Consider the following 71,811-nt stretch of genomic DNA (forward strand, 5'->3'; position numbering starts at 1 on the left):
AATACAACAAGCGAAAAGTAAGAGAACCCACACAAATGACACTGACATGAAACCCCACATATACACTAAGTAGAAGAACTGAAGCATAACCACCCCACCCCACCCCACTCACCATGCCCCCTCCCCCTCTTCCCCCCTTTTCTTCCTAACCTAACACTGTATGTAACACTAATGTCTCACAACAAATGAAACTGATCTGTAGAAAACACAACTTGAAAAAAGAGACAATGCACATATTTTTGCAAAGAAATCTTTAATAAAAATATATTTTTTAAAAAATATGTATTTTTTTAAAAAAGCTTTTCTATTCATTTTCTCCATGCCCTGCAAATTTTACGAGCTTTTATCATGTCACCTCTTACTTGTCTTTTGTCTAAACTAAAAATGACCAAACTGCTTTTGAATAGACATGGTTTGAGATGCAACGTTACCATTTTCTGTGTCTGTCCAAAAGTTGTCCTTGCTGCAACTTCCTGGCTCACGGCAGACTCAGTTCACCGTAGATGAGGAGCCTCTCTTGCCCCCTCTGCCCGATAAGAGTTTAAAGCTTAGGTTAATTGCAGATGCAAGATAGCATATCATTATACCTGTAAATGAAGGGAGAGCTAACAGTTACTCGCCATTCTCTTCCCACATGCTCAGCTGCCCTCTGGATCTTTGTCTTGAAAGTCATTTGAAAGTCAAATGAGCTTTGAGACAAAATGGGAAATGAATACCAGGACTGTCATCAGGAGTTGGCACTGTTGGACAGCAGCGACAAGAGATGAGCATCAACTTGGATGGCTTTGAAAGACACAAATTCATGGAGAATAAGGCTATTGGAGGGGAGGGGGTGAGAGCTATTGCACTCAGGTCTGCTTGTGGACTTCTGGTTGGCCATTGGACTAGGTGGTCTTCTGGCCTGATCCAATCGGGCTCTTCTTTTCTTTTTATCCTAAGGTCCCAGTGCCTTAGGAGGGTCTGCCAGAACTGATCCCTGCCAAGCTACAACTGAGAAACAGCAACTGCCCCAATCAGCAGTGGTACAGGTTGGATCCTGGTTCAAGTACCTGTGCTATGTCTCCACCTCCTCAACTCCCATCCATTCCACATGCAGTCCTCTCCTGTCCACGATCAGCGGGCAGACAGCAATTGCCGTTCCATCTCCGCTCGTTCAGATACCAGCCCAAAGAGCAGCAACTCCTGCCTTCTCTCTCCCTCTGTGCAATGTGAATTGGGCTTCACAGGCCTCATCCTCACTGTCAGGCTTAAAGGTGAGGATAGGCAAGGGAAAAGAAGTGTTGGCTGCCTCTGGACACCAACACTCACTCTCTGTCACGGTCCGGTTTGTGGGCAGTCAAAGTCCTGGAGGAGGACATCGGGACTGCGGGCAAGACCTCAGGGTGGGAGCAGGAACGGGAGTCAGGAAGCCAGGAGTCCGGAAGCAAAGGGTCTGAGGGTCATAGAGCTGGGAGTCAAGGGTCCGAGGGTCAGGAAGCAAGAAGTCAAGAAGCCAAATGCGGCAAGGCAGAAAGCATGTTGCTGTGGCAAACAGCCAAAGGGAAATGCTGACCTTATATCCCTTCCCGGCTCTTGCCAACAGGTGCTGTGAGTTACCAATCGGCCTCACCTGTGTGGCCGCGCCTTGCCTCTTCAGAACAAACTTAGGAAAGCCCCAGTCCTGAGGACCTTACCAGTCATAGGGCCTGGCTCCTGCACGCAGTCCTGACACTCTCAAGCCTTAGAATGCGGGTGAGGCAGAACAGGAGCCCTCCTGAGGGCACGTCACAGTTCCACCCAAACCTGAAACTGGGACTGGTGGATATTGAAGCACGTAGGTCAGACCCCCCCCAAAAAAAACCTATTAGCATCGGGGGGGGGGAGCAGAGTTTGAAACTCTCATGGCACCAAAAATGTACTCATTTCACAGAAGGAAACCCGGCAATACTGAGTTAGATGGTCAAAGGGACTGACTCAGTATAAGCAGCCTCTGTTGATTCATAGAATTGCAGAATTGGAAAGGAGCCTGAGGATCATCTAGTCCAACCCCTTGCAATACAACTAAATCTCAATTAAAGCATCCATGACAGGTGACCGTCCAACCTCTGCTGAAAAACCTCCAAGGAAGGAGAGTCCACAACTTCCTGAGGGAGTATTTTCCACTGTCGAACAGCTCTTACTGTCTGAAAGTTATTCCTGAGGTTGAGTCAGAATCTCCTTTCTTGTAGCTTGAAGCCATTGGTTCCAGTCCCACCCTCTGGAGCAGGAGAAAGCCATCTTGCTGCATCTTCCATGTGACAGCCCATCAGATATTTGAAGGTGGAGATCATATCTCCTCTCAGTCTCCTCTTTTCCAGGATAAACATACCCAGCCTTCAACCACTCCACATAAGGCTTGGTTCCACACCCTCATGTCTATCTTAAGCACATCCCCATTCTTGCTGCCCAGTGGTAGCAGAGATTGCATGTATGGACAGACATCCACCTAGATATGAGCTAAGAGCTTAACCCACTGAGGGTGCAATTGCTAACCAGTTTCAAGGATTCAGCATAGCCCCAGTTGTGAAATCAGCAATTGGGGTTTTGTAGCCTTCCAGGTGTCATTGGACTCCAACTGTCCCATCAGCCCCAGCCAGCAGTCAGGGATGATGGGAATTGTGGTCCACCAACATCTTGAGGGCCACCAGTTCCCCAACCTTGGTGTGCACCCTTGAGGATGATGGGAGCTGTAGTCCCAAGATTGAAGAACACTGGTGTAGAGCACCCTGTTTTGTGCAGAAGTCTCTCTCTCTCTCTCTCTGTTTAGGGGATTATACTCTTGCACACCATCTCTAAACAAGGGTAGGGGGGAGGAAAGAGTGAATAATGATTCAGCGATCGTTTTCCCCTTCTGCCTCAAAGGATCTAATTCTCTCCCCCTGCCTCCCTGAAGCATAGCTTTAAGAAGCTCCAAAATAACATTACAGCAGAATAATATACAGAAGCAACTTACAGAAGCTTATGTGAAACCAGATAACCTTTCAAATCCATTTATCAAAGCAGCTGCATTTTTTTTATATCAAGGCAAGTGACAAGATAATAAATATTGATCAAAGGAAGTTGGTCTGTATCTATAACATTACATTTAGAGTGAAAAAACACCACAAAAATACCAGAATACATTTATAGGAAATGGACAGGGTATATTAATATTATTATTTAGAAGCTACAGTTTGGGTAGAAATCTGCACTTGTTTGTGCATTGGACATTATACAGCCATTACAGTCCAATCCCATGCATTTTTATTCCCAGAAAAGTTCATCATAATATTTATAAAGCACCGAAAACTGCTAGATTAAACATTAAGAACAGGCCTTTTTCACAGGCTTACAGTCTAATTATAAGTTAAGTGAGGTCCCAGCCTTCAAATTTGCAAGTTTGCTGTCTGATTACTGGGAATGGGTTTGCTTTGAATGGTTCTTATCACTAAGGTTTTTGCCTTAAAGCAATGCCTGACTCCAGCCTGGGACTTGACAAAATGATGTTAATGTCTCTCGATGGCTGTAGATGGTCCCCTGAATAAGCAATTCACCTGCAGGGCTGCTTTTGGAAAGGAATGCTTAGCAGACTGTGTATAAGAAGGAGCAGATGGCAGTTTTGCTTTAGCTTTGCTGAGGCATGGCTTTCCCGCAGTTAAAGATGGGAGCTCCGCACATCACTTAGCATAGCACTATATGATCCAACAATACCCTTCTTCTTGGCCAAAATTCTTCTGAAATGCTTTCTCACAAGTAAGTCCCATTGCCAATTGTTGTTGTTTAGTCGTGTCCGACTCTTTGTGACCCCATGGACCAGAGCACGCCAGGCACTCCTGTCTTCCACTGCCTCCCGCAGTTTGGTCAGACTCATGTTTGTAGCTTCAAGAACACTGTCCAACCATCTCGTCCTCTGTCGTCCCCTTCTCCTTGTGCCCTCCATCTTTCCCAGCATCAGGGTCTTTTCCAGGGAATCTTCTCTTCTCATGAGGTGGCCAGAGTATTGGAGCCTCAGCTTCAGGATCTGTCCTTCCCGTGAGCACTCAGGGCTGATATCCTTAAGAATGGATAGGTTTGGTCTTCTTGCAGTCCATGGGACTCTCAAGAGTCTCCTCCAGCACCATAATTCAAAAGCATCAATTCTTCGGAGATCAGCCTTCTTTATGGTCCAGCTCTCACTTCCATACATCATTGCCAATGGTGTTCTGCAAACTCCCATTTTTGCAGTGTTTCTCCTACCCTTTTGCAGGGGCAGAGGAAGAGTGGGCAGTGAGGGCGGTCTGACCCGGGTGTCACCACTGAGGGGGTAACAAAATGCCGGGTGGCACCCACTGCAGGGCCTGCAGTGAGCCCGAGCCACACGTCTCTCCTGGGAGTGACATGGTGGCTTAGGCACCCACAGCCTCTGTGCTGCCCCATACAGTCTGCCTGCCTAATCCCCCTCAGCTGTAGGGCGGCTGAGTGGGAGGAGGCAGGCAGACTCCTCAGAGGCCCCACGGAGAGTCTTGTCCTGGCTCTCCCCGCCCCGTGGGTGGCTGGCCCTGCCACTGGGCGCAGGGCACGCATGCCGCCCCAGGCACCCAATTGGCTTACTCCGCCACTGCCCTTTGGTGATCATTGTTTCCCAGTTGATACTTGTTTGTGGCTATTTTGTTAACTTCAACAAGGTTTCTTTTTCCACTTTCACCAAGGGATCACAACCAATTTGGGTTACACATTGACTATGAGGGTTTGTCTACATGATGATGTCAGGGAAGGCAAACCAATCACATTGCGCTCTCTGTGAAGCCCTGCTCCGGCTTTGGCTATGGCAGAATGCACACTGAAATAGATCTTTGGAAAGACCTTTGAATGTGCATTCAAGCACACATCCCATATGAAAAAGTTTGCTTTCTGCTGGAGATCCTTCCAGCTTATCATTCATTATACCGATTTTTTTAATTTTTCTTGAGTTGGTTAGATGTTAGATAGCAACAAAATAACATTTAAATGTGATTTCATTTTCTTTTTCTGCATGGAGACAAGGTAGGGCAGTTCATAAAAACAGCATGTGAAGTTACTTCTGTAGCTGACAATTTCAGCATTTCCCCCTTTTTTGTTTTTTCTTTTCTTTTCTTTTTTGTTTCCAGCGAAATTGATTTAATGTTTCCTTCTTTTTCTGTTACACCCCACAGATCTGAGCACAGACAAACTCATTTGTTTGAAATGTCCCAGTATTTAAGGCTTTCGAAATTTTTTTTTCAGTTGGGGGGAGAAAGAAATCATGGTAAGCTATCATTTATTTGATATCCTATTTCCACAGCATCTGCCTTACATTACATCATCAAATCCCATAACCTTGTAATAAGTCAGTGGAGCTGTCTTCTGCCTTTACAAACCGATGATGTCAACATGAAATCACTGGGGTAACTGTGTAAGCTTATCCCGTATCTCCAATATTGCTATAAAACATAGATTAAAAATTAAACAGATGAAAAAGTTTTATGTCCACGGTCAAAGTACCATGATAATACTACAAATGGTACTGTAATTCAACTTTGTTCTCTAGTACAAAGCAGGTAATATTTAGCCATTGGACACGGATGAGATCTACAACAAAATGTTATAGGCTACTCACCTCTAAATAGGTTACCAGCCAATCAGCAATGCCCTCCATCCAGTTTTTTTAAATTTTTATCTTCCAACTCACAGTGAATGGTCCAACATTAACAAGCATACTCAGTCTTCATTGTGCTGACTTTTGATTATTCAATTAGGTCTGGAGGTAGATTTTTGTGAACTGCAAACCTTGAAGGCCTCCTTTCCTTGTGGAGACCTGCCTCTTGTTTCTCAGTTAATGCTCACCACCTGAGTTCACTATTAGTAGAAATGATTACAGGAAATAAAAGGGGGGATGTAAAGCTACGCCTATCAATGGAAGCCACTGGGCTCCCAGTTCCATGATTAGTGTGTGCACTCCCTTTCCTTGCCATCTTCCTGGTGAGTTACTAAGATATATTAAACACAGATGTTCAACAAATGTAAGCTGGCAATCGGGCACATGAAGAAATAATTTGGTATCAATGCAGGGGGCAGGGCCTTTCCAGTGCTGGTGCCAATGTTGTGGAACTCCCTTGCCAAGTAAGCCCACCTGGCCCCATCCCTAAACTCATTATGTTGTCAAATCAAGTTTTGTCTTATGGGTAGTGGTGGCTGTTTCCACTGCTGCTATCATTTTCTATTGGTTGGCTGCTATTTTGCAACCAGCGCTGAGGTTTTATTACAATCAAATTGTGTGTAAATTTTGTGAAATATATAAAATATTTGTTTTATTTTGCTTTTGTACTTTCTCTGTACTGTAATTCATATGTAATCTCTCCTTTTTTGAAACAAACGAATTCTGCTCCCTTTCCATTTGGATTCTGTTTCAAATGTATTTTATTTCATTTTCAGCTGAATTGATTAAAAAACTTAAATTTTAAAATCTTATTTATTTAAATAAATGGATTGTTCAAGCAGCGTATTATAAGGTTAGCGAGATACAAAAAAAGAAAAAAATCAGTTAAAGTTCACTATTCAATGGGGGGGTATTTAAATTAACTGCTGAAATTTAAGATGTTTTCACAAGGTGCTGGAAATTCAATTTATATCAGGGGGTGGGGAGAGGTCTGTCTGATCACATGGTGAGGGGGAGTACCCCAGCATTGGGCCCACAATATGGAATGCATGGCTCTTGATGATTACAATCAATGTATCCAAGCCACTGATTGATTGATTGATTGATTGATTGATTGACTGACTGACTGAAGCAGGCAATAATTTTTAATATATGAATTCCCAAAAATACAAGGACCAAAACCAAACGCACGTTCAACTAGGACAAAAGAAGGAAACTAGTTAGGGAAACATTTGGACAATTAGAAGACAGAAAAGTGTAAGGATTTCTAAAGGATTAAAAGGTTTCAGGAAGGCTGAATGAATTCTTTGCATCTGTCTTCACTGCAGAAGCCATTAGACTGATACCGCTGCCTGAACCAATCTTCTCAGGAGGAACAATCTGACAAAGCGAGTCAAGTAGAAGTGATAAGAGATGACGTTCCGGGGTTTATTGACAAATTAAAAATTAACAAGTCACCAACTCTGGATGGCATCCACCCAAGACGACTCATATGTGAAATTGCTTCTTCTCAGAAAAGATGCAGCTTGTCACTAAAACCAGCTTCTGTGCTGGAGGATTGGAAAGTAGCCAATGTGATGCTGATCTCTTAACGCGATGCTGATTTCTTTATATAGGTATTCAGGGAAGTGTGGCGTCAAGAATGCAGGGGTCACTTAGCTTAACATCAATTATGTTTAAATCAGTGGACGTTATTGTTATTAAATTCATCAAACGTAGAAGAACAAGGTGTGCTGAGGAATGCTCAGCATGGCTTCCACAAATTCTGGCTAAACTTACCAACCTTGTGGGCTTCGTTGGAGGTGTCAACAGATATGTGGATAAGGATGTTTTGCTAGATGAGGAGTAGGGAGTCTTTGGCCCTTCAGATATTGCTGGACTACAACTCCCATCAATCCTAGCAAGCATGGCCAGTAGCCAGGGATGAGAGGAGTTCTAGCTCAGCAACATCTGGAAGACCAAAGGTTTCCCATACCTCTGGTAGATGATATATACTTAAGAATTCCCAACAAAGTGCCTCACCTGAGTGGGTAAACACAGCAACTTAAACTTGGTGCCTGCATAAAGTTAGCAATCGTGGAGCAAGAAAAAAAGTCGTATAATAATAATAATACCCCACCCATCTGACTGCATTCCCCAACCACTCTGGGTGGCTTGCAGCATATATAAAACATAATCAAACATTAAAAACTTCCCAATACAGGGATGCCTTCAGATGTCTTCTAAAAATTATGTAGTTCTTTATCTCCTTGACATCTGAAGGGAGGGTGCTCCACTACCAAGAAGGCCTCCTGCCTGGATTAGAAACTAGATACAGGAAGCAGAATGTAGGATATTTGGACAATTTTCACAATGAGGGGAAGCAATTTCCATTTTTATATATTGGGACTAGAGATGAACCAACCTATTAATCTGCTTGTACACCGTCTTTGTAGCTCTTTAACCTCCTGACTTGCTGACACACAGTTGATCTTCCACACAATCCCCATGCTAATGACAAACACTATTGACCTGGAAATCCTTCTGCCTGATCCCAGATAGTTGCAGATGCTGAGGGGGGAGGGACAAGGTTGTTAGGGGATCCCCTCAGAGAGCTAGAATTTCCAACGCCCTTAACAAATTACAGTTCCCAAGATTCTTTGGGGGAAGCCATGACTGTTAAATGGGGGTAAGAGTATTTTAAGTATACTGGACCTCTTGGGCTTGCCAGTCGGAAGGTTGGTAGTTTGAATCCCCACAATGGGGTAAGCTCCCGTTGCATGGTCCCAACTCCTGCCAACCTAGCAGTTCGAAAGCACACCAGTGCAAGTAGATAAATAGGTACCACTGTGGCGGGAAGGTAAACAGCATTTCCATGCGCTGCTCTGGTTTCACCAGAAGCAGCTTAGTCATGCTGGCCACATGACCCGGAAGCTGTACGCTGGCTCCCTTGGCCAATAAAGCGAGATGAGCGCTACAACCCCAGAGTAGTCGCAACTGGACTTAACTGTCAGGGGTCCTTTACCTTTACCGTAAATAAGAGACTTGCACTTAGAATGCTTTGCCTGCGCTGGTGTTATTGATGTCTTGGCTACAGAGCATTTGTGATGCACGGTGTGGAATCTAAGCTAGCAATTGAAAAGATCAAAGATCAAAACCATATACAAAATACTGCACAGGAATTGTAGAACCTGTCAAATCCAAAGGGCTTTATGCAAATAGCTCTTCCTTAAAAGCCTTGGCATTTCCCACTCTCATCTGAAATTCTCGGCCTTTCTTCTGTTGTGAAAGCATGCCTTCCAGCCACAATTCATGAAATCATGAAGGAAAAGCACTCTGAAATATAAAATTCAGCAAGGAAGTTTTGTTTCAGAGTAGTTAATGTGGTACCTTCCAGATGTCGTTGGACTACAATGCCAATCATCTCTGACCATTGGCCATGCTGGCTTGGACAGATGGGAACTGGAGTTCAGCAACCTGCAGAGTACCCTGCATTGATTATCCCATTGCGGAATCATGAGAGAAGCAAGAAATAAAGATTCTTGAGATCTAACCTTTATTTATGCAGGTTAACAGCATTTGGGAAAATATTTATTCACCCTAATTTCTCATTTCACCTCACCACGAGCTGAACTGTGAGTTCCAAGTATATTTTTGTACTTTTACTTCTCCCTCTCTGGAAGAGTGAAGGATATTGAACATCATTGTCTAGCTTCCGGCAATCATTCATTGAGAAACAACATATTATTCCTACTTGTAGCTCAAATTCATTCCATACCTGCCTCCCAAAAGCAGGTACATTCTCCAGTAAGCTGAAAGTATTTTAAACGTATCCCAACCGACAAAAGGAGATGTGCTTACAAATTAGTCAATGTTTTTCCTAGAAGGAATACTGATAAAGGGATTAGCATCCAGAAACTATGGACGCCTAGCAATTTGGTACTCAACTTGTGGAAGCTCATAAATATAAGCAGCAGATTTTGGGGAGAGCCAGAGTGTTCAGATTTGCACTCAGGCAATGGACCTTGCACCAGCTACTTATTAACTGACTATGAAGAGTTACCTGGGAAACCAAGACAGTAATAATAATAGCAATCCTCATTTAAGGGCCTGTGGCACAGCTTCCTCAAGAGCTAGGCCATTAATTTGGCAAGACATCGCCTGATCTACCAAGATCTAATTCACAGTTTTGTTCGTTTCGTAGCACATTGTGGTTCCTAATGAGAAGACTATATTTTAACACTTATTTCTATTGGCAAGTCTGAAAGCATAGTTCCTTTTCTCCAAGGCTATGCTCCCGAGCAACCTATTTTTGGCAGACAGCTCACACTTGACGAGCAGGAAAATTGAAATGTACCCATGCTTAGTCTGTGGGCAAGGATGGGGAGCCTGTGGCTCTCCAAAAGTTACACTGTCTCCTATGACTGACCAAGCTGTTTGGGTGTCATGACCCTTGAGTCCAGCATGGAGTCAGAAACTGAAGAGGCACCAGCTTAGGGAGTTGGACCAGGTTCAGACCTCTCAGCCTGCTGCTGAAGTTCAGGAGACCCCTGGGCCTGCCAGTTGACAGATAAGCCACAGGACAACCTCCTATAGAACCAAACTATAGGAGTCATCAAAACCCTCACAGAAGTTTCCCTCTGACTCTGAAGAACCTAGGGCTTCTCACATCATCTCACCAGTTCAATGGTGCAGGGCAGGAGGCCACAGAGTGTAGGAGACATGTAGGGTTTCATCCCAGGAAGTCAGCCCTTTAAAGATCTAATTGTTCCATAAGCGGGTAGAACCTGGGAGAAGATGTGTGGGCAGTTGAGGCTTTAAAAGGTCCCGTCTGCTTTCAAGTTCTGTCAGAGGCAGTTGCTCCCATGAGGCTTTGCAACTCCTGGCCTGCCTTGCCCTGTAAGATCTGACATCAGACAATAAATCAGAGCTTAAAGGGATGGAAGTCCAACAACATCGGGAGAGGCACTAGTTCCCCATCTCTGATCATATGGATGACACACAAAATAGAAGTAGTCTCCCCCCAACCAGAACAATTTATTGATCTTATCAAATCTCTTGGCTTCCTTTGAAAATTCTTATTCTCCAAGAGCCATATTATCTCAGTTTCTTTCCCATTTCAGTTTAGGTGAAACCTGGTGGCAAACCTAGGAATGCATGAAATCTATTAAAACATTTTAATATTTATGAAATGTTCATTTCATAATCATAAAAATGGGGGTGCATTCAAATGTATCAGGTGTTTTGCCAGAAGAAGGGACCTCACATTCATTTTTACTTTTGAATGGCAACTCTAGTTTCCTTTAAATCTAAATAAAAGCTTCATTTATTTGTCTCAACAGTTTGTATGCCACTTACAGTTGTCACAGAGAGGCTTAACAATCAATCCTTCTTCACGGTGAACTCTGGGAATTGTAGCCCTGTGAGGAGAACAGGGGTCTCCAAATAACTCTTTGCATCCTTAACAAACTAGAGTTCCCAGGATTCTTTTGTGGAAGCCATTGAAAGTGGTATCACAGTACTTTAAATGTATGGAGTTATTGTGACCAAAGCTGGAATTCTTTCAAACAGGGGAACCCATTTGGCCAATGGGTTGGATTTTTACCTTCTCCGCAGGTCGTGTGATAGATGGCTGGGCCACCCAACTGTTAATTCCCCCAATGCCACAATGACATCAGGTGACTGCCACGTGTGAGACTTCCTGATAGTCAGAAGGGTTATGACGCCAAGACTAGGCAGAAGTGCAATATGGTAAGACCCAAGGCCAGGCCAGTTGCAGGTAGTTCCAAGGGTGGAACGGGTGATACAGGGGTATACTGTGTGTATGACATCTGTATGGTTGTTGCAGTTACACTGATGACTGCAACACAGTGCATGAATTGGGGGAGGATACTAGAGATTCATTCCTCATGCCTGCAGTCTTGGGATTGTTGTCTATCACATGATGGTGTATGTTTTCATTCCACAGTGTGGGAAGTGACGGAGACAGGATGTTTGTGTTACTGTGTTACTGTGTTCCATGAAATGGGATTATTGTCCTTTGTTCTCTCTCTTAGCTGTCTGATGAAAAAGAGGAAGGAGCTAAGTCAGAATGCTCCAAGTGTTTTATATGTAAATAAATGTAGATTAGCCAAAATGCTGAGGTCTTTTACGCATACTGGAATACTCTGTGGATCTCTGAGTGTGCTGACGTCTGTTGGCATCAGTCACTGTGATGTTCAGGGCAGAAGAAAGCTTTTGATGCTCCCAAACTATCGACCAGGAGGGAGAGAACATGCCAGTTGGGCATGTGTCTCTGCCAGGGTCCTACACGAGAGTAGGACAATCCTAACACTGCCTAGTGCTGTTCACAGAAGCCCCAGTGATCAGCTGTCCGGGCTTGCAAAGGCTTTCTTTGTTGTGATTGCTGTGATGCCAGATGGAGAATAGGAGGGTTCCAAGGTGTCATCAGGTGTAGGGCAGGTGGGTGTGGCTTGGCCAAAATGAAAAACCAGGTGGGCTAATTAGGTTCAGAGGCCAGAGGTTCCCCACTGCTGCTCTGCAGGACCCAAACCAGCTGAAGCTGAATATTCTCACAGAAAAACTAATGCAGAAACTGTGCTTTCAATGTACATTTACTCCACTAAAAATGATGGCGGCACATAAACAGAAAAACAAAACAAGCACGGTGCCCTTGCACACAGGATCAGAACATTGTTCCCACCTTTTCCCTAAAACTGCTCAAGACGTCTTAAAATGCAAATGAACATGAAAATGCCAGTTTGTTGGTTTGTTTTAAATCAGCTAATAACAAATAATACAAGCAATGAAAGGTTATGTCCATTTATAAACTCACATGCCAGCAAAGGAAATAAAATCTAGCCAAATGCCTGTTGAAGGAGGAAGGCTTACATTTCCCTCCTTTGTAAAAAGGGGGTACTGGATGGAGGCTTTGAAAGGTTATAGTTTGAGAAGCCAAAGAGATCAGACTTTGGATTTGAGGGTTGTTCCCAATTAATGTTGCTACATTGCCCCTGCATTACATTTAATTTTTCCAGATCAAATTTACACAAATGGGTAACAGTTATGCAGAAGGATAATTTTAAGGCTATTCCGTGGTTTACTTCAAACTGCCAGCAGAGGTCAGATGAGATGGCTTCAGCGAGAAGCATTACATGGTGAACCCATCTTGCAAGAGAAGGGAATAATTAGAAGAAAAATCTTACATATTGCTCAGTTGTGAACTACGGCATCTTGCATAAAAACACCTTTTCTTTTTTTACTAACACAAAAGCATGTTATTGATGCCTGCTATAGCATTTAATGACAAATCACACTTTATCAGGTAGTGAAAAATGACTGCTGAGCAAAATTGTGGTTGCAAAGAGATTTGTCTATGTAAAATAATAGAAATTGTGGCTCTGCATTTTTCTTTCTTTCCAAAATAGCACACATTGGTAAATACCTTTCAGGGGAAATTTAGGCATTAATCTAAATGAGGTAACTAGAAAGAAAATGGAAAGTTGTAGATAGCTCTTGAACATACTTTTGTTGACCAGGTTTTCATTTATTTACTATGCTGCTTAGTATAATAAAAATCTAAGGGGTTCACATAATAAAAATGTTACACGCAACAAAACTTCATAAAAACTAAGATGCATCTGCACAGCACAAATAAAACTGAGTCATGTGAAATAATTAAGAGTCAGAGTCCAGGGAACCTTGGGTAAAGAGATACATTATCCAGTGCTGGATTTTGGGTGGTGTGGGTCATTTTTCCACACAGGGGTCAAGCAATGCACACAGAAAATAATAATAATAATAATAATAATAATAATAATAATAATAATAATAATAATGCCTATTTTTATACAGGTACCTGCTGAAAAGATCCATACAAATGGAAACTGCACCAATAGGAATTATTGTGAAAATAAATAATATTGGGGAGAAGGGGGTGTGTGCCAAATTTTGTCCTCACTCAGGGCAGTGTATTACCAAAGTCCTGCATTATCATTAGGTGTTTAAAGGTCAATTACACAAGGGAGGGAGATCCAGAGGGTAGGTGCTATCACTGAGAAGTCCTACTTCTGTATTTTCAACTAGGTAAAGATTTGCTGGCCATGGAATGACCATGCAGGGTCTCCTCTGAAGATCTTAAAGATCAGCTTTGTCTGAGGTGGTCAGCTAGCTTTCCTAGTCCCAAGTTGTTTAGATGTCTTAAATCTTAACAACAAAACTTGAAGCTGACAGTAGCTATAATAGCATGACAAGCATTAAGGGGGAAAACCATAACAGAATTGGAAGCAACTCCAAGGGCCATCTGGCCCGACCCCTTGCAATGCAGTGGTTTGGGCCCTACCTTCTGGAGCAGAAGAAAACAAGTTGCTTGTGACAGCCCTTAAGATATTTAAGGATGGCTATCATACTGCCTCTCAGTCTTCTCCAGGCTAAACATACCCAACGCCCTCATAAGGCTTGGTTTCCAGACCATTGATCATCTTGGTTGCCCTCCATGGCACACGTTCCAGCTTGTCAACATCCTTCTTAAACAGTGGTACCCAGAACTGGACATTGTATTCCAGGTGTGGACTGACTAAGGCTTGCCAATGTTTTGCTTTTTATTGCAAGCAATTCCAGAGTGAGTTACAAGTTCAAAGATAAATATGCCCACATAAAACAGCAATGCCAGTAGTAGAGAGGTGGCAGCACCTAATCTGACATTAAACTCCAGCAAAGACCTGGACAAAAAGCCAGGTCTTTAGCTGATGCAGAAAGCTCAACAGCATCAACACCACTCAAAATTCAAAGGGGATGATGTTCCAGAGCTGGGATACTCAAAAGGCTCTCTTCCATGTTACCATTAAGCAAACCTCATAAAACAGTGAGGCCATCGTTAGAAAGGTATATCCTGTTTTTCTTTGAAAAATAAACTCAAAGTGGTTCACACCATAAACATTCATACATTAAAAAAAACCCAATAAATCTGCAGACAGTGACTCTAAGAGCAGTTTAGAGCAATGTGAGCATGCAAGCAAAGTAGAAAAAGTCTGTAACTCAAACTGAATGCTAGAAATTGAAACAAAAAGTTTGAAAAAGTTTTAACAGGTCTTTTTTCTTTTGCTCATCTAAGAGAAAGAGACAGTAAAACTGAAAAGCTTCTTCATCTTATTTTTGCAGAGGGATCTCAAATAATTCAGTGTGTTCTCCACCTGGCACCCTAGGGTGAAGGGCTTTTTATTTTTGGATAAAGATGCTCCTTCTCCAAATCCAACATCAGTGATGTCAACACTACACTCAAGCTTCTAAAAACAGTAAGAAATGACCTTCAAAAAACAGTAGAAACAGTAAAAATCCTAAAAACAATCCTAAAACTTATAATTTCAGGGTCGCCAGGGGCAGATGTTTCCACCAGCAAATGCCTGGGTAAAAAGGAATGTTTTCAAATTCCCCCTAAACAACAATAGTGAGGGAGACTGAGACACTTCACGAGGTTGGGCATTTCACAGATGGGGGACCAATACTGAGAAAGCCTCGTCACAGGTTTCTGCCAACTGGGCAACCCCTAGTGACAGTGCCACCAACAGAGCCTCCCCTGCTGGTCGAAGGCCTGAAATAGTTGATATTGGGGAAGGTGCTTGTGGCGATCACACAGGGTCCCCGGATGGTCTATTGATCCCTGTACCACCACTATGATCACTTCCCCGCTGCCACCAACCCGTTTCTTTTGGGTACACACTGAGTCCAGACAGTTGTTAACATTAAAACAAATAATTGGTTTATTTTATAAGCATGAACAAGTTTATGGTTTCAGATGATTTTTCTTGTCAGTTTCTTATCCTTAGTTTCTATACCGGCCTATACCTTCCTAATACTTCTGATTATCCCAACTGTCTATCTGCCTCCTCCTAACAGTTACATTCACTCTCTCACATCAAAACTCGACCAACCCACAGACTTAACCTCCCTCTTCCTTCTCCAACTTCCAACTGACTTCCCAACAACTCCAACTCTAACTCTAACTCCTCCCCTTGGGTTCCCACTGGCCAATCACGTCACACTCATTTAACCCTTTCCTTATGACCCACCTAGGAGGGTAAATGCCATGGTGCTCTTTGTGGAACTTCAGTCCCAGGCCATTTAGGGCCTTGTTTGCTGATACTAGTACAGCACCTTGGCACCTTCAGGTTCACCATGGAAGTCTGGAGGATACATATGATGACACCTTGATCATGCAGGGATCCCACTCACATGGGAGCGCTTAAATACCCCTCAAGGGGTGGGAGCAGTGGTACCGCTCTGCTCTGCCTTAGACATGAGGATACATTATATGTGAAAGGGTTTTGCATATTAAGCAAGAGAGACATAAATATCAATCTTTCAAAGCTTTATTTAAATGAATAAATAAATAAATAATCCAGGTATGTTTTATGAGATGTGTATGAAATTTCAGTTTTCTATCAGTCAAAGAACCATCCTCTTCACTTTTATTCCCTCTCCCACTCTAATGAGCGGCAGGGTGAGTGTCCTACTTCTTCTCTAGTTAGGAGCTGCCAACTTTCTTGAGCAGTAGGAAAATTCAGGAACAGCCTCTCTTCAGTTTCCTTTCTGAGGCTGGAGAACCACAGCTGTATCGCTAAGGAAGGACAAATATGTCAGTTTCAGTTTCTCCACACTTCCGCAGAAAGTTGTAGGGGTTTCGGGTGTTGCTGTTTAAAGTTCATCAGTACAGTATTGTACTGTGAATTTCTTCAAAAGGCATCGTTGTACGCAGGCTTGATTGAGTTATATATTTCTGCAAGCGGTTTCCCCTCGTTTCAATGCATGTTTGCCATTTGCACCAACATATGCATTTTTGTGCACTCATGTCCCTAATATATGCATCCTTATACACATTGCTTGGGTTGTGGAACTGCACTACTAAATATGGGGGAAGTACAAATTGCAAGGATAGCTGTGTTTCTTTCACATATTGGTTTGAGCAGTGTGGGTTGGGTAGTTTTCCATTAAAATGCAAACAAAACTGTATTTCTCCCCCATCTCCTTGCATGTAAGTGTGTGTGTGAGAGAGAGTGTGTACACACAAACAGAGAGATAGAGAGAGAGAGAATGGGAAAGCAGGCCAATATGTAGGCACTGCTCATCTTAAGATGAACATTAGGTTTTCCCCAGAGGAAAGTGTTCCCTTAGATGCCCTCAGTCAGCTGCAAAAACTTCTCTCTCCTTCACATTTCCCCCAACCCAGGAGGTAAGACGTAAAACTATCTATGGGCCACCAGCCAGCAATGCTTATTGAGCAAGCATCTCCTAGTCATCTGTACCCTTTGAAAGAAAACATCTTTAGCTGTTAGCTAAACAAGGCCAGAGAAGAGGTCACCTCTTCACTTGACACAACACACACACACCCCTTTCACAGAATCAGCTCATGCACGCAGACAAATGGTTGACCAGAGTTAACACCTTCCTATGAAACAAACCGGAAAGGGGTAAAGATGATTGGCACATTCCTTGCAGAGATTGAGGCAGGTGTCAAACCATGGCGACAAGTGAAATTTGACATTTACCTTTGTCTCTGCTGAGAAACGGTATTGAGTTTGACACAGCACTGCAGTTTCCAGTGGGAAAGGTACCTCGTGGCAAGCACAGCGCTAAGTACATGCTCAGAAACTGGGCATCTGACAATTGGTGTGCTCTTAAGAACTTATTAAAATCAAGAGCAAATCATTCTCGACTCGGAGCAGCATCTGCCTCCAATATTCTGAGAGCAACTCTTTAAAAATTAACTGGGATGAGCGCCAGCGTGTTCGAGAAAGGCAGAAGACAGAAGACATGCAGTGAGACATATTGGTTAAAGGATATGCAGCAAAATATGTATATGAACACAGAATATTCAACGGAAGGTTAACACAAGAGGACGTCTGGATGACTTCTGTAGCCTTCAGGGCTGATCTACATTTTCAACAGCACCAGTCTTAAAACATCTCTGCTGCAGCACTAGGAGAAGGTTACTTGTAGGGATAATGCAGTTGCAAAACCCTAGTTCTGTCCCTCAAAATAACCCAGCCAAAACCTGGTGAGGAACTAGCTATGAAAGTCTCAGTCTCCGCTGAAGTTCTGCTGGGTTAACAGCTCCCTTTCAAGCTAACCATTCTCCTGAAACTCTTTCAGGTGAACCTTGCACAGCAGGTGATAGGCATGTCCACAGAGGTGTGCTTGTTGGCAGCACATTCCTGCCTGACCTTGTCAATGGCAGGTGTATCCATGGGAATGGTCAAGTAAAATATGTATTTTTTTATTACTGTGGGGTTTTTTAGGTACAAAAACTTTTTGGCATTACAGAATCTCAGCATGGCTTCCCTGCGAGTGGTCATATTATATTCCATATATAGAGAGAGCGTTTTTTAAAAAACCTGGACACATTCAACGATGCCCAAAAACCTTTTGGAATCACAGCATCATTGCACTGGGGGCCCTATGAGAACAGTTAAAATGACTTAAAAATATGTTTCACAAAAAACCTCCAGGGGGCTATATATTGACCACAGGGTGCAGGTGAGCCACCCCTGTCCTATGCTAAAGCTATTTTTGGTCATCTGCATACTATCCCTTGCTTTTTCCTGTAGGACTGATTGCAGTTGTTACCATACCCATTGAGTCAATCACCCATCTCCTACTACCCTTCTGAGAAAAAACCCACCCCACCCTCCCACTATATATAAGGGTCTGGTGACTTCTGTTTCAGCGTATCTGAAGAAGTGTGCATGCACATGGAAGCTTATACCCAGAACAAACTTAGTTGGTCTCTAAGGTGTTACTGGACAATTTTTTTATTATTTTTTTATTTCGACTGCGTCAAACCAACACTGATACCTACCTGAATCTAGACCCCTGTCCTATGTTCACCTTGTATGTCAGGACTGAGCCATGAACTGTGATCTGAGCTGAGACAGGCACCAAGACTTGTAGGTCCAACCAGGAACAAAGAGCAAGATAGAAAGAGAATATAAACCATGGGTAGGCAAACTAAGGCCCGGGAGCCGGATCCGGCCCAATCGCCTTCTAAATCTGGCCTGCAGATGGTCCGGGAATCAGCATGTTTTTACACAAGTAGAATGTGCCCTTTTATTTCAAATGCACCTCTGGGTTATTTGTGGGGCCTGCCTGTTGTTTTTACATGAGTAGAATGTGTCCTTTTATTTAAAATGTATCTCAGGGTTATTTGTGGGGCATAGGAATTTGTTCATTCCCCCCCCCCCCGATAGATAGATAGATAGATGATAGATAGATAGATAGATAGTCCGGCCCCCCACAAGGTCTGAGGGACAGTGGACTGTCTCCCTGCTGAAAAAGTTTGCTGACCCCTGACATAAACAGTGAGACAGGAGTGAGGAACGAATCAGGACCAAAAAAACCCCCCATTAACTAAGCTTTCAGGAAATTTCATGGAACTCAGGTAGACCTTGTTGCTCGAGCACGGCTCAGCTGGAACAGGAAGTCTTTTATACTCTTTCTTGTCCAGGACATAACTGTACAGTACGGTACTTTATTCAGAAGTTGCCACCTGCAATGCAACTGTCCACCACATGGTGGGGTTGCTTGCAGAGCCAGTAGCTCCTTACACACTGCCTCACACTATCAAAAACATGATCTAGAATGGATTGTAGATGTACCTAGCCCTGGACCAGCTAAGAAATGTATCCACCTGGGACATCAGAATTATTTTTCAATGTAAGCACAGCATAAAGTCCTAGAAGTGTGCGGGGTTATCAAGGGACAGCTGAAAGCCATTGAAAAACAGCAATAAAAGAAACTTATCAGAATGGTGACATTCACTTCAAAGGATGTAAACACTGAAGCAATGCATGAAGTAGCATTAGCTATTTTCTTGCAGCAACGAATTCTTTAAATACCCCCCCCCCCAAAAGAATATGGATTCCTCCCCCTTGTCACCATGCTGAGCAATCAATATCCCTGGCTCTGCTGAGAAATTAAAACATGGCATGAATAAATCATTACAGGCATGGGAAAGTAGCATTGGATACCAATTGCTTGGCAGGAGGAGGAAGGAGATAGCAATGATTAACAGTAAGAAGGTATCATGCACCCTGATCAAAAGAGACATTCCCCTATTTGACAATTTTCAAGGCTTAGAAAAAAAAAGTTAAGAAAGATAAATGACCTGATCAGGGACTCCCTTTTGGCTTTATAAGCTGACAGGACACAAAAAGAGGCCCCGTATTCTTTCAAGCACTGCAGCAAGGCAAAACTTTGTCCTTGCCCCAACCGTGCAGGGATGAGAAACACTTACTAGGTTCCTTTCCGTGCCTTCTGGGAGGCACACGGAGGATAAGGCTATCAATGGCTGCTAGCCATGATGGCTATGCTCTGAAACCCATGGAGTGGGGAGTGCTCTTGTGCTTGGTTCTAGCTTGTGGGTTTTCTACCGGCATCTGGTTGGCCACTGTGAGAACAGGATGGTGGACTAGATGGGCCATTGGCCTGATCCAGAGGGAGAGGGAGAAATGTGAATTCTACCTTTCTGCAGTATAGTCGTACCTTGGTTCTCGAAAGGCTTAGTTGCCAAACAAATCAGCTCTCAAATGCCACAAACCCAGAAATGTGTTTTGGTTTGCGGACGTTTTTCAAAAGCTGAATGTTCAATGCGGCTTCCGCTTGAGTGCAGGAAGCTTCTGCAGCCAATTGGAAGCCACACCTTGGTTTTCAAACAGTTTCGGGACTCCCAAACGGATTAAGTTCGAGAACCAAGGTACCACTGTAGCTTGAAAATATGATTTAGGATGTTAGCTGAACTCTAACCTGCACTAAGGCAGACCATTGCTTAACTCCTGGCAGTGTATGGTAGGAGCAGGAAAAGGACAAGAGTCCAGTTTGAGTCTCATGCACCAACATGGGTGCTCTTTAAACCACAGTTAAGCTTTAATGATGGTCTAAAGTGATGTGCAAATGGGGCCAGCATATGGCAGCCAACACAAGGCTAAAGCCATTTTGTTTGACATGGCAGATGCTATAGCTGTGCTTCCTTTTCTTGCCAGTCTACCTCTTTTAAATCCTTTTTACCCATCACATCATGCACTAGCAAAGCCAGCTTTGCTGACAAACCAACACCCGACAAGGAGCCACAGACAACCCTTGCTTCCTAATGAACGAACGAACCACAGGTTTGCAAACACAAGCTTGTGCACTTTGTATTTTCAAGTTATCTTCAGGAGTCCCTGGAGTTGTTATTGCTGCTGCTGCTTGTCACTATGTTGTGGTGGTTCCTCTTCACATTCCCTCCAGGCTCCTGCAAGCAGCCCAGATTCTCTGACTACCTTTCGGCACTTAAGGTAGTAGCGGGGGTGGGGGCGTGGGGTTGGGAATTGCTTATCTTATTCTGTTGCAAAGTGACTTATCTCTCCAGCACAACTATTCAATAACTGCTTCACCATGTAGTCTGCTAAAATCACACACAATGAACATGTGTGTTTTTTTTCTTTCATTCACTCTGGACACCCAGGCACTTTGTTCTACAGAAACGATATAGTGTGAAGAAGTCATCCAGGATCATTAGTTGGATGGTCTCAACCAGGAACTTTGCATGGAAGGTGTAAAGAACTCCCAAGCATCCATCTCTATGTAGTCTTGGGATCTAACAGTGGTGGGTTCTATTGACTAAGGATTCGGTATAAGACAGGGTATAAGATATTGCTGAACTCCATGTCCCATCAGCCCTCATTGCCAGACATGCTGGCTGAAACCAATTGCTCTTGGGCCAGAACCATATGGTCTTGTCAGATAATATACTGTACTAGTTTGGATTTCAGAATGCCGGACTGATGTCACAAGTGTGGAACTTACCTGTGTGCTTGTTTCTGCACAACCTTTACATTCTGGAAATAGAAAGATCACTGCAAAGACAATGGTCATTTGAAAAATATTTACTGTGTAGTTAGTCCATTGAGCTCTTCAATCCTTTTCAAGAAGCTGCAGGGTCTATAAGATTATACAGAGACCTACCCTTATGATTTCAGTGAAGATGAGCCTTAACTGTTGTTTCCATACAGAAAAGGCAAGCTCCTCATCAGGATAAATTGCAGTCCCGGGGAGACCGTCAAGCTAAACTGCTGCAGCAGCAAATCTCATAAGTGAAAGGAGGGCAGCTATGCAACTGACCAGCAGCCAAAGTCATTAGCAATCACAGTAAGGCACCTCTTCACATTGCCGCCCCACATGAATTCACATTATTTGGGAGGCACAGCAGGTGTAATTAAGGCTGCGATATCTGGCTGCAGCATGGCAAGGCTTTCGCAGGGAAAGGAGCAAGAGCAGAGCAATGCAACACTCCCCCCATCTGGATCCGCGTCGAGCTTCTCATCAGACACAATGCAGGAAGCTGCACAAAGCATATTAGGGAAACCAAGATGCACACACTGGGGGTGGAGTGAGATGTACCCTGCTTTGAAACATGGGGGAGGAAAACACAGCCCATGCCACACATATATGTATAAATAGCTGTCACAAAAGGATTGCACCGGCTCGGGCTCTGCATTCAGGGGAAGCAACGAGTTGCCGCATTAATTATCAAGTAATTTAGAAGCTGCTCAAATAAGGAATAGAGCAAAAACATACCCCAAAAAGAGATAAAAATAACAAGGCTAACATATGAAGCAAAGCAAAGCCGCTGATTAAAACCTACCACCTGCCACCTAGAGTGGCACCTGGTATTGAGGGGGACCAGAATAGAAGCCTCGTGCTCAGTGTAATAAATGTCACAGCAACGCGCTTGCTCCCACCGCCTGTCTGGGTTATGTAAGACTTGTGGCACATGTGAACAGAAGCAGCTTCTGAATATGTATATGAGAGAATATGGAGGTTTGGGTGAAAACATCACCCTGAAATTTAAAAAAAAAAAACCTGTGCTAGATTAAACAAAACACGGCAATTTAACAAGAGTCCAATGCTGAAATGAAATATGTTATCAATGCAGAAATGTAGACAGCCACTCTGCACATGTGGAGAGTATAGGAGCTGGGCTTTCCTCAGGGGCAGCAGCAACACAGGAAGCTGCCTTATTCCAGGTCAAGCTATTTGCGTGTTTGGCCCAATATTGCCTACACTAGGAGTGGGGAAACTATTTCAGCCTGAGGGCCACATTTTTTTCCTGGATGACCTTCCAGGGGCCACGCACCAGTAGTGGACAGGGCCAGAAGCAAAAGTGGCAGAGCAACTTTTGTACCTTTGTACAACACTACATTCCAGCCAAGTCATATTTGAGAGAGGAAAACACACACAAAAACACACAAGCACTTGAGGAAGATATGGTGAGATTTACGGTACACTTTCAGCATCAAGAAAGTCAGAGAACGAGAGGAAAAGCAATCAAGCATGGGCTAGATTCTTCTCTCCTTTTCTTTCCTAGTGTTCCTACTTCAAACTAGCTGTTTAAATGTTGTTGTTGTTTTTGCAAGCCTAGTTGTTTTTTTTGCAAGCCTATCTGCATTTCTAACGGAAAACTAAAGGTCGCAATTCAGCAGGCTGAAGAGCTTTTGTTAACCTTCCATCTGTTGTACATCTCAAACCTTCCACCTGTTGTACATCTCAAACTTGTACAGTCAGAAGAAGCACTGAGTTCAATGGAGCTTACTCTCCAATACTTGATGAACAAAAGCACAGACAATGAATCTAATTAAACTGGGTATAATGCTGTATATTGCTGCTCTGTTTATGTGTGTTTTAATGGATCAGCACATCTGCCTGAATTTTTGGACTTTCCTTGGAGGCATGCTTAAGGACTTTAGGGGCTACAATGATGAGTTCTCGTACTTCAAAATTTACTCCATGATTACAGTATTCAATACAAAGGTACGGTAATATCTTCTTTTTCTCCCAGCATGAGCTCTAGAAAATGTGTTCCACAAATTGGCAGCATGATTCATTCTTAACCAAAGAAGAGCTGGCTATGAAGGGCACTGGTTGGCTATTCCATTACATCATCTACAATCCCCAAGAGCATCTTTTAAACACGTTTGTGGGTTTGTTCTTTACTAAGATGAAGGATGAAAGTATAAATGAATAAATCTTCACTTGCCTGACTGAAGCAAGGGGTGCGGGTTAAACCCAGTGGCTGAACCATTGTACTGGCACATATGCTTCTTATGCAAATTTTGCAGAGGGTCTCATGCAAGGGTGAAGAATCCGCTGTGACCGCTCCTTAAATATTGCATCTGTCTTCACTAGTACAAAAAAGGATTAGAAAAAGTCATGGCGGATAGGTCTATCAAGGGCTATTAGTCATGACAGTTAAGTGTGACAAATGGATTAATGAAACAAAACAAAGATGACGAAGGAGGGGCAAGAAAGAGGGTTTATAAATTTATGAACTGTGTGGAGAGAGAAACTGCTTCTCTCTCTCTCTCTCTCTCTCACACACACACACACACACACACACACACACACAAGAAGTCAGTGAAAGTAATCAGCGGTAGTTTCTGGACAGAAAAGAAAATTATTCACGAAATGTATGATAACCTTACAGGGCGTATTACAAGATGTAGGGATGACACAGATGTGCAGTTAGACAACTGTAGACTCCTGCTTGTATCTAGCTAGCTACTACTCAGAGGTAGACCCATTGAAGTGAATGGATCTAAGTTAGCTATGTGCATTAACTTCAATATGTCTACTCTTGACTAATATTGCATACCACCCTCTAAATATAATGGGGGGAGAGCTCTCTCAAATGTGTATTACTTCAAAATGTGGTAAGTCAACCCTGCTGCATTTCCCTGCTCCAAAGGCCTGCCACTAACAGCCTTCCCAACAATTTGGACTACAAGTTTCATCATCCCTGACCATGGGTCATAGTGACTAGGGCTGATGAGGGATGCAGTCCAGCAACATCTGGCAGGCATCAGGTTGGGGAAGGTTGCTATATGGGAATATTTTAGAGACAACCCTTCTATGTACAGTGGTGCCCCGCAAGATGAAAAACCCGCTAGACGAAAGGGTTTTCCGTTTTGGAGGCGCTTCGCAAAACGAATTTCCCTATAGGCTTGCTTCACAAGAAGAAAGCCCATAGGGAAATCTCCGGGGACCTCTTTTAAATGCTAGCGGTGGGGAGCAAAGCCTTTCCCCCCCCTCCGGCCTTCAGAAGAGGTCCAGGAAGGCCGGTGGGGGCCGAAAGTCTTTGCTCCCCACCGCCAGCATTTTAAAAGCAGTCCGGGATAGCAGGGAAGCGCTTCCCGCTATCCCGGATGGCTTTTGAAGGCAGGCGGGGGGGAGCAAAGACTTTTGCCCCCCGCCCGTCTTCAGAAGAGGTCCCGGACAGCAGCAGTGCTGCATTTCTCCGCTCTCCGGGAAGGCAGGCAGGGGGAGCAAAGACTTTTGCCCCCCGCCAGCCTTCAGAAGAGGTCGGGGAAAGACTGTCCCCGGACCTGGTCTGAAGGCGGTTTCCATAGGAACGCATTGATTGATTTTCAATGCATTCCTATGGGAAACCGTGCTTCGCAAGACGAAAAACTCGCAAGACGAAAAGACTTGTGGAACGAATTAATTTCGTCTTGCGAGGCACCACTGTAATTATTTTATTTTTTTAATGAAAGCATGTAAGTACAGCCCAATAAAAGATGCAAATAACAATGCATCCAAGTTATTTAGCTGTGAATTTACATGATTTTTAGGGGTTGGATCCAAAACTGAGCTCACTTCCATTCCATAATGGCACATAATGGCCCGATGAAACTTCCTACCCTCCTTCTGCCCTGGCTACCATTTCTGGCCAAGCTGCAGATGTGGAAGTCACCCCTGTACTCCATAAAGCCCCACTGGGCTGGGTGGATGGGAGTCATGATTGCGGCCTTCTTTATTTGGAAGATTTTTTTACCTTGCCTTTTAGCTCAAAAACATTCCAGAGCAGCTTACAAAAATCAGAAGTGAAACATATTCAGATAACTTGTACAGTTTTTGACAGATCCTACTCAGAAGAAAAACATCTGCTACTTCCTGTCTCAATTCTGCAAGTGGACAAGCCCCGTTTGCTCACTGGCAAAAGATTTTGCCGCTGTCAGCACAGTCAAAGTCAGTAATGGTATGAAAGTGCACACTGGATTTGAGTCAGAGCTATTCAGCAGCAGAAGCAGCATCCAAGTTGAGATTGCCCTGGCGCTTATCAACTGCACTGCAAACATAGCAATATTAATACATTAGACAGGCACCTTAGCTGCATTGTGTTTGATGCCTGCGAAAAAGTTTTGTTAGACAACCCTATACCCAGACCAGTAATTTTATTCAATTTCATTGGTTTTAGAACTGTTGATTTTATTGGTAAATTCTTATGAAAGTTCTAGATTATTTTATGCAAATCGCTGAGCGGATTCTTTTTAATTATGCAGTATAACATTTTGCTAAATAAAACAAATATTTCCTATCCACCGGACAATATGTTTGTGCTGTCTTTCTGATACACAGTAGTATTCAAGGCAGCTCATGCAAAGAAAAACCATTTTCAAACAAAAACAAAAATGACCATCACCAGATTAGGAACAATGTCTCAAAAAGAGCAATAAAAGCAATACAAAAAGCTGTTCCAGCATAAGCAAACTACACTAACAGATATGCCCTCTAAGTAATGCAGAACAGAGTAATCAAAAAGTTTACCTACTGCTAAAGGCAGTGCTGTAGATGCTAAAAGGATCCCTTTTGGAAGGGTGTTTCATAACAGAGGTGCAGCCACCGAAAAGGCCCTCCGCAGTTAGAACTCTTGAATGTAAGGCATTTAGAGAGAAGCCATAGTTCTTGCGTAGATAACAGGATCTGTCATCAGGAGGTTTTGTCCTGATTTATGTGATAGATTAGGACAACAGGAAGTTATATAAGGCCAGGGGGCTCTAGGGGTTAAATGCAATCCTAGTGTCCTCTCTAAAACAGGGCTGGTGATCCCGCAGCCCAAACCAGGCCTATCAAGATGCTTGAAGTTGCTTAGGCCCATGGCAAAATTGGTTGTGCCTCCTCCTTGCACAAGTCCCCTTTGCTTGCAAAGCACCATTGAAAGGAAACATTAGAGCTCAGGAAAGGAGCACTACCTCCTATTTCCCGAGTGTTCTGACCTCCTAGCAATGGGAGATGTGGTGGAAACTGAAAATACCCCCCTTTTAAGCACGGTTTTGATTCTATTGCCACTTTTATGCATTAATGATGCTTCGCTGTGTTTGCATGGCTCTTTGATCTTTTGCATTTTGGCTCTCTGTTTGCTTCTATATTTGTAAGCCGCTTTGGGTGAACCTACATCAAGGGGGAAAGTAGCATGTCATTTATTTATTTATTTTTTAAAATCAGTATTATTCCAATGCCTCTGGGATATTTGTACGTTGATAAGCATATACAAATATATAGGATCAGGGTGCCAGACTCAAACATTAACCATATTTGAGAGGTTATGCCTCATAGGTATTTTTTAAAAAGTTTTTTCTTTTCTTTTTGCTTTTTTCTTAAGCGAAAAAGGCGTAAGACTGCAGAAAAATATTGTATGGCTCACCTCTCCATTTACTAGTGAAATCAGTCATTATTCAGGCCAAAATGTTCCCAGATTTTTGTTTTCTTGGAAGCAACCTCCTTTGCTAGTCCTATTAATTTTAATGAGCACTTAACCCCTGTCAGGAGTTTTTGTTTCAAAAATTCTTGAAGCTCTTTACATTTTCAAGGTTCAGCAGTACAAAGGCGAAAGGAGAAAGTCACTGAAATAAAACCCAAGGATCCTCTAACATGCTTACCTTCCATTAATGAGGCATCGCTGGCAGGTCTCTCTATATTAATGGTGCCTTTTCATAATCATGCAGCTGTACCGAACTGTATTAATTTTTGAGATTCATAATAGGTCGCACAGCTTCAATAGTATTTAAAATCTAATACTTTCATTTTACTTTCCTTGGAAGGTGGAAAGTATACTTTTTTTGGTTGTCGTGGAACAGCACCACTTGAATGAAAGTGACTGTCATGGAACAGCCCCACTGTTTGCTGCTACAAACTGTTAAAAATGATGCCACAAAAGACTGAAAAGTGGGAAAAAATGTTCAGCACTATACAACTCCGACTTCCCATAAGCATTTGGTTGGCCAGTGTAAGATTAGAATGGAGGAATAGAATAGATGGACCAGTGGCCTGATCCAGCAAGGCTCTTATTATATATACTCTGATGACTAAATATGGCTCCAATTCCTGCTGCCCTAGCTTTAAGGTCTTTGCTGGCACTCCCCCAGAAACTTTCCTTAGTTCACCTACTCACAAAACATTTTGCTTCCTACCACTGTTACTTAGAAGACACTGTAAAGAGGTTATACATCCTAGAGATAACCCACCTTCTATACAACACCAATACTGTATGTAGCAAACCAACTAGCAGATCCCTGGTAGATGTTTCAAGGAGACTCTGCCGATTGATTGTCACTTGATGACAACAGGGAAGCAGACCTTCTTGGTGACAGCACCAACCTATGGAATGCCCTTAAGCAATTTGTAAGGCGGAGACAGTAATCACCTTTAATTGCCGCTTAGAAACATTTGTCTACCAAATATTTCCTAGACTGGCACATAATTTTCAGTGCTGTTCAGCTTTCTTTGTGCTATATAGTTTTGTTTCCATCTCAGTTTAAAGGAAACATTATTGAAAATTGTTGCATTTTTATTGCTTTCATGCACACTGCTTGGGTTTTTATTATGCAATATATAAATTTATAAATCAGCAATGTACTTGAAGGCTTCTGTGAGCAGAGGCTGTCCTGTCCAATGGTTACAATGTACTACAAGCACACAATAAATTATAGCAACATTATCAACCGACTCATGTGCCTCCTCCCTCTCCAACCCTTATTCCTTTTGTGTCATGCCTGTTAAGACTGTAAACTTTTTTTGTTTGGTACTGACCTATTAAGATACAGGGAGCCTGTTTGGATGAAAAGGGGAGGTCCTATTGATTTCAATGAGACTTAAACCCAAGATAAAAAAATTCTTTCCAGTAGCACCTTAAAGACCAACTAAGTTAGTTCTAGGTATGAGCTTTTTTTATCTTGTTTTGACTATGGCAGACCAACACGGCTACCTATCTGTAACTTAAACCCAAGTAAGTGAACACACGAATTATTTTATTACATTTATATCTTACCTTTCCTCCAACAAGCTGGCAATGGCATACATTCTGCTCCCTAATTTATCCTCACAATAATCCAGTGAGGTAGGCTAAGCTGAAAGATGCTGACTGGTCCAAGGTCACCCAGTGAGCTTCATGCCTGAATGGATATTTGAACCCTGGACTTTAAAAATATTTGCTGACTGCCCTTCATGGGTGGGGGAGCATGCGGTGGAATCAGACAAAGCTTGAATAAGAACTAATTCATGCAAAACACAGGTACAATTTAAAATCAGCCAAAAAAGGAAAAATAAAAACAAATCAAAGCCCAAACAACTAAAGAGTAAACTAGAACCAACAGCAATCTTCACAAAATGGAAAATGTGAAAATGCCTGGGAGAACAGAGGGATCTCTACCTGGTGCCAACTGTGTCTTCTTAGTCGGAAATTCTCAGGCAAAAGAAGAAACTAAATGCACCTCTACTAAAGAGGGTAACAGGAGCAGAAATGTTAAGAAAATATTCCCACCTCCTTTTTTCCTTGAAGTTTTGGCATTTGTTCTACGATCTCAAGAGCTATAAATTCAAGAGCTTGATTACCCATCAGCAGCCTTGTATAGGATTGTCCAGTCACAGCATGTCTACTCAAAAGTCTGTCCCACTGAGTGTCAAAGGAGTACGGCTGTAATCCTAACCCCACTTTCCCGAGAGTAAACCCCATTGAACTCAACAGGCCCTACTTCTGAGCAGGCATCGTTAGGACTGAGCACCTGGTGTGCACAGGGTTGCAGCCTAAAGCTGCACTTACCTGAGAAGCTGCACTTATCTGAAGCTGCACTTATCTGAAGAAGTGTGCATGCACACGAAAGCTCATACCAAGAACTGACTTAGTTGGTCTTTAAGGTGCTACTGGAAGGAATTTTTTTTGTTTTGACTATGGCAGACCAACACGGCTACCTATCTGTAACTTACCTGAGAGTAAGCCTTGCTGAACTCAATGGGACCTAGTTCTAAGTAGGACCTCCCCTATACTTAGGGGAGCAAGCCCCGTTGAAATCTGGGGGGTGTTACTTCAGAGTAAACCCTGAGAGCATCGAGCTGCTTTCGAGACCTTAAATTATTGGTGAATCGGAAAGCCTCACCACCCATCACAGCCAACACCATCTACGCATGCGCCAACACGAAAGTTACCCAACGATTTAGCCGGTTTAAATTTGAACGAGCTAACCTGCAGGGATTAAGACGCATGCGCGCTGCTTTTTTTTTTTTAATCCGCCGGTCCATTCTCGTTTCCATGAGCGACTTGGACGCTCCTCCTTGCGCATGCTCCGCAGCCCGTCCCTTCCTTACGGCGCAGAAGGGAGAGGGGAAAAAGGCGGCTAAAGCTGCTGAGGACCGGATACCGCCCCCATGGCGCATGCGCGCTTCCGCGGGCTTGTCTCACTTTTCTTTTTTCTGTGGGGGCGGGGCGAGCGAGAGAAAACGGTGTGAGGAAGGAGGCGAAAGGGGTTTTTTTTTTTTTTGGTTATTGTTATTTTAAAAGCACACTTCGTTTAAAGTATAAACGTTAATGGCGGACGCGAAGTTTCCCCCTCTGCCGGCCTCTCCGTGAGTAAGGCGCGCGCAGCGAGCGCCGTTGGCGTGGCAACGGCCGTCACCGCCGCGAGAGGCAGCAGCCCAACCGCCACCACCAACGCCGCGCCCGCTTCCGGTCCAGCCCCGCCCATCTCCTCCTCTTCCTCTTCCCCCGCCCCTCGTCGCGCGAACGCTGCCAGGCCCTCTCGCCGTGTCCCCTGTCAGGGCGGCAGCCGCTATGTCCGACAAGGAGTTCATGTGGGCCCTCAAGAACGGAGACCTGGACGAGGTGAAGGACTACGTGGCCAAGGTAAGGCCGCCGGGGGCGGGTGGGCGGGGAGGCAGGCAGGGAGGGCGGGAGAGCCTGCGCGCCGCTTCCTGGCCTTGAGGCGGGGCTCCCCCTTCTTCCTCCCAGGACTCGCCGTCATCTGCTTCGCAAAACTGAAGGTGCTGGGGCTCAGGCCCGAGCTCTTCCCCTGCTACTTTCTGGAGACCGCGTGTGTGTGTCGGTGTCGCAATCCACACATGCTCAGGGGTGCTCTTGCCTCACTCCAGGGCACCGGAAATGATTTGGATGGTGGGTGACCCCCTCCCCGCCCGCCCCCTTCGTCGTGGAGCTGCATCTTTCCCGACGCCGTGATGGAAGCTGAAGGGAAGGCTTTGCCTCTTCCTCCTGTTAGAGGCCTAGTCCCCGCCCACCCTTCTGCTTGAGCTTGCTTGTGGAGAGCGTGCCATCGTCCCTCGTCAGTTTTATTGAGGTTCGAGCATCCTCCCTCTTTCCCCAGATCGCTCTTTCTGAACCCTCTTCCCCCCTAAAGGGTTAGAGGGCAGAATTGCCCCACTCCAAAATTATATTGGGTGAATTGTATGCTGCAAACGTAAAGCCACACCCTTTCTTTCTCCAATGTGTGGTCCTTACCTGCTATATCTGTACTTGTATTTTATTTTATTTAGCATGGAACAAAATATAATCGCTGCATCATAAGAGAGTGAAGGAAATGAGATAGGTGTCCCGACATCCTGCTGGGTTTTTAATTGAGCAAATGGTGATGAACTAAAATAGCAATGGAAACATTGAATGGAAGACCTTAGTACCCACTAGGTTTTTATTGAGCCAAAGGTGATAAAATAAAGTAGCACTGGAAAAACTAAGTGGGGAGGATTAGTATTCTTTAGCCAGTCTGGTTGAGAGTGTATAACAAGTTGTGTTAATAACTAATTAATCCATCTCATAAGAACTGGAGAAGCATGCATGAGATGCACCTTTTGCCATTCAGTTATATATTCTCTCTTATTCAGACTTTTATTAAAAAGTTGGCATGACAGCCTCTTGTGCTGTTCTGTGCAAGGGTGGAAATAAGAGTTGGTTAGCAAAAGGATTTCATGTTTCTGGTGGCCAAATAAACAAATAGCTAATCTGCAGAGCCTTCTGCCTCCAGGGCTAGTGGTATAACTGATATCAGAAACAGAGTAGGCAGACTTATAAGAGAGCCAGTTTGGTTTCGTGGTTGGTGTTAAACCAGTGCCTGAGAGACCAGGGTTCAAATCATTGCTCAGCCATGAAACTAAGTGAGTGACGCTGGTAAGTCGCAGTCTCTTAGCCTATCCTGCCTCACAGGGTTGTTGTGAGGATAAAATGGAGGTAAAGAGAACCATGTTCACCAAATTGAGCTTCTTGGAGTAAAGATGGGATAGAAATGGTGGCTTTCAACTACCAAAGCCTGGCTGTAAAATTGGGTGTTCTTGGACAAGGTGCAGTTTCCTGGAAATGGAAGACAGTGGAGTTTTGGTAGAAGTTGGGTCGAAAAAAGATGTTAGGGCAATTTCACATTTAATCATGTAGAAAGAAGTGAGGACACTGAAGCCCACTGGGGCTCTTGTGTTCAGGCATTTTTGCAGCTAAGGCTACTTAAAGGTAAAGGGACCCCTGACCATTAGGTCCATTCGCGACGACTCTGGGGTTGCAGTGCTCATCTCGCTTTATTGGCCGAGGGAGCCGGCATACAGCTTCTGGGTCATGTAGCCAGCATGACTAAGCCGCTTCTGGTGAACCAGAGCAGCGCACGGAAACGCCGTTTACCTTCCCGCTGGAGCGGTACCGATTTATCTACTTGCACTTTGACGTGCTTTTGAACTGCTAGGTTGGCAGGAGCAGGGACCGAGTAACGGGGGCTCACCCCGTCGCGGGGATTCGAACCGCCGACCTTCTGATCGGCAAGTCCTAGGCTCTGTGGTTTAACCCACAGCACCAGGAGGAAACCACTTGAGGATAGAAGCTGCAGGCAGGAAGGTTCTGCCCTCCTCATCAGTGTTCCCCTTTTGCTTTTAAATTACATAGACTTGCCCAACTCATTCACTAAATAGTTGGGACACTTCAGAATTTAAATCCATGAAACTACTGCCTTCCTGTGTAACAATTTTGGAAAGTACCCAAGTATGATTGCTTTCAAAGTATGCTGTTTAGCTGGGTAGACCTTTGGTCTGATTAGTGTTGTTGGTTTATATACTATAGAAGTAGGCTATTCTACTTCACAAAAGTCTTATAGGATGAAAGGATGTAGGTTTCATAAAACCTGAATGTCGGGGAAGAGGGAAAGTAAGTGTATCTGCAACAAAATCACTTCACCCAGCTTGTAGCTATAGATTTGTGTAGGATCTGGCAAACAATTTTGGACAAGGTGCCTGCTGTAGACTGATACCTGTACTGAAGAATACTTGGTGAAGAATTTAGGCAGCCTATGTAGGACATTTGTAAATGATGTACAAATTCCAGGATAGACATATATCACTTTAAAAATTTGATTTGTATACAATATCCTTATTGTGTTAGGGTTTGGTGGTGGTCATGTTAATCAATTTATATATTAACAACACTTCTATTTTTTTAAGGTGCCCTGAGTACTCTATGTAGAAAAGCAGGTATTAAATACTGTACTAAATAACAATAGCAATAGCTACAACTGTGGGGTTCTTTCCAGCTTGAAATAGTATGCAAACAGAGAGATGCAGTCATCTACTTTTCCATCCTCCTCCTCTAGGCTAATAAAAGAAAGAAAGCTGCCTTCCCTAGGGTGCAATTAGTAATATGGAATGTGTCTTTGTCTGATCCTATGGTGTATATGGTACAACAGGACATTATAGTGGTGATCATATTTGTGTGAAGTAGTCATAAACATATGTTCAGCCTCTTCTGTTGAGTTCTGAAGGTATGAATCTGCTGGTTCTAGGTTCCATTTTTTGTATTTGAATTGCACAGATGTCTACTTAGCACATTACTTAACTTCAGGGATAATTTTCTGACTTAAGAGCTGTTTGACAGTGGAACAGACTGCCTCGGGAGGTTTTTAAACAGGTTTCTAAACAGAGGTTGGATGGCCATCTGTCTTGGATGCTTTAGTTGAAATTCCTTTGGGGTCCCTTCCAACTCTGTGATTCTATGATAAACCTATGTGACAAGAGAAGCTAATCAGCTTGCCATGCATGTACAATTGACTGCAGTTAGGCACAAATACTTTAAAAATGTGAATGGGCTTATAATGGGGTTTGATTTGACAGGTCTTGATTCATAATAAATTAATCAATAGTCAGACTTCATCTTGAGTACTGTTTCGAATTCCTGGGTACTGCACTATCAGAAGAATGTGAACAAGTTCAAACAAGGTTCAGAGGAGAGCAACAAAGATGGTCACTGGTATGAAAAACAAGTCCTGTGAAGAAAGTTTCAAGGAACCAGATTTGTTGAGCTTGAAGAGGAGAAGAAGTTTAAGAAGGGGCGCTTTTCAAATATTTGGAACGCTGAAGCCTTGTTCTCTGTTGCCTGGAGGCAGTAATGAGTGCAATCGTATGACAATGGAGCCAGTTACCTAGGGTTTTGATGAGCTCCTCCTTGGAATTCTTCAAGCATAGGATGGATAGCCATCTGTTAGGGATGCTCTAGCTCTGGATTCACTGCAACAAATGGGTAGGTCTAGAGCACAACTCAGGTCAAGTAGGATTCTATGAAAACCTATTGCCTGAACTCAATTTTCTCAGTGTGAAAGTCTCATCAGCTCTAATTGAGTCATGAGTATATTCAACTAGCCCAATAAATACTGTAGTAGTATCCCTCTGTGTCTTGTAGCCCATGCATTTCTGGTGCTATCTGCTGTACTCAAAGATGAGTTGGACTGCATTACAGTAGATCCTTTCTGTTTCTGCTTGATCTGTGTCAGCTCCTGATAGCAGCCTCTGCTGGTTTCATGTTCAAATTTTTCTAGTGCTCACTTTAAACATTTTTCTTTCAACTGTCCCTTTCTCCTCCACCCCAAACATTATTTCCAGACTTCCTGTTTAGAGACTTTGGTTAGACCAGGGATAGGAAACCTGTGGTCCTTCAGGTGTTGGACTACAACTCCATTCATCCTTGACCATTGGCTATGCTGGCTGGGACAGATGGGACTAGATGTTCAACAATATGTAGAAGACCACATTTTATATTACGTTTTTGTTAACAAGATTTATATGCTGCTTCATTGTAGCAAAGCCTAAGCAGTTTATAAGAAATATTACCATTATAAATAAAACAGTTAAAAATAGGTAATTCAAACATTTGTTTAAAAAGCAATTACAATCAGCAGTAAACGCATTAACATCTACTTGTCTGAATAGCTTCCCTAAACAAAAATATTTTAAACAGGTGCCAAAAAGAATACAGTGGTACCTCCAGTTATGAACTTAATTCGTTCTGGAGGTCCATTCTTAACTAGAGGCTTCTTGCTGCTGGTGCGCTGCCAGCACACGATTTCCGTTTTCATCCTGGAGCAAAGTTCTCAATTCAAGGTAACTCTTCCAGGTTAGCAGAGTTTGTAACCTGAAGTGTTTGTAACCTGAGGTGTTTGTAACTTGAGGTACCACGGTACAATAAAAGAGCCTGATGCCAATTCAATAGACAGGGAGACTTTTGTTTTTGCCTGCTCATATAGCACATCAGCTTCCTGTTTTTCTGGCAGATTTGACAAAGAGATTAAGGGTTGGAGAGTCTGAAGCAAAGAACTGAAAAACTAATTAAAACCAAGGCCCAATTCAGACAACTCTTCTCCCTTCTATTGGGCCTGTACTTGTGTTGGATTAATGTACCTGTTTGTTGTGAACATTTCAGTATCAAAATGATTATACTGTGGTTCTAAGATTCTTGTAACCTGACATAAAGAAAGGAGCGCACTGACATACAGAAAGGCTCAACCATGTCGCCAGCTATTCCTGGATGAGATGTTCTTGCTTCCAGAACTAAGGAGGCCTGGTCCAGAGTTCACATTTCCTCATTGGCTGCCTCTCTTGCTTAAAAAGCTAGGCGGGGCAGTATACACAACACTTAATCAGTTCTCCCTTGTTTACCACTCACCACAGGAATGTAGCAAATTTGATGTCCTAGATCTTAAATTTTCCTTAAATCAGATAATTTGTCAGTTTCATCAAGGTAACCACAGTTCTTGGGTTGAGTTCTGTTAACTTCCACCAGCGCATTTAATTTTAAACATCGTAACATTCCTCGAGTCTTTGAAGCTTTGAAAAAACTCAAATCTATGTCTTGTATTTCTCTGGGCAAATTTATGCTTCTCACCTGATAATTTAGTTGCTCTTTTCTCTACTTTCTGTGGTTCCTTTTCTTTGACATAAAGAAACAGGAGCAAATAGGTGTTCTAAAAATCAGCCTGCTGTAGATCAGAGTGGGCAATCTTTTTCCTTCTTTCTTTTTCTGTTGAGGCCTGCGTTCTTTCGGGAGTAATGTCTTGGGCACATGCCAATTGTGAGAAGGGCTGACTTGAAGGACTGGACTGGGACAGAGCCAAAAGACAACCCCCCTTTTTCTCTCTCTCTCTCTCTCTCTTTCTCCTTCCCTCCTGCTTTCTACCCAGCAGGAGAAGATCACTTGCAGAGGACTTTTGAAATTTGTCTTGAGTTCTTTGTGTGATATGAGGACTTTAGATTTATATTTTATAGGGGTTTGTTACTTTGTGTCTTCTCAGTTCCTTTCCGAATAATGTTGGTCTTAAGAAAGCCAAGTTGCTGACTTCTGAGAGCTTGCTGCTTTCATCTTCAAGATCTTTTTCCTAAGTAACTGCAGCCAACCCAGAACCTTTTAGTGTGTGAGAGAATTATTCCACTATCTGATGGTTTACATTCACCGTGAAGAAATATAAGACTTCTGGGATACGTTTTCAGTCTTGAGACACTTCAAAAACTTTAATTGAAATCTAGACTTTCATTTTTACTTCTTCTTGAAGGGATATACTATAAGAATCCTTTTCTTAGAATGAATAAATAGGTTTTCTTATACTGACACATATTTCCCTTAGGTTATGCATTACATGTATGAATAGAGGAGGTAATATTGACCTGAAAAGAGCCTTTAAGTGCTTATTAGTTAGAAGCTGAGAAGAAGGTACATGAAGTGGATTTTTATATTGCTGTTCAGGATAGGAGTTGGTATTATCAGAACAAGAGGTGCATTCAGTGGTCTCAAGTGATTAGGGCATTAGTGCTGATGAGCATTCTGTAACAGTTTGACTGAATTCGGTATTCAAAGAAATAATCTTTTAGTGTAACAAAAGGGAAATGCAAAAGACAGGCAAAAGCAAAGATAGTTGGCTTGGCTTAATAATCAGAAGGAAAAGCAATGAACATTTTAAATTATAAACTTAGAGTTGCACAATTAAAAGATTTATCACTAAATTTATTCATTGTGCTTTTTAAATGTTCTGATGTCATGGTGCATCAAATGAGTAAAGACAATAAAAATTTAATTCAGTCTTATAATTTGAGATGCAAATGAATGGAGGAATTTAAATGATTAGACTTTATCAAGAGTCTTATTCAGAGCTGGAAGCACAGTATCTATATGGTCTGGAAGCCTTTGAGTTCTAATAAATGAAAGGGACATTCAGCAGTTCTAAAATTCTGAACCAAAAACGAAAAGTCGCTACTAGTACTTTAGAAATACTGTTGTAGTGCCAGAAGTATTCCAAAAAGTATATTGTGACAGAGTAAATTGCTACATTCTTGGAAACTTCTAATTATTTGAATTAAGGAATTTATTGGGTCATTGAACTTGGGCCATGATACAATCTTTTAAGATGTTTGTGGCGTGTGGATCCTTCAGAATTTTTATACAGTGCTTGCTATAAGTACTCTATATAACACTTGAAAGTATAACAAACAAAAGACATGGACAGTACAGTGGTACCTCGGGTTAAGAACTTAATTCGTTCCAGAGATCCGTTGTTAACCTGAAACTGTCCTTAACCTGAAGCACCACTTTAGCTAATGGGGCCTCCTACTGCTGCTGCACCGCCAGAGCACTATTTCTGTTCTAATCCTGAAGCAAAGTTCTTAACCCGAGGTACTATTTCTGGGTTAGCGGAGTCTGTAACCTGAAGCGTATGTAACCCGAAGTTACATACAAATTCTGTATACAGAATTTGGTAGTAGCTTTTACTCTAATCAAGAAAAACAATAAATTTTGTGGATATTATGTCTGTTAATAGTTGTCTAGAACCTCTAGGTTCAAAATCACTGTACTGTACCAGGGAATACCAGTTGCCTTTATGGACTTCTTGGTTGCTTCACAAAGCATCTTGTGGCCTATGGAAGAAACATGATGTAGAACAGGGGTCAGCAAACTATTTCAGCAGGGGGCCGCTCCACTGTCCCTCAGGCCTTGTGGGGGGCCGGACTATACAGTGGTACCTCTGGATGCAAACGGGATCTGTTCTGGAGCCTTGTTCACATCCTGAAGTGAACGCAGCCCGTGCATGTGCGGGTCGCGATTTGCCATGTCTTCGCATGCCACTGAGATGTCATGCTTCCAAAACATCTACTTCTTAAATAACTTCTAATAGTATTAGTAAGATTTCACTGCTACGTTAATACCACCTGTTGTACATTTATTAGTCCTAATAATGGTGAACCTTCAAGCTATGAACAGATCTAAGTTTGGGAAAGTTAAAGGAGGTGTAGAGGGATGAATGGAACAGTAAAAACAAATTTCTTTGCAACAAACACTATGGATATAAATTTTGACACTCCTGGTTCTTGAAATGAGGCATTGCTTTGCAGACTACCTTCCCCATATTGCTGTAATGACTTGAGCAAGTGTTTTGAGCAAGAGTTTTAAGCAAGTGTTGTCTGCTATGTTTGAGTAATGACCATAGTTAGATCTCAGAGATAAATTTGGTGTAGAATTATATAAAATTATTAACTTTTTTAATTCTGAAGGGTGAAGATGTTAATCGGACACTGGAAGGTGGGAGGAAACCTCTTCACTATGCTGCAGACTGTGGACAGCTTGAGATCCTGGAGTTCCTTCTACTAAAAGGAGCCGATATGAATGTATGTATGTTGATTAAAACTTTGTCTAGTTCTCGTTTAGTTCTGTCTTTGACTGAAGACAAATGATAGTTTTCTGTGCATTTCAAAACAATGATGTAGAGGCATAGTTGTCCTTGGATGTATGTGCATATTATTATTATTAGTAGCAGCAGCAGCAGCAGCAATGTTTGCTCCACCGTTGCCTCTTGTTCAAACAGGTTTTGCATGTATTTTAAACAATACAAAAACAGACTATTCATTAGAATACCTGACATTCAGAAGACATCTTAAGGCAGCCCTGTTCAGGGGAGTTTTTAACGTGTGATATTTTACTGTATTTTTGGTTTTTATGGAAGCCGCCCAGAGTGGCTGGGGAGGCCCAGCCAGATGGGCGGGGTATAAATAATAAATTATTATTATAAATTGTTATAGAAGGGATCATGAGATGCATCCATAAGTAAAATGCCTCTTATGCTACATTCAGCTCTGTGAAAACTAATATGTCTCCAGTCTTCAGTAACTGGCCGATAATTAAAAATAACTAATCTGGTTAATCTGAATGGCTCAGACATTTGAATGATTCAACAGTTCACTACACAATTTGTATGAAGTGAGTTTTTACACTTCCATTTTATTTTATGCAATGCAATTTCTGTCTCGGGGCGCAGGTGGCGCTGTGGGTTAAAGCCTCAGTGCCTAGGACTTGCCGATCGAAAGGTCAGCGGTTCGAATCCCTGTGGCGGGGTGCGCTCCCGCTGCTCGGTCCCAGCGCCTGCCAACCTAGCAGTTCGAAAGCACCTCCGGGTGCAAGTAGATAAATAGGGACCGCTTACCAGCGGGAAGGTAAACGGCGTTTCCGTGTGCGGCTCTGACTCACCAGATGCAGCTTTGTCACGCTGGCCACGTGACCCGGAAGTGTCTCCGGACAGCACTGGCCCCTGGCCTCTTGAGTGAGATGGGCGCACAACCCCAGAGTCTGTCAAGACTGGCCCGTACGGGCAGGGGTACCTTTACCTTTACCTTTAATTTCTGTCTGGTTCATATTAGACCTATGAGAGGATAAATCTGCTTCATTATTAGTATTCTTGTAAGATAATAGTAGTTGGTATTATCTTAGAAACTTCTGTCTGCAGTAACTGTCTTCTATTCAGGTTAAAGTCTGCCAGTTTTCTAATGTGTTTTGTATACTAAGTTTTTATGTAAATATTTTCACCCCATTCTTCAACTAAAAAATATCCTAGATGAATCAGTAACAAACAGGGCAACATCTACCCTTAGCCTTGCAGTCTAAAAGCCATGAAACAAAAGGGGAAAAGAGTCTTTAGGAAAGAGGAAATCAAGAAAATCCATGCCCAAATTCTTAAATGTATGAGGTTCCTATGATGACTAGCTGAGATGAAACACTTCAGGGAGAATAGGAGACTAAAGGAGCTACTCTTTTGGAATGGCCTTGCCTACCATCCTTCCCCCTGCTGTAGCCTGATGTAATTCCATTTGGGAACCAATTCCAATAATTAACAGCATTTATAAACCATTTCAGGAAAACTAGGAACATGCTTTTGCAGAAGTAAAGTGTAGGTCTGGACTTGCTTTCATTTAGCAACATTGCAGCTGGCTAAATTTGTGCTGTGTACAACAGTACCCTTCTTGGCAGATACCCACTTGCCAAGAATGTGATATCTGAGCATTATTAGATATAGTATATTGTAGATGGAATTTATTGTGTAACTTCATTTCTCTTTCTTACAGGCTCCAGACAAACACAATATCACTCCACTCCTTTCAGCAGTTTATGAAGGCCATGTGTCTTGTGTGAAGTTACTCCTGTCAAAGGTAAGAAGCGGAGACCTGCCTGGTGGTATGTTAATCATTCAGCAACTTAACAAATTCCACACTGCCTTCAAGCATTTCATCATTATTATTTTTTAAAAAAAGCCTAATATTCATTGGGTGGAATCCAGCTAAGTCATGCTGGGAGTAGACACACTGAAATAAATGGACTTACATTGGCTATGACTTAGCAGGTGAGAGGTAACAATGCTTAACCTTTCTTGTGTCTGCTATTTCGTCCGTGCAATTTTCTCCTCTCTGTTAAGTTGCTTATTGAGCTCAGTGGCTCTTTCATATTACTTGTGGTTCGAGGCCAAGGAGGGGCTGGCAGCGCAGCATATAGGCTGCTGTACACGCCCCCTCGGAGACACCTGGTTGGGTGCCTGCCAATGGGCGTGGGTGCCAGCCAGGTGAGTGGAAGGCAGGGAGCTAACGCCCCCTGCTAGAGGTGGAGCTCAGGTTCCCGCCCACAACCACTCCCCTCTCTTCCAGGAGGAGAGTCTTTAGGAAATAGTATTACCCAGTGGGCACTATACAAAAATGGAAATCCGCGCCCATAGGCTTACAATATTAAAATAGACAAGAGACAGAAGAAGAGAAGCTAAGGACAAGGCTTTTAACATAACTTGGGGAAAACTAAGCATACAGTCAACAGCGTCTTCCTTTTTGCTAGGATTTAGTCTTGAAAGTCCCCTTAGGTAGCTATCTTCTGAGCTGTTCTGATGTTATAGAATGCTAAATGCAACTGCAGTGAGAAGGATAGTCAGATTCAATGTGACTACAAAGTAGAGGCTAGTCCAGCAAGGAGAGAAACTTCCTACAGGAAGTTTTAGAAGAGCCACATATTTAGTAGATAAAAGCTTGTTCTAAGTGAGAGCTTGTCACACCATTGTACTGCACAGAACAGATGAATCTTCTTGGTGACTGGCTCTTCATGGTTTCTTTCCCAATGAAATTACATAGATGAAGATGCTGGTGAGTCAGCCTTCAGCCTCCTGCATACAAAGGATGTGCTCTGTTACAAAGTTTGGGCTATATGTTTTCTAGCACACTGGATAGACAATCTGGAATGTGGCCGAATTTGGCTGAAACCATTTCACAGACCACACACTTCACCTCTGGTCAGAATCAGAACACTGCTTTGGAAAATCTGAAACTTGGTGCCCCCAGTGACCATAATGGGGAAATCAACAAATAGCTATAGTTGTTCTGCTCTCTGACATAATGAGATAAAACTTGTAGACATAATAGTCTCTTCTATAGGACCAAATTTTCCATATTTCACACTGACAGGTGTAATGAGGAGTTGTGTTGGGCAGCCTGACAGTTTAAGGGGAACTTAAAAAGAGATTTGCTTCCTCTGTGTGGTTTTGTGGGCAGTTGGTATGAAAATGGCTACATGATATGACAGAGACGCCTCTAGTTAAGTAAGCTGTAAGATTCAAGAAGAATAAGTACAGGGACTAGAAATTATGATAAATGGAGGGGAGGATACTTTTGGGAGTTCAGTTAGCACCAAAGTTTTTCAAAAGCTTTATCTTTGATGGGATGAATAGATGGTACTTTCTGAATATCTATGTCAAAGTGCCTTCTACATTGTCATGCATACTATACAATACAGACCAATGTGGGGTGTGTTTTGTTTTTTGAAAGAATTCTCTCCCTTCAGTGGTTTTGTATGCAATTTACCGTGTTCTGGGAAGGGAGGTGGAGGAGAGGAGAGCCATGGTGAGGCACAACACACACACACACACACACACACACACAAAAAGTGTGGTGCAAACTATATAACCCTACCTGCTTGTAAAGCCCCCAGAGATCCACCAACACCCTTTTCTTTTAGGCAAAGAGGGTGCATGTGTGTGTCCTCTTTTCTCTGTTTCAGAAGTTGGAAGCCCAGATCTCATGACTGGCTCTATAGTAAGAGCATCTGTGCATCTAAAGCTCTTCTGCACACATCCCTCCCCATATTATTTCAGGAGGGGAGGGGAGTATCCTCCTTTTGGAGGGGATGGGAGCCCTGCTCATCACATTGCATTTTCATTATAAGCAGTGACAAAGGAGGCAGCAGAGGTGGCAAAGGTAGCTATCTCCCAGCACCTCCACAAACTCTGGTACCTATATCTTGTTACCCATCATAAGCTTCTGGCAGGCTTATGATGGTTCCAGAAAATGGTGCCTTGCCCTCCTTGTGTCAGCAGCCAGGGAGAAAGCACAGGGAGAGCTTGACTCAAGTTATGGGGACTCAGTGGGACTTCATGTTCCTGGCTGCCTTGGAGACTGGGTGTGAACCATGAATTATTGGTGCTTCTCAGTCCATTATTTGAAGCCTTCAGTACTGCTGGTACTTGACACACAGTCACAAAAAGCAGTGGAAAAACACTGGAAGACTTTCTGATAAGTTCCACGTTGGGTACTGACGGGAAGTTAAAAAAAAGAGCCCTGTAAAATCCTCTGGTTGAGAGCTACAGCTGTCAGTCACAAAAGTACACCCCCACTTCCCTGGTATTTTCTTTATAGGGAGAGCATCTAGGGGTACGAGAGTACGAATTTTCAGTGTTTGCATTTGAATAGGTTCTGAAATGTTGGAAACAGACAGAGTTGCCTTGGAACAGTTCAGAAGGAAATTGCTTTGCTTTGGCTGACACCCAAATATATGAAATGTCCCACTTTGGTTCTGGATTTTGGATTTGTCTGAATCAAATGCACACACCCCTAGTATTTGGTTGACTTTAACATTCTCAAACTAAGAAAAATAAAGCCAAATTATTCTGAGAGCTTTTCCCCTTTGGAGGTTGTATATGTGTTGATAGGACACATACCATCTCATGATAACAAAATACTGTGGTTCTCTTGAGTTAATATTGTGTGTGTTTACTTGCTGTTTGTCTGAAAAATATAGAGAGATCTTGCTAGGATTCACTCATACTAAAACTTCAAGCCAGCAGAAGTAGGTTATGAATTGTATTCTTTGTCCTTAAAGTACTTGTGGAGTCAAAAGTCTGTAGATTCATCTTTTGACTTTAAAATAAAGGCTTGGAAGCTAGTTAGTGTCACTTTGTGCTTTTTCAACTCTGGTACTGAGTATATGGGAAGGGTATTGTCAGGGTTTCTGGGAGAGAGGAGGAGATGACAGAGGAGACGGAGAGCGAGTGGGAGGAGGGGCAGAAGGATGAGGAAGAAGATGATGGAATTCTGAGGGAATCCACGAGTCTGAGCAGCGAGTCAGAGGATTCTCAAAAGGGGGTTACCTTAATCAAGCAAAGGGGAGGAGAAGGGAGAAGCGGAGAGGAGCCCAGTGGAAGACAGAGGAAGCAAGAGACGTCTCAGCCGGAACGGAGTAAAGGGGGTGGAGTTGTCAGTCTCTCGGAGGGAGCAGGATTAGGAGAGAACAGAGAGAGGGGGTTGGAGCAGGGTGTTCAGCCGGAAAGGGTGGAGAGCAGAGCAGGGGGTGATGTAGCGGTCGAAAGAAAGGTCAGCAGCAACGTACGCGCGCCAAGTTCAAACGTAGAGGCGCGCGGAAGTGGAGAGAGCTCAGGGGAGGAGCCCGGCCCTAAAGCCAGAAAGAGGGGGGAAGAGGCGGCAGAGGATTCAGCCTCAGGCGAGTCACGGAGAGAGGGAACCCAGGGGGGCAGGAAGACCCTGCGGAAAAGAAAGGAGAGGAAGAGGTGGTCTAGAGCCAGGCTATTAAGTTGGTGCGGAAGAGGGGAGGAGTCAGAGGGGACTTCAGCGGTCTAACGTGGCAGACGTACGGCCACAATGCTGAACTGTATGAGAAGCAGAAATCTTCAATAAACTTTTCCTGTAAATAAGCTGCAACGGAGTGAGGTCTCTTGTGAGCTGGGACCAGTCCTGGGTGGCCGTGACAGTAAGTCCCCTCTCCGAAAGCAAAAATTTTTTTTTGCGAAGCTCACGAACGGGAGCAGCCATGAGCGCTGAGGAGCAGCTGGTTGCATTGCGGAATCAGGTTACCGCTCTCACATCGGCAGTCATTGCTTCGCAGAAGAAGAATGACGACTTGGAGAAGACGTGCCAGGATTTGCAGGCAAGGTGGGAGCGCGCGGACAAGGCGGGGGCCCCAGGATCCAGAGCGGAGGGCATTGCGCTTGGACGGAGGGGGGGTGCCCTAGTTCCGCATTTTAATGGCAACTTGCAAGACTATCCCAATTTCAGAGCGGACGTTGTATATGCACTGCACTTACTCCGTCACGATTTTAAAGATGAGGAGGAGAGAGTGGGGTTCATTGTTTCGCACCTGCATGGGGAGGCCAGGGCTTGGCTACGCAATTTGTGGCGCGAAGATGGACCGGCCCGTCGCGATTCAACTGCGTTCATCAAAGCGATGGATTCTTGTTTTCAATCCTCTGTGGATGTGGACATTGCGCGCCGTCAAATGCACGGGCTGAGGCAGGGGAAAGCGACTGTGCGCCAATACCACTCTAAATTTTTTGCATTGCTCACCGCCTTAGATTGGCCAAAGGACAGCAAACCGGTCAGAGATCTTTTTTGGGAGGGATTGAGCCCCCCCATCAAGGATGAGATCGCTAGGGGGGACAGACCCCAGACCCTAGAAGACGTGGTGCAACGGGCTTTAGCTCTTGGAATTCGACATGAGGGGCGTCCGTGGCACGAGGAGGACGGGCCCCAAGCGCGTGCGCAAGCAAGGACTCTCCCTTTTGTGCACAGGGACTTCAGCCGTGCGCACCCCTCGCCAATGGGGAAGGACAGAGAGGAGCCAATGGAGATTGGTGGTGCTAGGGCTCAGAAGCCATCCCAGAGCCCTGTCCCTGGTGCAGCCAAAGCGAAGCCTCCTAGAGGAACCAGGAAGTGTTACATCTGTGACAGTGCGCACCATATGGCGAAAGAGTGCCCCCAGAGGCTCCAGAAGCACACTGCAGCGCTGGCAACTGTAACAGCAGAGGTGCAATCAGGGGAGCAGCTTCAGGGAAACGACAGTGCCTGGCTGGAAGCAGAGCTACTGGGGCTCAGCCAGGCGGATCTGTAGACAAGCCCCCAGCATCACTGCAGAGCGTGGACCCTTTGCCTCCCAAACCGGCAGTTCTGCTCACAGCAACACTCCAGTTGCCTGATGGGAGACTCCTCGAGGTTCCAATAACGATCGATTCGGGAAGCAACGCCGACTTCATGGGACTGCAGTTCGTTAAGCAGCACAACATGGCGCTCCTGCCTGCAACGACGCCTCTGAACGTGGTCACGGTGGACGGCAGGAAGTTGCTGGGGGGGCAAGTGGTGCAGCAAACCCCTCCCATGATGATGCAGATTGGCAACCATCGAGAGCTTATTAGTTTCAATGTCACCCACTTATCGGACACACCCATCGTGTTAGGCATGAGTTGGCTGGAGAGGCACAGTCCCGCGGTTGCGTGGTACCAGAGGCAGATCAACTTTTGTTCATCGTATTGTGCTCAGCATTGCTTTCAGACCGATCAGGGAGGAGAAGCTGAGCAGCCATTGCATCTGGGTATGGTGCAAACAGTGCCTCACAAGTACCAGGAATTCTTGGAGGTTTTCTGTGAGAAGGAAGCTGACAAGTTGCCGCCTCATAGACCTTACGACTGCGCGATTGATTTAGTGCCAGGGGCGCAATTGCCTGCTGCCAAGCTGTACTCCATGTCGGAGGACGAAATGCAAGAGCTTCGGGAGTTCATAGACCATAACCTCAAGCGAGGTTTCATCCAGGAATCTAAAGCAGCGGGAGGCAGCCCTGTTTTCTTTGTGAAGAAGAAGGACACGCCCCAAAAAAGGCTTATAGTGGATTACAGGTTCATCAACAGCTTGACTAAGCCCAAAGCTTTCCCCATGCCCAAGATTGACGACCTTTTAGCGACCGTCAGGAGGGGCAAGATTTTCACCAAGCTGGACCTACGTGGAGCTTACAATCTCATCCGCATCCGGAAAGGAGATGAGTGGAAGACCGCCATGTTCACCCCTCTGGGCACATACGAATACAGAGTCATGCCTTTCGGCCTCCAAAATGGCAGCCACGTTTTTCAAGCATTTATGCACCACGTGCTAGCAGGTCTCCTCTACAAAAAGTGTGTCTGCTTTCTCGACGATATCCTGATTTTCTCGGAATCGCCGGAGGATCACGATAAGGACGTGAGGGAGGTCCTGCAGAGGCTGAAGGAACACAGGCTGTACGCCAAGTTGGAAAAGTGCCAGTTTGATGTCAGAGAGGTTGATTTCCTTGGCTACAAGTTGTCCGACGAGGGACTGGCCATGGACAGGGCTAAGGTTCAAGCGCTGTTGGACTGGAAAAGCCCTCGAAATCGGAAAGAGGTCCAGAGGTTCATCGGCTTTGCCAATTTTTACCGCAAGTTTATTAAAGGTTTTGCGAACGCGACGGCGGCGATCACTGACACCCTCAGTTCCAAGAAGAAGAAGTTCGTCTGGACCGAACAAGCGGAGCGGTCCTTCCGGACGCTTAAAGGTCTTTTCGCCTCCGAAGAGCAGCTGCTCCACGTGAATCCCGGCAGACCCATGCGGGTAGAGACCGATGCGTCAGATAGAGCGGTTGGGGCCGTTCTTTTGCAAGAGGATTCACAAGGCAACTGGCGACCGGGTGCGTTCTACTCCCGGAAGCTCAGCAAGGCGGAGCGCAATTATACCATATGGGACAGGGAGTTGTTGGCCATTCATGCAGCTTTCAAAGCGTGGCGACACTTCTTAATAGGAGCCAAGCACACGGTGCAGGTCCGCACGGATCACAAGAACTTAGAGTATTGGCGGACGGCTAAGTTGCAGACCCAGCGACACATGCGCTGGGCGGAGTTCTTTGCGGACTTCGACTTCAAAATAGAATACATCCCAGGAGACTCCAATGTTATTGCAGACGCGCTGTCCCGAAAGCCGCAATACTTGGAGGAAGCAGCTCCAATCGCAGCAAAGCACATTTTCGCACCGCAGGCGTGGACGTGCGCTACCATCGCAGTCGACCTGGACGCGGTGCGACGCGCGTTGCAAAGGGATCAGTTTGCACAGTCTAAGATGGAGGAGCTACGCGGAGGGTCGCGACACAACGATGAGTTTCAATTACAAGATGGACTTTTGACTCGTAAGGGTGCCCTTTACGTGCCCACCGACGATCTTCGAGCCAAGGTTCTGCAACAGTTGCATGACGCCCCTAGTGCAGGCCATTTCGGCAAAGAGAAGACGATGGAGTTGGTGGCTAGAGACTTTTGGTGGCCCCAGATGAGAGGAGAGGTGGCGGACTACGTCGCCAGGTGTGATATCTGCCAGAGGTCCAAACCAGTGCACCAGAAGCAGGCGGGATTGCTAGAACCGCTGGAGACACCGCAGCAACCATGGGAGAGGGTAGCGTTGGACTTTGTTACAGACCTGCCCAGCTCCAGAGGTAAGACGGCGGTGTTAGTGGTGGTGGACTTGTTCACCAAGATGGCGCACTTCATCCCTTGTGCCAAGGTGGCGACGGCAGAACAGACCGCAAAGCTCTTCATCGATCACGTCTTCAGAGTGCATGGACTTCCGCAGTCCGTCTTGTCCGACAGGGGGCGCCAGTTTGTTTCCACTTTCTGGCGAAAGCTTCTGGGCATCTTGCACGTCAAAATCAACCTGACATCGGCGAGGCATCCACAAACCAACGGTCAAGCGGAGAGGGTCAACGCGATCATGCAGCAGTACCTGCGGTGCTACGCCAACCAGCGACCTGCGGCGTGGGTGGACTATCTGCCGATGGCTGAATTCGCCTACAACAACACGAAACACGCTTCCACCGGGGTGACGCCTTTCTTCGCGAACAATGGCCGTCATCCCAGAACCTTCCCGAGATTTGCGGCACCAGGAGGGGGGGGGCCTCAAGATGCCGACCAGTTTGCAGCGGAGTTGCAAGAGGTGCACGAGGAGCTGCGGAGACATTTGGAGCTGGCAAAACAGGCGTATAAGGTGCAGGCCGATAAGTACAGGAGGGCGGGAGAGGACATCCAGGTTGGGGACTGGGTGTGGTTAGCAGCCCACGCGATGCCGGCCAGGTCATTGGCCAAGAAGAAGTTAGGACACAGGCAGCTAGGGCCATATCAAGTTGAGGCTAAGATCAATCCGGTGGCTTTTCGTCTAGCCCTTCCGGAGGGTTCCAGGGTGCACCCGGTCTTTCATAGGTCGGTGCTCACTCCCTACAAAACCCCACACAGGTTTCAAGAGTCAGGAGCACCCCCAGAGCCCCGTAGGAGGGCGCCTGAGAGGGGGGAATCGCCAAGACCAGGACCTCTTAACGAGGTCACAGAGATACTGGACTCGAGATGGGGGGAGGAGGGAGTTGAATATTTTCTCGCCAGGGAGGGCACACCAGCCGCTGCTAATAGTTGGGTGCCAGGCTACGAGTTAGACGAACCCCTTTTGAAAGAAGAGTTCCATGCACTTTTCCCACATAGACCCATGCCAGCTGAGTACTTTGATGACTGGCTTTTCACACCCACATTGTCAGATAGCACGTTCAGGGGTTTCTCTTCCCCCGAGGAAAGAACACCAGAATCAAGCCCGCCCAGGGGATCGTGCTCGGGGGTGGACACGGAAACCCCTTATTGGTGGGAGGAGCAGCCAGAGGAGGAATGGCGTAAGAGGTGGCTGATAGGTCCTTGGCGGGCAGCACCGGAGGAAGTAGCGATGGAAGCAGAGACTGAGAAGCATTTGGGGGAAGAACCCGACTTCGAATACACTTACACAGAACTGCCAGCAGAGAACATTGACGTAGACGACCTGTATCCTGAGCCTACCCCCGAAGAGCCGCAGTTTCCACAACCGGTCCCCGGCGAGCGGGAGGGGGGAAGGGGGGGCTTCGAGGGGGGGATGGATGTCAGGGTTTCTGGGAGAGAGGAGGAGATGACAGAGGAGACGGAGAGCGAGTGGGAGGAGGGGCAGAAGGATGAGGAAGAAGATGATGGAATTCTGAGGGAATCCACGAGTCTGAGCAGCGAGTCAGAGGATTCTCAAAAGGGGGTTACCTTAATCAAGCAAAGGGGAGGAGAAGGGAGAAGCGGAGAGGAGCCCAGTGGAAGACAGAGGAAGCAAGAGACGTCTCAGCCGGAACGGAGTAAAGGGGGTGGAGTTGTCAGTCTCTCGGAGGGAGCAGGATTAGGAGAGAACAGAGAGAGGGGGTTGGAGCAGGGTGTTCAGCCGGAAAGGGTGGAGAGCAGAGCAGGGGGTGATGTAGCGGTCGAAAGAAAGGTCAGCAGCAACGTACGCGCGCCAAGTTCAAACGTAGAGGCGCGCGGAAGTGGAGAGAGCTCAGGGGAGGAGCCCGGCCCTAAAGCCAGAAAGAGGGGGGAAGAGGCGGCAGAGGATTCAGCCTCAGGCGAGTCACGGAGAGAGGGAACCCAGGGGGGCAGGAAGACCCTGCGGAAAAGAAAGGAGAGGAAGAGGTGGTCTAGAGCCAGGCTATTAAGTTGGTGCGGAAGAGGGGAGGAGTCAGAGGGGACTTCAGCGGTCTAACGTGGCAGACGTACGGCCACAATGCTGAACTGTATGAGAAGCAGAAATCTTCAATAAACTTTTCCTGTAAATAAGCTGCAACGGAGTGAGGTCTCTTGTGAGCTGGGACCAGTCCTGGGTGGCCGTGACAGGTATAAAAGAACAAAGGGGAAATTTGGAGAAGACCTTCAAGGTTATTTTTTTGTCAATGCCAGTAGTTTCTGCCTTTGATTCAGAAAGTATATTTGATCACATCAGTATGAGTTTGCTCTATCACAAATGAGTTGATAGTGTGGATTACTTTTAAAAAAATGAAGAAAAAGCAAAGCAATTACAATGTTTAGATCTCAGTGGATCCTGGATCACTGAAATGTGGCGGTGGCTTGCTGTGTTAAAACTCCCCTCACCTGCTGATCACTTCCATAAGTTTGCTGCCAAATGTTTTGTTGCTTTAGATCGACCTGCCTTGATTACCCTACACTGAATTGATGGCATCGGTGCATATGCATGATTGTAGTTCTCCCCCATTTTAACAATCTTTTTAGTCCTATAGTTGAAACATTGTTTGTATTTGAGATTTATTTATTTTTAAGTACTGTTGATTTTCTTTCTATACTTTTCCTTGTATCTTGACAAAACCTTTTGAGTTTCTAGTTTGAGTAGGAAACATTCCTCAACCCTTTACCCCAAAAGCAAGACACATTATTTCAATCTGCAGGCTGGTTAAAAAGAAATTAAATCTATACCAGCTTCATAATGCAACATAGATGTTTACTAATCTTGTGGAACATTAAGACCCCTGTAGGGTCTTCAGTAAAAAAAAACATTTGTTCCTTAATTTTCCCCCTTTCTGCAAGTAGTACAGGAGCACTCAAGCCAAATGTCATTTCTTGCCCTCTTCCCCTTTTGTGTTCTTTTCTCATGCCATTTTCCTCAAATGTACTCCAAATAATGTGGAGACTGACATGCTCAAATTGATTTATTATTTTACCTCAAACTAAGGTGTACTTGGAAAATTTTCGAGTGTGGCGATTTCAAGTGAATGAGTGTTCCCAGACATAGCTGACATACTAATCATAGTGATTGGCTATAGTCTATTACAGCCTTGACTTTGACAAAGTGGAGTCATTAAGTATCTTTGGGCCATACTTCTGTGCTTGTGGTACTTCAGACCCACCTGACATCTTCTTGAAAAGACAGACAAACCCGTGGAAAGTTGACAGTCTAACTTGAAGGAGTAGATCAACCTTTCTTCTAGGCCAATGTCTGCAATAATTAAAGTGCTTTTAACTACCACATTTACTCGAATGTAATACTCACCTTTTTTGACCAAATTATGTTGCGAAAATTAAGGTGTGCATTAGATTCGATGGCACTTTTACATTCAGCAGCAAATACTTCATTTGGTTTCAAGGTTCTGAAAATTGAGGTGTGTGTGAGATTCACTGGTGTATTAGACTCGAAATATGGTAGGTTTTTAACTAGACAGAGTTTTTATCTCTGAAATGACTGCATCTAGGAATAGTAACTGTTGTAGAGTGTAACCTTTTCCAACATTTTGTAGAGGTGCATGTGGGTGTGGAGGAAATGCTCTGCAAGTCTGATATTTATATTCCACTGTACGCCTACATATATGTATGCCTACATGTATATATATACCTGTACGCCTATATATAAAGCTCCAGAAGGTTACTTGTAGGCGTACAGGTCAATGTCATCTAGAGTTCTTTAATTTCCTTTTCCTTCAAAAGTTGCAACACTTGGGACCAGATTCAACTAAATTGTTGCACTAGCAGGAACCACCACGAGTCCTGCTAATACAAGAGGGCTACCCATCCTCCTCCTCTCACCCAAAACTACTGGGGGGGGGGGAGGTGTCAGGGGAAAAAACCCCAGACCACCATGTGTGGGGAAGAGAGAGAAGAGCAGTCCGTCAGGCAAGCAGAAATGTTTGCACTGACAGAACAATCACTTTGAATTCCACCCTGGAGCTGTGAGAGGTCTTTAGCAGAATGGATCCCAGGCCACTAAAGGTGTATGGTAAAACTCCAGTGTATATGCAAAGCCAGTAAAGGCTTTGGAACAGGATTGAGGCTGTGGCTGTGGCTCTGTATCAGAAGAGGAGTCAAGTAGGCAAGGTTTGGGAACCATGGTTTCACCTGGATTTAATTGGCATTTTCTCTTAAGATAACTAGAACTGAGTCTTTTGATTGAAAACTTTAATGTATATTAATACTTTGAAAATACTATTATTCAAGTGGGCCCAAGAAGCTGAGGTGTCTTCATGGGAGCATGAAGCTTTCTATAACTTAAATGTGCTATTTGGATTGTGAGATTACTTAAAGCCTGTCTTTTTAATGGTGAATGAATTGAAAATGATCTCTCTTGTTTAACGTACACACCCTAGTCAAGCCAATGTGACTCTAGTTGAAGAAATTATATAGACTGTAAAGTAAGAAAACAAACGTACCAGGACCCTCTCACGAGAAACTGCTTCTGGTACATGTAATTCCACCTTTTCTCTAAAAGTGACAGCTCTTCTCATCTCTTTACAGGGTGCTGATAAGACTGTGAGAGGGCCAGATGGTCTAACTGCCTTTGAAGCCACTGACAATCAGGCAATCAAAGCTCTTCTCCAGTGACGGATGGACTGAGATCTAATGTCTCTCCTGTGGCCTCACACTGCTGCCTGTCTGTCACTCTTTGTATCTTCCAGCTTCTTCAGCTAAATATTGGGGAGGGAGGAAAAAAAATCACAGTAAATCAGACTAGTTAGGTACCTCTATCAAAAAGACAACCTGCTTGGAGAAAGTAGAAATCCATATAATTGGTTTCTCCTTAGGACTTTGTTCAGGGTACAATTTTTCCCCCATTTCTAGCAAAATTGAACCTCTGCTGGAGAAGGGGCGAAGAATGGAGTCTGAAATTTAGTCTGCAAACTTTCCTTGTTCTTCTAAGACTTGCTGGAAGTTTGTCAGACAGAAGCTCCATCCCTGTACTTTCTAACTTGTAAAGGCAGTAGCAGCCCTGTGCTGCTGTGCTGTCATCTCCCAGTCAAGGCACTGGGATAACTGTATCCCTGTGCCTTACGTAGGTTGTGCAATGCTGAAGGCTTTGGTTTATCATTCCCTGGTATTTAACAGTTGGATGCCACACTAATTTTAGCTGCCTATTTTAACATGGAATATACAGTGATAGCAGGAATGCATCTCAAAATGGGGTGCCAAGGGATGATCAAAATCGTGTGGGGTTTTTTCCACCATCCAAACATTTTGTGAAGAACCAGCCAGATGATAGACAGTGCTTAGTTCTGGGTAAGAGTTGCTCTTCAAAGACTTCCAGTTGGAACTTCCTCACCCCAGCACATCATAATATTAACTGGAAGAAAGTGACAGCTCCAGACCTATTGGTGCTAGAGGATGATGACTTTGCCCTTCAAGATTTAGACTCAAAGTATCTTAATTACTAAAGAAGGAATGGCTCTCAGTTTAAGTTAATTTCATTCTTTTAAAGAAGGCAGGAGCTTCCTTTGCCCTAGTTTCATCCTCAACACATTGATCTTGTAAAATGCATATGTCTCTGAAATAAGATTTGAGTCACTGCTATGGCATTGTCTATGAAAAATGTAATTTGACAGATTAAATAGTCATGTTTCCAAAGGAAACCCTGCCTTTATTGCTGCCCAATAAAGGATGCTTATTTCTATGTGACATTTCACAAATACTCTTCAAGATGACATTTTTAAAGAACATTCAGGCATAAGGTTTTGTAATATGCTAATGTGTTGATTGGAAGATGCTGGGGCAAATAGCACTTGGATATTCTTCCTCAGAAACTATGGATAAATTTTGTATCATGTTAAAAATTTCCCACTGAGGCTTCTACTGACTTTGCATCAAGATGTGCAATACAATGTCTTCATTGTCATCCAGGTAACTGGCGTGTGCTTTTGTATACACATTTCATAGTATTGAATGTACCTTTTCAATTTTGAAAGCATTTCATTTAAATGGGAAAACCCTCTGTATACCCTAGTAAAACAGAATTAGGAATATAGCCTCTATAGACAATGCAAAATTGCAGGCTAGCATTACATCTTAAATTGCCATTTATTTGTCCCTTATGAGCACTGATACCACCCCCAATATTCAAATATTCTGCAGCAAAGGGGGAAAGAAACTAGATACTTTAAAGGCTTTCTTAAAAGTAGAACCATGTTAATCTGGTTTTGTTTTTTGTTTTTTTGTATTGGTGCAGGAATGTGATATAGAAATAGCAAGCTTTGCATGCAGAGTCTATGTAGTCACATGTTCACCTTCCTATGCAACACAAAAGGCGTTGCTTATGAAGATGCTAATTCAGTAAATTAACATGTTCAGATTAATTTTAAATCAAACGTTCTTAGTCATAGTAAGCATGATCCACTTAATATCTCCTGAAGTCAAATGAAAGATCTGATGGATCAAGTGAAGGAGAAATTGGAATTGTGCTTCATGACTGGCTATTTCATAACCCTGTGTCCATTCGCCTTCAATCCTCCTTAGATAGTATTAGATCACTTTGAGCCTCTTTCGTGCAGTTTCTTGCCCAAACATTTGAGGCTCTGCCTGCTTGCCTTTTCTTTAAAAACTATCATGTTGGCGTTTTGCACAGTTCTTTTTTTTCTGGCACATCTTTATTTGCAACTAGAGATGGATTCTGATGTGTGGCTATAATAAAGTATATTCTAGCCACTTGGGTCAGAATACGTAAGTGTTTGCTCTAAGCCAAACTAATGTTTCTGAATTTGCTATGGCATAAAAGGTCCACCCACTGTTTTCTGTCTTAGAAATTAAGAAGTCAAACCCAACTTTAGATCTTTGTGTGAACAGACCATGTGCTATTCATATCATATCCTGCTTTTCAGAAGAAAAATTATGGCTACCAATGTCTCATGCTAGCTCTTAGATAGTGAAAACTCTTGGAGTAAATTCTTTTTCCAGGTAGGAAACTTAAGAGAAGTCAAAGCTAGCACTCTAGAAATCAAATTCTAGCACCAATATCCTTCCTTTCCCTTCAGATTTCAGATTTCAATTTAAAATAATGACTTGCGGTCTTAAAGCTTTCTGCTCCTCTTTGTATAGGCATTGCTTTCTTAACTTAGTTCTTTAATGCAGTACTAAATGGGTTAATTGATGGATAGAAGAAGCTGGTAAGAGTGGAATGTCCTAGTTGAGCAGTTGCAGTGTTGCATGCTAAATCTCAAACTGAACAGTCTTATATTTTATAAATGGGGAAAACAATCACATCTTTCTACCCAATTGATGGAAGAAAAATAGTGCTTTGTGCATTTTGATATTTGACCTTTTTCCACAATGTAACTATTTTGACACAGTTTGGTTTATCATTATCATGGTTCATAGACATTGGATTGCTAAATGATACTGTGTTAAGTTTGTGTTGCAAGAATGAATGGAATAAACTTGAATTGTGCTATAGAAAAATCTGAAGCTTTATCTGCCTCTGTATACTTCCCACGCTGTTCTCCCTCGACTGCCAACCTTATAGAATTATAGCTCTACTATAATCCTCTGCATCTAGCACTTTGCAACTTCATTAAAATCCTTTGTAAAACCCGTTTTGTGTACCCCCACTCTTACTCTGATATTAAGGTAGTTAAAATGGCAAACCTCATATTTTGGGCAAGGCCTATCTTGATAAAGTACTTTGAAGCTCCCAGCTCAAAATTATAATCCTGCTGCCTCTGATTTTATGTTCGATTCTTCTCTCATAGTTAGATGATGATGCATAACATGTCCCTTAATACACATTACCTAGATCAGCAAACCTACAATTTTGGGGGATGCTCAGAACTCTACATTACAACTCTTAATTTTCTGAAAGAAACATTCCCATATTAGAAGGATGTGTGAATACAGAACATGCATGCATATGCCTCACTTAAATTGCAATTACTTGATTACCCAATGCCTGAGCAGGTTCAGGCATTCAACCCAGCAATAAATTTATGTTTTTGAAGAGTATGCCTGAGCACTGAGGATTAATGCATCTGGTGTTGAGTTGAGTGTAGTTATTTGCATATATGAATGTATCTGCAATTAACCTGACTCTCTTGTCACACACACCCCACGCAAAAAAAAGAAGAAATGATGGTTTTAGCAAGTGGTGAAGTTAGGCAGTGTTTTTGTTGTAAACCTACTCTAAAAGAAATTCCAGGGCCCAGAGCTCCCTCTCTGGGAAACACACAGGGCTCCTTTTGGTCTGCGAATTATAATAGTTTCTTCATAGTTTTTCCAGTTAAGCTACCATAGCCTCCATCTCTGCAGTGTATAATGATTCACAGCAGGGCATTTAAAAAGACATGTTGCACTGTGTCCAGTTTTCCTTCCAAATTATTTCACTGACAGAACTGAGATTCTTTCAATTTCCCATATTATTTACACACATCATTTGAAAAGCATAGATTTTACACTCTGTTCCAACTATCCCTTTACAGGAAACTCCCATCAACAACCCATGAAGCTCACCATAAGTAGCTCTTACGAAGGGTTGTGCCTCTAAAAATGGTACAGTATAGCTCACTGAAGAGTACAAGATGTGGCTCTAACTTGGTGACTGAGTCTGTGGGAAAGTGCAGCTTCCAGAGAATTGCACGTTTTATTGATTAGTATGCAGCACAATTCAAAAACCAATGTGGGTTTGAGAAGTTGTATCAAATGGTTGCCCCTGGAAGTGTGGTTCGGTGGGGATACAGAATGTGAAGTTGGCCGTAATGCAGCTTCCCCAGGATGTCACTTATTTTTCAAAAAAAAGAGGTTTCTAGTCCTCATGGCTGCAAAGTCATGCTGAAGAGAGTGTGGTCAATACTTTCTCTGGTAAGAGAGGCAGTGAAATGTCTCCAGTGGTCGGTGTGCTGGGTTTCAGCAACCTGAACTTGCCTCTTCTCGTGATTTGTGTAGCCCAAACTAATCGTGCAAAGCAGCAAATTCAATTGTGCAAATGTGCATAATTTCTACAAAAATTAAAGAATTCTGGTTTCTTGTGTGCAGTTCTCTCTTTTTTTATGAAGAAGAAAAACGTGTGGCCCTGCCTTTTGAATAAAGTAATGGGAGTGGTCTGTAAACACTTTAGGAAGGGTAGAATTGAGACCGGAAGAGATCTGAGGTTCTGAGGACCACAAGCAAAGTTACGCTTGTGCAAATGGGACTTTCCTGAATCCTTCCCACTGCAACATCTTTACACTCCCAGAAAAGCAGTTCTTGGGAGCTGAGGGCCCTCTTCAGATGACAGGTATAGGGAGATTAGCTGAAATTGGGGAGATAGGCACACGTCTTTTCTGTTGTTAGCAAATGACTTTGTGGAGCCATTCAAATCAGGACTTGGAAAAAAACACTTGTGTGATGTTCGTGGAGAAATTTAATTGGAATGATTCATAACAAGCACCAACATTAGCACATGGTTGCCAATATTGCATTTAGACTTGTCCCGACAGAACTCTTGACTTTTAATTAAATTTGGACCGGGGGGCGGGGATTTTTCCAAACCAAGTTTCTTATCATTCACCCAGCTTACATTTAATACCATTGCCCTTCTGTGAGAAAAGACAGCTCACTCTTAATTCGCAGTGCAGAGATATGACAAAGCTATGGCACATTGCAGGTTTTGTACCTTTACCTTGTGATGGGGAGTAGAAAGTATATCATTATGTCCTTTTGTAATAGGCTGATGAGTTCCTTGTAATTAACCCAACTTGCCCTCAAGCACATGCAGGAACAATGGCACTGATTTCTCTCGTTATGACCCTTAGCACTTCGCTGCAGGGAAGCTTGTTTTTAATCTTTTGTTGGCCATATTGTCCCCAAAAAACAATGGAAGAGGATACAAAAGTCTTGGAATAATGATTTCACAATTGGTATTTCCAGTTGAAATGAGAGTTCGGAGTGAACACATCTAGGGCTTTTATAATGTCGGATAGATGGTGATGTTCAGGGAAGTTGGCAAAGGTCGGAGGAAAACAGTACAGATACCAGCTCACAAGTTTTGGGGAATAACGTTGCCCTTGGCACAACCCCAGATAGCACCCCAAATTTCACTTTGTGTGGTAGCACCCTTGAGTGTTGCTTTGAAGTTCACTTTAAAGGCGTTTATACCTTGCCTCTTAGGAAAGAAAAGGCTCTCGGAGCAGCTTATGAAAAGCAGTAATGAGGCAGTCCCTGCCCTTAGGCACACATGACACACAAGGAAAAAGAGAATGGGAGGGAGGAGGTGAAAGCAACCTTACGAACAAGTTCTTGAAGGTATAGTTCAGGGGTCAGCAAACTTTTTCAGCAGGGGGCCAGTCCACTGTCCCTCAGACCCTATATGTTGCCATGATTATGACCCGCATTTTTGACAAAAACCCTTCTTAGGACCAACCCCAACATTTCTCAAATGTGATTTTTTTTTGGGGGGGGGGTTCCCTCATACACCCATGCTGCTTCCTTCATGTATTACGCGTTGACAGTTATTATTTCTCTCGTAAGGTGGGGTGGGGGGCTGAGGTAAGCGTGCCATTCCTGTCAGCCCTGGAGAGCATGTGCACATGCGTGGGTGAAGGGAAAAGCCGTTGGCCACGCTAAGTCAGGCCAGCACTGCTGAAGCAAAAACGTTCTTTTCCCCGCGTGAGAGAAGACAAGGCGGCAGCAATTTACCTTTCCATGACTCACACCGTGTAACTAATGAGTGGCGTCCCCAGCAGAGCGCAGAACTGCTTTGGAGTCCAGCCGCCCAGGCACTCTCCACTTCCTCTGGTGGGGAGCAGCGCTGCCGCAGACACAGTGGTCATCGCTCCCGAGGCACCTCCTTGCCCCTGCCACCACAACTGTCCTTCCTGAGGTCAGTCACCGGCAGCTCCATGGTGGAAATCCAAACTGTGGCTCCTTTTCCTTCTTCCCCACCCCCCACCCTGGAAGAAAAGATTGCTGTGCACGCGCGTGACAGATGGTGAAGGGGCTTGTCTTGGGCCTCACTTTTGACCCTCAAGCCTGGCTGAGTCGCAAAAACCATTGCATGCGTGCGCGATGCCGGCTGCCTGGATTCCCGGACTGTCTGCGGGCTGGATCTAAAAGGCAATTGGGCCTGATCCAGCCTGCGGGCCTTAGTTTGCCGACCCATTGTATACGCAGTTACAGAGTTCTGTCTGTGCAGATTCTGGCCTTCTAAAATAGCAGCAACTCATCACCAATGTCTGTGGCAGATTGGGCTGTTGGAACAACCATCTTTTTCCAGAAGCATTTACCCCCGCTCCCCCCGATCAGATCCAGGAGCAGAGCTGATGGCCAAGTCCAAACCAGGAAGACAGAGCAGCTCCTGCCACACAGTTCTTCCATCAGACAGGTGTATTGACGGCTGTTAGAGTCCTCACTGGAGGGTGCTTGATGGAGCTCTTCATCCTTGTTGCCATTGTCAGTGACTGACCTGGTTCTCCATTTCAGAAAGCCTGGCCAGAGGCTTTCTCTTTTGGGTTGACTCTCCGCTTAGGACTCTGCAGAAGACAGCTGGGTATTTTTGAACTTGCCTATTGAATGAGAAGTCCTAGCTACAGATAAATTGCCGACATGGCTTCTGGAAAGGTAAGTCCCGCCTCGCTAACCTTTTCAAGTTCTTCAAAAGTGTCAACAAGCATTTGGTAAGGATATTCCAACAGGCATGATATACTTGGGCATTTGAAAATCTCTGAACAAAGGTTTGTGAGGAAACAGCCATCATAGGATAAGAGAACAGATCTCTTGCAGCAGAGTTGGGGAACCTCAGGGCTAAGGTACCCTTCTAGCCTCCTCTGTCTGGCCTTCAAAACTCAAGACTGCACGCCTAACCAGTCATTAATATTTTTGTCTAGCTGGAATATGGTGTGGAATTTTGATAATGCCTCTTGCTTCCCTGGGTGGAGGGTGGAGAGGAATGTGTACATTCATTGCTTCATTAAGTCCAGAGTCTAAGATTACCTAACCATCCCTGCTTCAAGATCAGGGATGGGTTATCTGTGGCCTTCCATATGTTCTTGGATCACAACTCCCATCAGCCCCAGTCAGCATGGGATAGTCCAGCTACATCTGAAGGGGCCACAGATTCCACTTACCCTTGCTCTAGAAAATCTCAGAAGTGGTCTCCAATTTAGCTGACTGCTGGAACGTGGCTAGAGGCTTCATATTTATATCTCTATTACATCACAGTCTTGAGATCAGCAGCAAGCCTGCGGTGGAGAACTCTCCAGCTGCTTGGCCTGTATAAATAATGAGGATTTGCCAAACAGTTGGCTCACAAATTGGTTCTTCTCTCTTGTCTATTAAGGAAATTCAGCGCTCACTTAACAGACAGTTGCTTGGGGAGCAGAGAGCTCTCTCGTTCCCGCTTTGCAGAGCTCAAAAGGTTTTTCTGTCAGAGGTGCTTCGCCAAAAGAGGGGCAGGTAGCACAATGCGCTGCAAATTAATGTCAAAGATTTCCCTGTGCACTTCCCAGAGATGAGATTCTGTCAACTGCATCCTTTCTCTGCGTTCCTGGGTTGACCTGTAGTGTTCACACTGTTCCTCACTTGCCGCCGCCTCCTCTCTCTTTTTTCATTTCTGCAGCATTCAAAACTTTACTTCATCCCATCTGGGGTTTTTCCTTCCCTTTCTAGTCTAGAGAGGTTGAAAAACAGCTGCCTTTGGAAGTTATTGTTAGTATGCAAAGCTACTGCGTTGTACCTGCTGTGAACAACTATCCCGCTACAATCTGCGTCTCACCTGGAAGCGGGTCGGGAGATTCTTTGACTTAAATGGAGGAGAAAAGAGGTTTCTGAGAACAAAAGGAATTGCATTAGATACACAGAATGCAGTTCCGTTATCTTTTGACACAGTGACAGATTGCAGCCTGGCTTGTTTTTTGTTTTTGTTTTTTAAAAAAACCAACCACAAACCTGAAGTGACAATCATAAAATCAAAGAATCTGGAGAATGAGGGAGATGTTTATGATCTTTGGTGGTTGTCAAAGGCTGCATATGGAGATTTCTCTTGAAATGCAATTCTTCTAATACTTTTGATTAGTGTTGCTCTCCAGAGCCACGGTCTCTGTCCCAAATGTCTATAGGACTTGATTTTTTAAGAATTTGTTTGTCCTCTGAGGTACAGTACTGCAATGGTCCGAGAGGGTGACAAATACTCAATCTAGCTAGAGGGATATTGCCTTTCTTTTTCTCCTGGTAGGAGGACCACTTATGCAGCACCCAAAAAGAGGAAATGCACTGCCCAAAAGGAGGGCAAAAGAGGGTGCAGATTTGCATAATATTTAAATGTGCTGATGTGTATACTTAGATGGAGACATAGACAGGCATCAGTGTACTTTTAAATAGAATACATCTCACCATCGTGGGAAAGACTGTGATCAGGTGGTCTGTGTCACGTGCTCAATCTGTTGTCTAGGCCCTAACTATAGATTGATCATTTCAATGGCTCTGGCTCTGTTGCTCTCCCTCCTTGAAGTTATTTAGCTTTGGACCAGACAGCCCTTAAAATAGAAACTTTCAAGTAGAGGACTCTCCTCTGTAAAGTACAATACACGGCCACCGCCATCGAGTCTTACCTCTCACGCAAGAAGGCCAGAGGTGCAGTGATTTTCACTCATGTAATAATAATAATAATTACTTATGGCCTGCCCATCTGGCCACTCTGGGTTGCTCCCAACAGAATATTAAAAATACAATAAAACATCAAACATTAAAAGCTTCCCTAAACAGGGCTGCCACTGATGTCTTCTAAAAGTCAGATAGTTGCTTATTTCCTTGACATCTGATGGGAGGGCATTCCACAGGGCAGGAGCCACTACTAAGAAGGCCCTCTGCCTGGTTCCCTGTAACTTCGCTTCTTGCAGGCAGGGAACTGCCAGAAGGCCCTCAGAGCTGGACCTCAGCGTCCTGGTTGAATGATGCGGGTGGAGACGCTCCTTCAGGTATACAGCACGGATATCAGGCATCTGTTTGGTGACTGTGAGAACAGGATGCTGGTCCAGATGGAGCACTGACCTGAAGAAGATGAAAATGAAAATGAAGAGGAAGAGGAGGAGGAGGAGGAGGAGGAGGAGGAGGAGTTTGGATTTGATATCCCTGCTTTATCACTACCCGAAGGAGTCTCAAAGCGGCTAACATTCTCCTTTCCCTTCCTCCCCCGCCACAAACACTCTGTGAGGTGAGTGAGACTGAGAAACTTCAAGGAAGTGTGACTAGTCCAAGATCACCTAGCAGCTGCAGGTGGAGGAGCAGAGACACGAACCCGGTTCCCCAGATTACAAGTCTACCACTCTTAACCACTACACCACACTGGCCTGATCCAGTAGGCTTTTCTTTTGTTGTTAGGTTCTTAGTTCTGTCCCCATCTTCCTTCCTTCTGTTTTCTACAAGCAGGGGTGAAGCATGGGGTTGCCAGGGGGGCGTGACCCCAGGCGCACAATTTTTGAGTGGCAGCGAACCAAGCACCCTCACAGAGGTGCCCCCAGTGCAGCCTGACCTAGTGTTCCTCTCTGCCAACCAAGGGCCATGTCGGCCTGCCAGGCTCCTCCCTCCCTGTGTTGGGCAGGCAGACAGCTCAGTGCAGGCCCAGTTGGGGTGAGGTCCCTCTGGCCTCAGCAGGGGCTGGGCTAGAGTCCTGCCCCCCAATGTGTGCGCCCCCTCTGCTTGGTATGCATGTGCAACAACCTGCCCAACAACTGACACTATACTGCTGCCTACAAAAGCAAAAAAATAAAAATAAAAAAATTGTCCAGTAGCACCTTAGAGACCAACTAAGTTTGTTCTGTGGGATGCGGGTGGTGCTGTGGGTTAAACCACAGAGCCTAGGACTTGCCGATCAGAAGGTCGGCGGTTCAAATCCCCGTGACGGGGTGAGCTCCTGTTGCTCGGTCCCTGATCCTGCCAACCTAGCAGTTCGAAAGCACGTCAAAGTGCAAGTAGATAAATAGGTACCACTCCAGCAGGAAGGTAAATGGCGCTTCTGTGCGCTGCTCTGGTTCGCCAGAAGAAGCTTAGTCATGCTGGCCACATGACCTGGAAGCTGTACGCCGGCTCCCTCGTCCAGTAAAGCGAGATGAGTGCCGCAACCCCAGAGTCGTCCACTCCTGGACCAAATGGTCAGGGGTCCCTTTACACTTTACCTTTAAGTTTGTTCTTGGTATGAGCTTTCATGTGCAAGAGCAAAGTTGGTCTCTTAGATGCTACTTGACATTTTTTTTATTTTATATATATATTTCTACTGCGTCAGACCAACACGGTTACCTACCTGAATCTAGATACAAGGGCAAAAGTGAGACTTAAAGGAAGCTGACATCCAGGCCCCCACCCCCTGGACTCGTGAGTATGAAGGCACACTGGATGGGGGCAGGCTGAGGTTTGTGGGTCTGCCCACCATTTGCCCTGATGGACCTGCCTCCCCTGGACTGGCTCAATATAAAAGAGGGGGCTTTTTGTAATGCAAGTTTACTTTTCAGTACACAACAAACTCTGCAAACCTGGAAACCATGTACAGGAGATACCAGTTTCGCAGCTGCTGCAAAGCACCTGCTGCTCAGGTGGAACAAAGGCCCGGAGATATTCTTTCCACTCTTTCCCCGAACAAAAGAGGATGTCATTCCTCTAGCAGCGATGGAGTCATCACTTGTCAGCTTCTTTTCACAATCAACTTTAATGTCACATTAAAACAGATTGAGTCTGCTGGAAAGCCTGTCCTGCTCCCCCCCCCCTTTTTTCTTTTTTCTTTTTTTTGCTTTTTAATTGACATCCTGCACTGGAACGTAGTGCAGGTGTAAAACAAAGTTTGCACTTCCACGCTGATGTCTCCTGGGGCAGCTGTCGATGAGGAAACTTTGCAGAGAAGTGCAAAGGAAAGCCTTTGGAGGAAGGGGGGGAAATCCAATCTGTTCCCACACATAATGACTGGACCTTTCATTGTGGCTTTTTTATATTTCGTATTACATTTATAGACAGCCTCAGATAAATTGCTCACAAGGCCATTTGATACTCTGAGTATCGCTTAGTTGGATACAACCCAATAACATACCCTCCAACATTTCTGCAATGAAAATAGGAATGTCCTATTCTATTATTATTATTATTATTATTATTATTATTATTATTATTATTCCCCTCCCATCTGACTGGGTGGCCCCAGCCACTCTGGGTGGCTTCCAATGTATATAAAAACATAATCAAACATTAAACATTAAAAAAAACTTCCCTATACAGGGCTGCCTTCAAATGTCTTCTAAAGGTTGTATAGTTATTTATCTCCTTAGCTCAGGGGTCGCAAAACTCCATACCCTCAAATATTTCTCCAAAGAAGATAAGGACTTCCTAAGGAAAACTGGGACATTCTGGGATCAAATCAGAAACCGGAAAGGCCTCTGTAAATCTGGGACTGTTCTTGGAAAATAGGGACACTTGGAGGGTCTGCAATATGGATATGAATGAATGTGAAGTGCCTGGCATTGTGTAGAATACCAATGTTTCTAAATGCCCAGTTGCTGGAAACGACCGGAAGGGAGAGTGCTCTTGTGCTTGGGTCTAGCTTGCTGCTTTCCCAGAGGCATCTGAGTGGTCATTATGAGAACAGGACGCTGCATTAGATGGGCCATTGGCCTGATCCAATAGACTCTTGTTATATTCTTAAGAGAGACTTTGATGTTTAGATGCTAAGTGATATAAGTAAAAAAAACTGCTCCTTTTTCCATATGGGGTACCCAAGAACCCATATAGCAGCTGTTCTCAACCTGTGGGTCCCCAGATGTTGAACTACTACTCCCATCACCCCTAGCTAGCAAGGCCAGAGCTCAGGGATGATGGGAGTTGTAGTCCAACAACATCTGGGAACCCGCAGGTTGAGAACCGCTGCCATATAGAGTCCTTCTGTAGGTTCTCTATAGGTAGGAGAAAATAACAGAGACCAACCAGAGAATACAGTGGTACCTCGGGGTAAGAACTTAATTCATTCCGGAGGTCCATTCTTAACCTGAAACTGTTCTTAACCTGAGGTACTTTAGCTAATGGGGCCTCCCGTTGCTGCCGCAGGATTTCTGTTCTCATCCTGAAGCAAAGTTCTTAACCCGAGGTACTATTTCTAGTTTCGCGAAGTCTGTAACCTGAAGTGTCTGTAACCTGAAGCGTCTGTAACCCAAGATACCACTGTAGTGAGAAGCAAAGCAGCTAGTAAGCCTGATCTTTATTAACTGTTGCAACCCCACACGCAGGAGAGAGGAGGAAGACCCCAAGCCATGCGTGCAAGCCCTTATATAGAAATTTTAAATTGTCCGCCTTGGAGTCCAAGACCACCCCCAGAAACACCATACATACATCACAGAAGAAGTGTAGCCCAAGACCACCCCCCAGATACATCATACCTACATCACAGAAAAGGCGATCTACAACATAAATCTGAGTGCGTTGTTTATCTCCTGTCTGGCAAGTTATCTGATTGCATTATCTGGGTTTTGGCCACTCTTTTGTTATTATAACTACTTAATTCCTGAATCTAGGTCACAGTGGGTCACAGGCCCACATGCTGTTCATATCTTGACTGTGCCCTTAAGACAGGATTTGTAAGGACAGGATTTTTGAGGAAAGAGACAATGGGGAGGTTTCCCACTTTGACCTTGACATTCTTATAACATAAGCAATCCTAATCGCTTTTCAAACTATGGAGTACAGTCGTACCCTGGAAGTTGAACGGAATCTGTTCTGGAAGTCCTTTTGACTTCCAAAGCATTTGAAAACCAAATTGTGGCTTCTGATTGACTGCAGGAAGCTCCTGCAGCCAATCAGAAGCCACAGAAGCCCTGTCAGACATTTGGGTTCCAAAAGAACAGTCGCAAACTGGAACAATTACTTCCGGGTTTGCAGCATTTGGGAGCCAAAATGTCCGAGTTCCAGAGCATTCGGGATCCAAGGTAAGGCTGTACTTTAGTTCATGCACATCCCTGAGTGCATGAGCACCAATCATGGAATTCATTTCTTGAAGAACCAGTTTCGATGCAGAAATTGGGAGGTCCCTATAAATTCCAAGGTGGCTGTTGTGGGCTGAGTGTCTCTCCTGCAGAGGACAGCTATGTGACAGAATGTAAATTTCCAGATGGCATTTTTCCCAGGAGCAGCGGTGAGACCCAATTAATAATTTCATGGTCATTTAGGCAGAAAACCATCACCTAAAAAATCCAATAACCACGCACAACTTGGTGGTTCTTAGCTTCAGAGAGTTGTGGCTTACAGGGCGAGCAAATACCATCTAGAAAGAATTCAGCAAAGCTTGAAATAGAGAGTGCAGAGGAAAACAATGTTAGATCTTCTTCCGAGGAAATTCTCCCGAGCACCGAAAGGTTATGCGCAATGTGTCACAAAGCTCGACAGCTCTTTCTCTGCATGGCTAGTCTGTTTTTCCTCCCTGACTTCATCTTTATACGTGTGTGTGTGTGTGTGTGGCTAACCATCGCAGCTGCTGGATGTGAATTTAATCCAGTCAATTTAACAATACAAATCTGAACAATTCAACTTTTTTCTTTCCTTTAGAGTACAAGCACAATGCTCCAGGGTTCCTAAAACATGGTCTGCACATCACCAGTGGTCTACATGTGGCCCATGCTGTGCCTGTGGATTTGTGGTTGAAGACAGGAGATGGCACCTTCATTGCATTAAATAGTCAAATTGATTTTAAATTTTTAATTTGTTTGCCTCTTTTGTTTCGCACATTGCATTTTGTTGCATTACAGTTTGAATTCGTAAAATACAAAATATAAGAAAGCGATAAAAAAAATTAAATGATACAGCATCTAGCACAGTGCATTACAATGGCTACAACAGGCGGAAAAATAATTAAGCAGTCTGCCAAGACACTCAGCGATTTTCAAGTCGTCCGGGAGGGGCGGGGGGGGGACACTGACAGAGCTGTTCTTAATGTAATTTCCAGTGGCAGATCTGTGCTCAGTCTGGTCCTCTGGGTTTACTCAAAAGTAAACCCCACTGAGTTCAATGCTCTCAAGCAAGCATGTAAGATTACAGTCACAGGGATGTCATTTAACTGTGAAATGCATTATGGAAATGTGAAAAAAGTTAATGCAACTTACCTCAGGGGTAGGCAACCCATGGCCCTTGAACTAATTTTATGCAAGTGGGGGTAGCCTGGAGGGGAGAAAGGGGTAGCAAAAATACCAGAAGGAACAATTAATAATAATAATAATAATAATAATAATAATAATAATAATAATAATAATATTTTATTTATACCCCGCCCTTCCCGGTTTCATAACCGGGCTCAGGTTGGCTAACAGCAAATATAAAACATTGATTAAAATGCTACTTAAAAACAGCATAAAAAACAATATAAAATGCAGCATCAATATCAATAAAATTCTAAAATTCAGGGATCATTTCGGTGTGTGTGGGGGGGGGACCAAGTGAGTCGACATCAAATGATCACAAAGGCTAAACTGGCCAAGTTGGTCCTACAAGGGCCAGCAAGGAGACCAGGGAAGAATTTAAATGTGGGGTCCCAGAAACGGTTTCTTCATAGAAGGGAAAAGGGAATAGAGGATCAAGCTAATTCAAATTGAAGGCCAGGCGGAATAGCTCTGTCTTACAGGCCCTGTGGGGGGGGAGAGTCGATCAGTTTGAGCAAACTGTCCCTCCCCTTGCAGCCAATTGGATAGGAAGGAAAAGAGAGAAAGGGATATCAGAAAGAGAGAAAATAGAATAGAAGTGCCTACTTTGGGCTCTGGTCCCACCTACCACAGAGAGCCAGCATGGTGTAGTGGTTAAGAGTGGTGGACTCGTAATCTGGTGAACTGGGTTCGCTTCCCTGCTCCTCCACATGCAGCTGCTGGGTGGCCTTGGGCCAGTCACACTTCTCTGAAGTCTCTCAGCCCCACTCACCTCACAGAGTGTTTGTTGTCGGGGAGGAAGGGAAAGGAGAATGTTAGCCGCTTGGAGACTCCTTCGGGTAGTGATAAAGCGGGATATCAAATCCAAACTCTTCTTCAGGTTGCCCCTGAGTTAATGCAGCAGTCAGCCAAAATAGGAAGATTCTGCTGCCTCAGGCCAATGGCCCATCTAATTTAGCATCCTGTTCTCACAGTGGCCAACCAGTGGCCTGGGGGAAATCCGCAAGCAGCATTTGAGCACTCTCTTATCCTGTGTTTCCAACCAGCTGGTATTCAGAAGCTTTTCTGCCTTGCAGGCAGAGCATAGCCCCCGTGGATAAGAGCCATGGAAAGCTCTCTCCTCCATGAATTTGTCTAATTCTCTTTTAAAGCCATCCAAGTTGGCGGCCACCTCCTGAGTTCTATAGTTTGATTATGCGCTGCAGGAAGAAGTACCATTGGCTGGATCCAGCAGGGCTCTGTCGTTCTCGCATTCCTCCACAAAGCAGCTGATAATCATTGGTGAAAACATGCATATAAAATGACAGAATGTGGAACAGCTAAACAATGAATCGGCCTAAAAAGTAGGGTACGGAAACAGAATATATGACACAAGCAGATATTGGAATAGTATAAAAACCAACAAGAACTGAAAATAAACAGACTGATTTGGAAAGGCTTGGGAGGGAGGGAAAGTATGTCAAAAACAGAATTAAGCTGAGACTCCCTTCACTTCTATGCAGACACAATTCCAGAGAACTGGTGCCACAATGCTGAGTTCACAGCAGGCTCAGTTCACAGCACAGGGGTGTGTGGCCAATCGACAAATCTTCATCCACAGTAGAGGGAGAGGTGACTTCTCAGAAACCCTGGCCCAGAACCATACAGGGCTTTATGATACCAGTAGTAAAAACCTTTATGATACCAGTAGTAAAAACCTGTATCCAGCTTGGTAGTAGCCACTGGCAGCCACTTTCAAACAGAGGGGTCTCCTGCTGCTGATAGGTGGCCTGAGGAGATCAACCATGCCACCGGAATCTCCCACCGACACCACTTCAGCTTCCAGATCAAGTTCAAGGGCAGCCCCACATGAAGCACATTGCGGTGGTCAAGTCTAGAGGTTACCAATGGATGGATCACAGTCAGCACGTTAGAACACAACCACAGGTTCTCCATCCCTGATGTAGACAATATTGAATTAGGTGGACCACTAGCCCGACTCAGTATGTTCCTATATTCCTATAGTACCCCTTCATGGATCACTTCCTTGCCGTGGCGAAGGGGCTTGAATAACTTAGAGAAGCTATGAGCTATGCCATGTAGGGCCACCCAAGGTGGACAGGTCATAGTGGAGAGTTTTGATTAAATGTGATCCACCTGGAGCAAGAACCAGCAAGCCACTCCAGTATCCCTGCCAAGAAAACTCCATGGACAAAGACAACAAAGGAAATCAGCCGTAAGTGCTCACTGGAAGGACAGATCGTGAAGCTGAGGCTCCAATACTTTGGCCACCTCATGAGAAGAGAAGACTCCCTGGAAAAGGTCCTGACGTTGGGAAAGATGGAGGGCACAAGGAGATGGGGGCGACAGAGGACGAGATGGTTGGACAGTGTTCTCGAAGCTACCAGCATGAGTTTGACCAAACTGCGGGAGGCAGTGGAAGACAGGAGTGCCTGGCATGCTCTGGTCCATGGGGTCACAAAGAGTCAGACATGACTAAATGACTAAACAACAACAACAACAACTGTAGTACCCACTAGCTCCTCTCTCTCTCCCTCTCCCTCCCTCCCTCTCTCGCGCTCTCTCTCTCTCTCCCTCCCCCTCTCTTTCTTGAGATGAGCTTTAAATTCTGATTGCAATAAGCCTTTCCACCAAAGGGTTTTTGCCATCTTCTGCTCCGTCTCAGCTCACAGACCCAGATCAGCCTTTAATATAAGCGCTGCAGTTCATTATAGCAAAATGATTGCCGTATGGCCCAATGATCCATCCATACAGTGCTAATATTCTGTGTGTTTACAGGAGGGGGCAGGCTGGAGAGGGGGAAATCATAAAGCTCTAGCGATATTGAATTGATAACAATTAAGCTGCAGAAAGAAAGAAAGAAAGAAAGAAAGAAAGAAAGAAAGAAAGAAAGAAAGAAAGAAAGAAAGAAAGAAAGAAAGAAAGAAAGAAAGAAAGAAAAAGAAAGAGAAAGAAAAAGATTTGCAGGTTCTGTCACACTGAAAAGTTATCCATTTAACTCTTCTATTCATATATAGCACTCAATGGAAAAAGTATGTATGGAAATGGAAAGCTGAGGGCCCCCAGCCCTCTCCACTACAGTGCCCTTGCTAATGAACTTGGGTTTACACTGCCAGGCAGGTTCTGCACCAAAGGACTTTAACTAGTTTGCTATAATGTGACAACTGCACTTGAGAGGCTGTTTGTGCTGCTACTCAAGAGAGACGGACAGACAAATGAGCTTATGCTCGAGAACTTTAATTAAAAAAGAAAGAAAAACCCCACAGTTTCATATTATCATTTAAGTGAACAATATTTTTCATTCAGCTTTAACACATTAATTTCTCTCACACTTGAGGTTTTGAAATGTACCAGTTAAATACTAATGTAAACATTTTTGTTTTTATTTTTTAAAAAAATCAAGTTCTGGAATGTGTGGATTTGGAAAGCTTTGGCTGCAGCTTTGAGCTGCCTGTTTTTGTCTGTTCATTTTTTAATGCCTGCCTCACATCGCACGAGATTTTAGTGGCATCTTTCAACACATCATCTTGCTGCAGGAAATGTCATCTTGGAAGACTGCTGAAAGTGTGGTAGCAGCGGCAGCATTTAGCAGACACAGAGTGATGACAGACAGACAGAACGGTTTGGTCTTTCAAGTTCATCTCGGTTTTTTTAAATGGGGCATAAATTTAGTTCAGTTCCCATTTTCAGGCGAACCTGCCTAATTTGCATTTCTGGAAACCAGACGCGAGCTGAGACAGAGCTATCCTTTAAAATCCACACCTTTCCAAATTTTGTGACACAGTTTTTCAAACAAAACATGTGTGCAAAAATGAGTATATCAGGAGACGCATGCATAAACACATATATTATGACAAAAACATGCAAAAATGCTTTAAAAACGCAAAAAAAATGCTTGCAAAACTGTGTACGTTGGTAGAAATTGCTTGCAAAAGATACACATGGTAGGAGGAAGGCACACGAAAATGCTGGTGAATTTTTGTGAAGACTTTTTAAAAGTTGCAAGCTGTTGTGGAAGTGTCACAAACAACTAAAGTTTCGAAAAACGGGGAACTGAAATTGACAGAATCGGGTGGTGTTTTTCAGATGTCTCATGGTAATAGCACCCTCCCCTGGGGTGGAGAAGACAAGAGTCAAGGCCTTGTGAACCACTCCTCTCTCACTGGATTTTAGTGAAAGGGGGCACTGTGATGGCAGAAGTGGTGGACCAGCCAGGGCCGTCTTTACCCAGGGGGTACAAGGGATGTGGTGCACCCAGGTGCTAAATTCTGGGAGGCACCTGCTGCTGAAGCCGCCAAAGGTCTTAACTGCGATTCCCTGGTGATTGCGGTTGGTGGGTCGTTTCTGTTCTGTTTTGCAGAAGAGCTGCAGAATCAACGTATCGAGCGGTGTCCCCAGTGGTGTCTTTCATTTTCACATGATTGCTGCTTTTTATTTTTTCATGTTCGCTGCTCCCCTCCTTAAAAGCCCAACAACTTTGAGCTGCCCCTCTTAAAAAAGCTCAAAAACTTTGACTCCCCCTCCCAAAAAAAAATTCGGGGGCACTGTGCGGATCTTTGCACCCCAGCGCCACATATGCTAAAGACAGCCCTGGGACCAGTCAGTGGGCAGGGGGTGGCATCTTCCCCTTTGGCCTCAGGTGGCGAGATGGGATGGTCATCCACTGAGCCAGATACACACCTTATACATCTCCTACGGAGCAGATTGGAGGGCAGACATGCAGAGAGAGGATAGAAAAGGA

General features: G+C 44.2%; 1 protein-coding gene and 2 long non-coding RNA genes across 4 annotated transcripts in view; 1 reads left to right on the forward strand and 2 right to left on the reverse strand.

Moving 5' to 3' along the window:
* LOC309378899 overlaps positions 1 to 781 on the reverse strand; it is a 4,368-nt gene extending 3,587 nt beyond the window's left edge. The window contains exon 1 of the long non-coding RNA XR_014172269.1: positions 432 to 781. This is a non-coding gene — a long non-coding RNA (uncharacterized lncRNA). The remainder of the gene's footprint in view (positions 1 to 431) is intronic.
* A 15,202-nt stretch (positions 782 to 15,983) lies between these two features.
* Positions 15,984 to 30,299, reverse strand: LOC309378861. Of its 2 annotated transcripts, XR_014172213.1 has the most exons (4): positions 29,699 to 30,299; positions 28,712 to 29,534; positions 27,376 to 28,586; positions 15,984 to 16,244 (listed from the first exon to the last, which is right to left on the reverse strand). It is a non-coding gene; the product is annotated as an uncharacterized lncRNA (long non-coding RNA). The 2 variants fall into 2 exon arrangements; XR_014172214.1 differs by lacking the exon at positions 15,984 to 16,244 and having other exon boundaries at positions 26,558 to 28,586.
* Positions 30,300 to 30,436: 137 nt separating this feature from the next.
* Positions 30,437 to 55,537, forward strand: MTPN (myotrophin). The gene is made up of 4 exons (XM_081927535.1): positions 30,437 to 30,611; positions 38,555 to 38,668; positions 40,397 to 40,480; positions 52,477 to 55,537. Exons 1-4 carry the CDS (start codon positions 30,540 to 30,542, stop codon positions 52,561 to 52,563), a joined length of 357 nt encoding a protein of 118 aa, XP_081783661.1. The 5' UTR covers positions 30,437 to 30,539; the 3' UTR covers positions 52,564 to 55,537.
* The last annotated feature ends 16,274 nt before the right edge of the window (positions 55,538 to 71,811 follow it).

Source organism: Podarcis melisellensis, assembly GCF_964234715.1.
Source record: "Podarcis melisellensis genome assembly, chromosome: 10".
Lineage (NCBI taxonomy): Eukaryota > Metazoa > Chordata > Lepidosauria > Squamata > Lacertidae > Podarcis > Podarcis melisellensis.

Excerpts from the sequence above, each read along its gene's own strand:
- MTPN (XM_081927535.1), top strand. The coding sequence starts at position 30,540 with ATGTCCGACAAGGAGTTCATGTGGGCCCTCAAGAACGGAGACCTGGAC. Across the intron at positions 38,669-40,396 it reads TAAAAGGAGCCGATATGAAT|GCTCCAGACAAACACAATAT; the intron begins GTATGTATGTTG and ends TCTTTCTTACAG. Across the intron at positions 40,481-52,476 it reads TGAAGTTACTCCTGTCAAAG|GGTGCTGATAAGACTGTGAG; the intron begins GTAAGAAGCGGA and ends ATCTCTTTACAG.